Below are 72,089 nucleotides of genomic sequence, written 5' to 3'. Positions count from 1 at the left end.
TTTTCCCAAATATTAGAAAAAGTAAGTTTTGATGGGCTACACTGTCATCTCCTGCCCTTGGGTACCATTCCATAAATGACTTAAATGACTTTCACACTAGAACTTAAAAATTGTTCTGTTATCCATCTGAACTCCTCCTAGTTAGCATTCAGCAAATATGAGAAAAGCAATTACCATATGTCCCACACAGGAAAACCATAAAGGATTTATGCTTTTAACTGACTGCAGGGATGAATGCTGGATTACCTGCCTCGGGTTTAGCAGCCAGACCTGAACGCCTGGGGCTCTGGGTGCAGGAAGAATTGGGAATTATCTATGATTGAATATTATGAACACACGTGAATTAAAATGGGTGGCACCCAGCCCAGCCAAGTCACTCTGGAGCTCGTTTTCATCCTCAAGTTTCCCTGGTGGGATCAGCACCAAGGCTCATGTGAGGTGCCACAAAAGCATCTCCACTGCCCAGGGCTCCACACACTGGGCTGGGGTGGTCAATCTGCCCTCTGGGACAAGCAGGTCAGATCTGCAACACTTGGTATGATGACATGCAAAGTCCTGTGGACTCCATCTAGAGCTGTAGACTGTGAAGTTTCAGAGCCTTTGCTTTCAACTACCCAATAATTCCCGTGTGTGGATCTTGTTATCCACTTCTTCCTGCTCCTCCTCCCAGCTCTCATGCCTTATTTCCCCTTCTCTTTCTGCACAAGGAGGCATGTGTAATATCTTGGAAAACTCCAGAGCCTGGGCTCTGGCTGAGGTCCCTCAGCGAGTACTGACACCTGTCATGTGCTGTAACTCTGCCTAAACTCTGCCTTACCTGGCAGTGCCAAACCTTGTGGTCCATACCACAATCTAATCTCTTCTGCTCCTAATCTCAAGGTCAGGTTATAAAAAACGACAATAAAGCTTAGTACTTCTTGAAATGTGAAGCACAATTGTTCAGTTTAAACTCTTCAGGCAGTCTGAGACTTTTTCATTGATTAACTCTGTGTTTAACAGTAATTACTGCAAGCACTTACTTGTTTTATTTGGCTTATTCTCCAGTAGGACTTTACCACAGTGATACCTATACCAGATAAATCAAGAAGTAAAAAGCAAATATTTTGAGCAAAAGTGTTGCTTCACATCAAAACTTTTCATTTAGAAAAGTTTTCTTTGAAGCTAATGGTGACTTAATATTATTTTGTATACATGTAAGGATTCCTGCCCAAACTGTGAATATCTAGCATTTCTGAACAACAAGTTACATCTGAAAAACAGATTCAACTGTGGTTATGGTCAGAAAATAGAATATAAAAATAGCAGTTTCCATGTGTTTGGTCATGTCTGCTTACTTTTCCAACCAAAATAAAGTTTTTTGAAATTTTTCACTCATGTAGGCAGTCCAGAGCAAATACATCTTTGGTAAAGTGTGCAAGTAACTCTTTTCTTTTAAGATAACTTTTACAGAAATGTTATGTTACTTTCCTAATACAGAGCTGCACTGATTTGAAAGCCAGGTTATCAGAGCAAGTTTGCAGAGCTGCCAAAAAAATTAGAAAAAAAAATCTAACCAAAAAACCCAACAACCCAAAAATCCCCACTCTCAGATAAGCCCCAAATACAGAAATAGGGAAAGGATTTATAGGTCCAAAAACGTGCCCTCAAATGGTCATAAAACAATATTCTTGCATAAAACCTACAACTTTTGAATGTTGTATTTTAATTTTTAGTTAGTCTATGTGTAGGCTGAAACAGAACACAGAATTCTTTCTGAAAATTTATTTCATGGAAATGAAATTTTTGCAGCTTTCTTTCATATTGAAAACTCATTTCAAGATAAAATTTGATTGAATTGATAAAATAATATGCTTCCACTGCAAAACAGATGGGGCATGAAGACGCAGAAAAAGGCTCATGCTACATTTTGCAGCGTATGATGTGGCACCATAAAGAATTTTCCTTTCACAGATCCAGATGCAAATCTCAGTCTTGACTGCCTACAAAAAGAACATCTGAATACAGAATCTGTAGGATTGTCATGGTTTGTCAGACCACCACAAGGATCCTTCCTTTCCTAATGTACCTGCTGTCCCTGGCCCTCTAGTCCTTGTGTCCTGACTTCCTCTGAGGGGAGATATACAATGGCCTCTGTAAAAGGCAGAGGCATCCTCAAGCAGCTCCCCAAAACTGGACAAATGGAGAAGCAGGACTATGGAGTTACACCTGCCCAGCACAATATCTGCAGCTAAAGAAGCTCATGACCAGCACTTCAGCTTTCTTAAAGAACTGAGACACATCATTAATAATCCGCAAGGTTATGTATTAATAATAGGATTCCATATAGCAGAATATTTCCTCCATTAAGGAGCACTCCAGACCTTAAGAGACACAACAGCAATCTTCCTAAAATTTAGGAGGGATATGAATACAGGCCAAATATTCTCCTCAGAGTAGTCAGTGGTAAAACACTCTACTTGACTTTAATGGTGCATGATTCTGCCCTCTGCAAAAAATGTCACTCAACACATGCATGGGCCAAAAGTCAAATACATCTGGTTAGCAGAATGTGGCTATTTTGGGCTCAGAATGGTGATATGATTATTTTTGTTGCTTTTTGTTTATACTTATGTCTATCTTTGGCAGGGAGTAAAACAGAAAACAAAAACTGATAAATCCATGTTTTATCAGTTGCACTGGACAAGGATTCCACACAAGGTTGTTGGCCAGTGGAATATATGTTCTCTGTTTCTCAGGTAGTACATCTCCAAGAAATTCCTATAAACTAACATTTACTCTTAGGAGAAAAACGAGGACAGCAAAAAAAAATCAACTAAAACCCCTAGAAATAATGCTCATTCTGAAACAGAAAGCATTTTTTCCACACAAATGTGTTTTTCCTGTAATACCAAATGTTCAAAATATTTTCTTAACAGACTGTCTTTCAACTTGCTTTTGTCACCTTACTTTCATTTAGTAAGGCAGTAATTCCTAAATGGAAATTTTAACTTTTGCCACTGAGCAAAGGTAACTGGGTAAAAAGTCCCACTCATATATGTTGGAAATACTTGATCAAAAATTAATTGTGAATTGGGAAAAATCTATTTTTTTAATACCTGTTTCACTCTAATCATCAATATGGGCAAAGGAGTCCAGGCTGGGAAGGAGCCTGGACATTTTTCTGTCTCACATGGCACGGGGCCACATGTGGGTCTCTGATTTTTCGTGGAAAATGGAGGGAAACAGTTTCCGCTGTTGTCACACACTCCTGCCCTAGATGGTAGGTGGATGCATGGGAGAAAGGAACAGTTTAAATTACAGCAAAACTTTTCCTCAAGTGTTTATTTTTGAACACTTGCATGTCACGAAGGCCGGTCTCATGACTTTAAACAAAACCCAATGTCATTGCTTCCATGAGGTTAAAATGAAGTGCAAGAGAAAAATTACAATGACTTTGCCTGCAACAGAAGGAAGGTCAGGCATCGCTTTGGACTGAAGATCGTCTCTGTGGAGCAGCGCCAGCAGCTGATACTTGACCTTTAAATTCCCCAGAGCTGCCACAATTTTGAGGAAGTGGCATTTGTCAGATGGCCAGAGAGGGTGATGAAAGGCCAGGCTGGTGGCTGGGGGCGGCCATGCGCAGGTCAGAGGAAAGGTGTTTCCTTACAGTGAAATTGTCCGGGTGGTGGGAGAATCCCAGTGAAATGGCAATGGATGGAGGCGCTGTCTGGCGATGAGGCCAAGGGGCAGGTGCAGAAAGCGGGACGCTGTGAAGGGACAGAGAGGAGAGGTCTGTTCTGGCTGCAGGTGAGATGGCAATGGGGACGGCGAGGGAGCCCTGCCGCAGGACCACCAGCCCCGGGGCCAGAGCTGAGGGACCTGGCCCGGCCGGGCTGCTCCTCCCGAGCTTCTGAGGGATGGAGAGAGGCGGGGGAAGAGGGGGGGAAGGAGGGAGGGATGAGGCGGGGGAAGCCCTCTCCCTGGGCTGGTTGAGGGGTGGGAGGGAAGGGAGGCAGCTCCTGAGGAGGGAGGAGAAGAAGAGGCAGAGAGGGGATGTTGTTAAACAGTTTCTTACCGTAAGAGGGAGTTGGGACCCAGATCTTTCCAGTTAATCACACAACAAACTTAGATCATCGCAATAAAAAGCTCGGCTCACTCTGCCTCCTCGAGTGACCGGCGGTGCACGGGGTCCCTCCGAGGAGCCATCTCCCCTTCTCCTCCCCGCCAGCCGCCGGGGGGGCCGCCAGCACCATGCGGGCCACCCACCTCCTGCCAGCCTTGCTGCTCCACCAGCTGCTGCTGCTGCCCACCGCCATCCCCGCGGCAGGTCAGTTCTTCTATCACTTCGCTAGCGACCCCCGGCCGCCCCGCAGCCGCAGCACGGCCCCTGTCCCCCGCTCCGCCGCGGCGGGGAGGGCGCTGGGGCGGCGCGCCGGGGCGCTGCCCTCAGGTCTGAGCCCGCAGGTCTGAGCCCGCAGGTCTGAGCCCGCAGGTCTGAGCCCGCAGGTGGGGCTGGCAGAGCCTCGCCCTGCGTGTCCGGGCGGGCTGGCAGCGCCGCGGAGCCGAGCGGAGCCGGCCGGGACGAGGCGCGCAGCCCTGAGGGAGGCAGGTCCCGGCCCGGGGCTGCGGAGGGGGCCGCCGCTCCCAGCGCCTGCACCGTGCGGGAGCGGGCGCGGGGCTCGCTCAGGACTGGCAGAGCTGGAAAGCGGGAGAGAGGGGAAAGCAAATCGCATCCTTGCCCAGAGGTGCTCCCTGCCGTTATCAGGATGGGACCGTGTATCCTTAATTTCCAGTGGTAGAATAAATGTTAAATAACAGAAGTTGACAAGGAGTACCCAAAGCATGGGATAGTGCATTGCTGAACGGGAATGTCCTTGCTGAAGTTTAACAGCACGAACGTGCTATTTCCAGACTGAAATACTTGTAATTTCATTAGATGTTCCCGCTGAAATCCGGGAGATGGAGGGGGGGGCGAGGAAAGAACAATAAGTAATCAAGTGCTGGATGCTCTTTAGCTGAATTTCTTTCCTGAAGTGTCCCCCCTGGACTGATTATCTGAAGAGCCAACTCTGTGCTTTCTATTGGCCCTCTGGGAAGACGTTTAAGGAAAAAAGTTTGTAAAGGTTTCTACAAACCTTTCCTTCCTTCCTGCAACATTGTTAGGGTCAGACCTTTGCACAGACAGAAACAAAGGACAGGCACAATTCAGGGAAAGAATCTGCCAGGAGCAGGCAAAGCAAGGGCAGGGAACTGTGGCAGCGGGTTCTGGGGCAATATCTGAGGGCATCAGGCACAGTATGGCATGCTCATGCCTTCCAAGTCATAACTGCTTTCTAGTTAAAGAATAAATACTTTGAAATGGAATTTCAAAGTGGAGTATTTTGTGATCTGAGTGGGCAAGTCAAAAACAGACTGGTAGCATCACGTGCAGTAAAACCTGTTGTTTTCCCCCTGCAAGGAAGAATGTGGTTCTGTAGGATGCTGAACAATCTCATTACAGCTTCTGTGCTCAGTCTGCTCACTGAGGATATTGTTTTCACAGGCATTCTTTAGCAGGTGACACAGAGATACAGACACTATGATACTATACTTTTCTGAACTCCTTTTCCATGTACATGGGAATTTCCAGTTTTTGGACGTGCAGCTTCTCTGAAAAGTGATGACTAGAGCTGGTTAGGAATTTTCTGAGAAAATGTTTTGGGTTTCTTTGACTGGAAAATGCTGATACATCAAAACTTTTCACAAAAATAATTCCTGTTAAAGAGAAACTTTCCTGGGTTTGTTTCCTTCAAATCAAATGGCAGAGAAATAGGCAGCAGGAGACGTTGCCAATAGCTTGTAATTGCCAATAGTGGTAACCTGCTGTTGAGAAACCCTCACCTGTGACAGAAGCTCATCAACTGATGGGCTAGTTAAGAAAAAAAAAAGAGCAAAATAAACACTGCAGACACAATCACACACACACTTTATTCCTTGGGCCAAAAGTACTCAACCAGTCCACAGTCAAGCTCATAATAAGCTAGGTCATGCTTTGTTTTCCTGGTAAGTCAGGGTGCTTTTCTTGAGCGAAAGTCCTTGTTGTCTCTGACTGTAGGCTCTTAGTGCTGGTCTGTGGTTTACCAACTTCAATGAATGTTGGATCTACTTAATATTTTGTGAGGGAGACTGAGAGACACCTTCTGTACTGCCTGTATCAGTACTGAGCTGATGAATAGGGTGGTGCCTTAACCAATGGCCTCTCCAGTTTGGGGGTGAATGGTTCACCTGGATAAGAAGAAAAATCAGATTTCCAAAACTTCATAGTTTTTAGCGTAGGACTTGTTTTCTGACCTGCTCTCGTGGTGACAGTGTCTTGACAGCCCTGCCTTTCTTAATTTTCCTCTCCCATCTTCCTTAATATTAATTAATCCTGTTTGCCTTATTGACATGAAGGATGACTCTTAGCACACACTGCCATATTGCTTGCCTTGTTTTTGAAAGCACATGGTCTTCCAAAAGAATGTCTGTATATTTACATGTAGGCAAGGGAAAGTTGTGCTACTTCTTTAGGAAAATACAAATTTCTGGTCAATTTCTGTAAATGATTGCCTTGTAAACATATATATTGTCTTTGTTTGGGATGTTGGATACTTTTTACTGGGATGTATTTAGGAAAGATTAGGATTTGCCTATATATGATTATTTTTGGATATGAAAAACAAGCTAAATGATGAAAATAGAATTAAAACACAAGAAATCTTTTTTTAATGCGCATCCATACTTCTAGTGCTGTTCTGTCAAATCTGATTTCAAATGTACATAAGGGTGAATTTAGTTTCTTCTGTGAATGAATATTCTGGGTTTGTAATCTCATGCCCTAAGTTCTATGCAAAGACAATGTCCTGTGTAACAGAAGTTGCTGACTAATGCAATTGGGTTATATTAAGGGGTAAAGAAAAAGGAGGGTGAAGAAAACACAAGAAATTTAAATGTCAGCAAGCTGTCTATGCTATCACTTTCTGAGTTCCTTTTTAATAGATAAAAGATAAGACTGTGATTGATGAGAGATAAATGTGCATGGTTCCTACAGACTGCTTTCCTAGTCATTATCAATATCCTGTAAGTCTCTGTCACTTGCACAAAGAAATTAATCTGTAGCTAATAACTTCATCAAGGAGTTTTCTTTCTTGATCAAATGCTCTTATTATTCAGTATTCTTGGAAAGAATCTCTTTAATAATGTTCATTTAGTGAAACTAAAAATGACTCTTTAATCAAAGCAACAAGTAGATTGGCATGTTGCAGAAGAGTGAATGTTAAAGATTTATTTAAATTAAAGATACATTTTTCTGTGAGAAGACTGTCAGCCAAGTGTGTTTATTCAAATTTATTTAAAGCACATTCTGTAGTTTGGATGATCTGAAGAAGTTGCTAATGAAGATGTGGGAGTTGCTCTTAGTTCCTATATATATTATCACTTAAAGAAAAAAAAAATCAAATCCCATAGCCATAATCAATTTTTGAATGTTGTGTATTCCTGTGGTCTGCATAGCTAAGTATATTTTTAAAAATTAATGTGATTTATACTTTCCCATCCCAGCTGTAGATAATCATTATACTATATACTGTCAACAAAGTGAAATGATACTGTGCCAGTTGGAAGAGTGTATTCCTTCTGTTTAATGGAATCCTTTTGGTACTCAGTGCCAGGGGCTGCTTGTTTTGCTCTCACATGTAATACAGCTCTTACCCTGCTTAACAGATTTTCTGTTTCTATTAATGCCATTTTCATAACCAACATAGCAGGAGAATATAGAGTTGAAAGACATGAGATTAAAATGTTGCGTAAAACTCTGGAAAATTGACCACTGAAGTCAAGGAAAGGAAAGCCTCTTATTGGAGGAGCTCATCTGTCATTATTGTAATACTTCAACTGAGGCCAGGGTTGGAAGGGAAATGTGCAGTCTCCCTCAGAGAGCAGAATATCTCCCTTTTGCATCTTTATGCTGAACATTAGTTTGCCACTTAAGCATTTCAGACTTTTCCAAGGAGTTTTAAAACCAGGATAACTGGGCCTCTTTTTGAGTAAAAGCATGACATGGAACAAAAAAGCATTGCCCTGGATGTTTGCAATTACTTGTACTGGATGAGTACGGAATTTCACTTTCTCCCTATCAGCATTAAGAAGGGGTGGAATGGCAGGGACTGGAAGGCAGCACAGAGGTGAGAATGGATTGATCATGGAGGTGAGAAAGGATTGCTCTCCGTGCTTACTTGGGAAGCAAGGATAGTAGGACAAGTGCCATAATGCAGGCAACATTTGAACCTCGCTGTGGGGAAAGTATAGCAGCTAAAAACCCTGGGAAGAAGGGGTGAGGACATGCTCACTGTTACCCCATCTTCTCCTGTCAGCTTTTGTGGCAGTGCCCAGAGGGTTTAGAGCTGTTCCCGAATGTGGTTAGTACCTCCATGCAAAGCAGCCCTGTGGTGAAGCAGAGCTGGGAACATGCTCCAGATTAGTCAAACGTGTTGGCAAAATGTAGCTGTAGTTTTCAGTGGCTTGTGGGCCTCCACCCATGTGCTGTCTGGTGAGCCCAGCCGTGCCTGGCAGTGCTCGGTGCTGCTGGCCCAGCTGGGACTGGCTGCTCCCTCTGTCCCCCCTCAGCTCCAGCTTCTCCTATGACTCGCTGCCTTGGCCAGCAGCACTATTTTCATGTATACAACACGAAGCAAGGCTCTCATCACTCCTCACAGGGGCTGCTTTGCTGCTCTGAGCCATCTGGCATTCTTTGTTTTGCCCAGTCCCTGCCCTGCCTGCTTGTGCTTTTCTCCTTACCCCTTGCTGCATGCCCAGAATTCCGGTTGACTGGGACACCATCATAGGGTGTCCCAGTCCCACAACATGCTGGGTGCCTCAAAGGAGACACCAAGTGCTTGTAAAGATTGTGGAATGCAGTGGAAACTGGTGGGGATTTAATACATATGCACCATGTGTAAGAGAGCAAATCTTACCAGGGAAAATCCTTTCAGTCATTTAGCCAGAGGTTAGATACAGTAAGTCAGAGTACAAACTGCTGCACATTTGTTACTGCCAGTGGGTCCCAGCATCCTGCTGAGCAGATAACCTTTTCTTGGAAGGAAAAGATCTGTCCATTTTCAGCTACCATCCAATTTAAGAACACACTGTCAGTCGTTAGCATTACCCTTAGCTCCTTGAGTTTCCATGCTCACCATAGGAGTGGATTCCAAAGGCAGGACTTAGCATGAACATGAAGTTGGGTTCCCAGTTACCTGGCAGTCTTTGCAGTTGCTAATAAGAGGGTGTGGGTGTGTGGTGCGAGTTGCAATGTAAAGCCAAAAAGAAATATCTTTTTGCATTTCCTGAATCTGCTCAACAACTAGACTGAGAGCCAATGTAGAAATACGGAAACCATTATCTATTATATATAGATATTGTATGGATAGTTATATATATTTCAAACTACTTTCTAAAAATTGTGTGGTTTTTTTCCCCATAAGGCTCTTATGCCAAGAAAATAAATGTCAGAAGTTAAAATATTCACATCATCCTCCAGGTACTTCTGAAAAACATTTTAGTTTTGACAAGCTAGAGATGCCTCCTTGGACAGCTGCTTTTATTTTGGTGACTTTCCATCTATACAGCTGACTGCAGATTTTCTGGGTATGCTTGGTAAACTTCTTTTACGCCAAATTATTGTCTTACATAAATAACTGCATTAAACTTAATCTGGCATTTTAAGCCTATCCAATCTACAAAGTTGTTTTCTTGTGCACAGCTCAGATTGCTCCAGTTTCTCATTATGTTGGTCTGCCTTTCTTCCTTTTTTTTTCCTTTTCCCTCAAATGAGAAGTCATTTGGAAAAGGTGTTCACTTTTTGCATTCTAGCCAGGAATCTGGATATTTCTGATACTGAAACAGGCAGAAGAAAAAGTCAAAGTAAATGAAAGTAAGTTAAAAGTGTTGAGCACTAAATCTTTTTGTCAGAGTGATTCTGTATGACTTGATTTGAGACAAAATTGCCTTGAATGTATTTATTGAAGAAGTGCTTTTGAATGGTTTGCACAGATTGCAATCCTGTGATGACCCTATTTATGATGTTAGGATTAATATTCATCTTTAACATCCTTTCTTTTATTTCTGTGACCACACTGTTAACTTAAGCATGTTGTATCCAAAAGCATTTAGTAACATCTACTTTCACCATCTGGTGAAGATTGGGTTTGTTTGTTTTTTCTTTCTTTCTTGATGAAGCCAGTATATTTACACTATCATACTGAGGAACACACCAGAATACAGTTTACCCCAATGTTTTATATCATTTAAGAAGCATTGTCTTGGAAAAACTTTATTAAAACTATCCTTTCTATCATATTTTATAGACAAGTTAAACACCTCACTGTATTTGCATACTGGTTTCAACCCATGTATGATGAGAACTGTTGCTTTTTTTTCAAACCCCACTCACTGATTTTTTTTTTGTTACACAAGTTCTGCCAAATTCTGTTTTATGTACATAAACATACTTTGTTTTTAATTTTCTTATTAAATTGTCAATGTTTACACTGGGATAAGCATTCTGCTTTGATATATCTGACACTGTGATAATACATTGTTTAGCAGATTTTTGCTTTGCATTTTTTTTTCCCATTCAGAAACTTATGGATATAAGTTACCATGCATTTTTTGTCCATTATACTGTCCCCTGAAAAAATGTTCGATATGTTTACTGTATTGAACTGTGCTTTCCTACATTTATTTCATGTGTGTTTAAAGTTGAGGATTTTTTTTTTAATTAAAGATCTTTGATATGATGGTAGCTTTCTGATTTCCCCCCACCCTGTGCCCAAGTTTTAAATCACATGATATTCCTCTCTCATAATTTTTTTCCTAGCTCATTGGGAAAATCCAGTTTTCTTTATCTTGCAGTGATGATTATTTACAAAATTAAATTAATAACTAATCTCATTTTAGCATTCTGACCTGGTTATCAATTATAACATAAATAAGTCAATCTCTAATTAGTCCATCTGTTAACTTCTCAAGGTCAAGTGGCTTAATTTCATTACAAACATGATGCAAAATATTAAACAGAGATCTAATATTCCAGTTGATACTAAAAACAGCGCCTATGTCTGTTTTATATTTCTGATGTAATTGTGTCACTTTATATGACCATTTTTCTTCACTGGAATATATTTTGAATCATCAGCTTCTCTGTGCTTCCTGCACAGCATGTGGATAATTTCCCTATTTTAAATATTTCTCCTCATGTCATGCTTTATCTTTCATTCTCCATTTGGAAGGACTGCAGTTGATTCCTACAGTTCTCTGACAGCATCTGCTAGTCTAAGAAATTCAGGTATCTTAATTATCTTCATTTATTTTCCCATATATTTAGTTTATTTCCAACATCTGACAAACAAAGTGATGCTTTTAGGTGAGTGTTTATATTTCTTAAAAACTGGAAGTTATAAAAGGTCCCCGCACAGTTGAAAGTTTAGCTCAAAAAAGCAAATAAATATTAAAATGCTCAAGTTCTGCAAGTCTAAATAAACAGAAAAGGGAAATAAAACTCAATCACAAAGAACCAAGTTTTCATTAAGAACCTCAATTAAAACATAAACATTAATTTAAATGTATTTATCTTCCCATTTGGAAAACCTGTTGTTAAGTTTGGATGGTTTTGTTGTGTGTAACAAAGTGGGATGTAAAATTAAAAAGAAACAAGAGGAATAAGTTTTCTTACATAATCAGGAAACTTCAAGATGTGTTTCTTTAAGAAAGTACCAACTTTTGCATAGACTAGAGGGAAATTTGGAAACCCTGGAGCTGACATGCTCCAGTGCATCATAACTGATATTTAATAAAAGATTTCTAGAGCCTGCAACATGTCCATAGAAGTAGAAATTTTTCCAGGGGAAGCAGCCAGTATGCTCCAGTTGTGCTCTGTAATACCATAACTTTGCAGCCTAAAATGTACATCTTTATTAGAAAAAGATGGAGTGGTGGAGGAAGGAGAAAGGGATTACCCATGAAGCAGATAAATTCAAGTAATCTCTTTGTAAAAAAAAGTAAAACAAGTAATGTTTTGATCTCATTGTAATGAACAAAGATGATCTTTGGGCCTTATGACACCCTGTGTGCTATTTTGATTACCACAAAAGTGGTATTGTATTTGCTGTAGCAGGTTTTTTACTACTACATAGATAATGCAAAACCAAATACTTTTTGTGATCATACTAAGACCTGAGGGTGTAAAATGTGAGTTGCTTAGGTGTTTGAACTCTAAAAAACCTGGAACTACTGAATTTCTATACTCTCGTATAGCTTAGTATCAGAACAGTTTTGTTCTGCAAGGTGTAAATTGGAATTTGAGATACAGAACATAATCAGGTGGTTACAGAACTGAGTGATGTGGTGCTTTGGGAAACCAGAGCCCTTTTTTGGTGTGGGACACATGGCCAGAAGGGAAAAAGCTATACTGCTGACATTTTTCTGTCAGCCCAATGATTACAGAATACCTGGAGAGAAAGAGACATCAAAACACACAAACACCTTTGCTGATTCAAACCAGTTTCTCTTGTTAATCAAGAAACTTTCTTTCCTTGTCATTGCATACTGTGGCCTCCATTGCTCACAGTTCTCTATGTTACTGGTTCTGTTTTGTATAAATATAATTAAAATTACAGTGAAGCAGGTTCTAGAACACAGGCACTGGACCTTGCTGGTGAGTTTTCTTATAAAAGTGCTGTAGAATGCCAGTTTTCTTTATCTCTGATTATTGAGACTATTTGGCATGGACTGGAACTGCTCCAAGAAAAGGTATTGTTGGAAATCTTTCCTCCAGGTGCCCCATAGCAGTCTCAGTCAGTGATTCTTATCTGAGAAGACTGTTCAGAAACTTCATTTGAAAATCTTAGTAAGGGAACTGAAAGGTGAGTTCTTGTAGCTCCAAGGTAAATGTCTTTCCCTGTGAGGTACCTCTTAAGTAAATATTTAAAGTCTTTTATGAAAATGGGAACACCAGCAGGGAGACTGGAAATCCCATATGAGGTTATGGAGCACTTGTCCAGTGCTGCATTCTACTAGAGCAGATGTGTCATTTCCATTTTCCTTGGGCACTGACTGAGCTTATCTCTTTTCTGTTCAACTTCATGTTAAGAAACAGAAAAAGGCACCATCCTCACCATTTTAAGATTTTTTTAAGTTGACTGGAGAAATATTTTTAGTTAGTGGTTGTTTCTGTTGAAGAAAAAAATGTTGGTTCATATTTGACTGAATTCCTTTGTGTTTGAATCAGCTGTTAATATTTTCAAATTTCAGTGGAATGTCAGACTTCCCTGGTAATGTGATATGAAACTACAGAAAACATCAGAGGACATGGCCCACAAAATGAGAAGAAATCTTGATTAATCAAAGTTAAAAAAATTGAAATGAATGGCAATCACCAATTAGTTGCATTGTATGCATACTGCATACTAACCTTTAATGTGGGGCATGCCTAATACACTGTTTGAGTTAACTTTTTATTAATAAAGGCACCTAATTTGACACAAAAAGAATAATGTTTTCATATATTTTGTTAGGAGAATTGTTAAAGTAGTGCTTTGCATTATTCTGATGTTTCTAACAGTCACACCACAGATGCACTTGGCCCTTTGCCTCTTGGATTATAGGCAAGACATAGAATGTTGTTGTTTGAAAGCTAAACTAATTCAGGCTGTTATGAATTGCTAAATGCAAGATCAAACCCATAATCCTCTTTGGACAACTGCTAGGAAAAGAAGGACAAAAAGAAAAAGCAGAACTCTGCACCATATTTTTCAGGCAGAACAGAATTTCTTGATTGTTTAAATCATATTCTTGCATGCTGGCTGGTGAGTTTAAGAAGCTGTTATCTTGGGAATTAAGATAATGACACTTATCAGTAGATGGGAAATGTTAGTATCAGGAACTGAAAGAAAACACTTTTTGATATTCCTCTACAGATTCTTACCACCACTTGACATACAAGTCTTGGCTGAGACAACATAAAAACTAACAAGTATGTCTTGGAAGATAATAGATTGAGAAATGCACCACAAAAGCTTTATGGAAGATTTGTTTTTCTGTGGTTGACTTAAGGGGTAAATGCAATTCTTTTTGAAGCACTTTGTTTCTATCACAGGTATAACAAAACAAACAAACAAACAAAAAAAAAAAGCAGCTTCAATGTAGACACAACCATTTCCAGTAACAGGTTCAGGATCCTTAAGATGAGAACATTACCATAACATTTCTCTAAGCAGTGATTCATTTTGGGTGCATGTGCACTGCACATATAGAAGGCTGAAAATGCTTAAGAGAGCTGATAGGAGTCCCTGACACAACACCAAAATTATTAGCATTGGATTTTTTGATCAAAAGCATTTTCATATGATAATAATAGTTATATTTAAAGATAAATCAGTTATTTGCTTAACTTTTCTGTGATTGGGATTAAATTGTGAGTTGTTAGATGCTGCGGAGTGGCATGGTTTACTTTTATCAGTTCAAAATGAAAGGAGGATGAGGGAAAGATTATTTTATAGGAATATTATAGCGGAGTTATTCTGCTCCTTTGTTTTTCTTCTTTTTTTAAAAGCTGAAGATTGATGAGGTCTAATGTAGATGTCTTTGTGATAGTTCTAGATGTTTTAGGGATAACTCACCACTGAGAGGTGTGATTTAGCTGAATCCAGTGCAAATGTGAACTCAGTGATCAGGATGGAAGTTCTGCAAATGGAACACTCCTAAGGTCTCTTTGGGTTTCCAGTACATGGGGCTGGCAGTAACTCCTCCAGAGCCTCAGCTATTGCTATTTGCATTTATTCTGGGCTTCTGCAGAGTGCACCAAGCAAAACTTTACTGGCCTAAGTGCACTCTGCATGTGCATGAGGATCTGTTCAGAGCACTGGGCAGCACTGGGCTGAGGTTTTGTCTATTGGAAAACCTCTGGTGAAATTTAATAAATTGAACCGGAGCATTTGTGTTCTATTATTGTTGCAGAGTCTGTAGAGAAAAATGAAAGGACAGCTGTGAATACAGTTACATGGGAAGAAGTTACGGAAAATAATATTATCTACTCTGTAAACTAAGGAGGAATTTATTCACCTAACCTTACGTGGATAAGCCATCTAATCCAAAAAGATCATCTGGGATCACTGAGTGAAATAGGAGAAATAGATCCACAGGGCAATTTATTCTCTCTGTGTTACTCATCTGACAGAATAGGGACAGTTATCTCCAGATGTGCTCATCTGTCTTCAGAGACAATGGAATAGCCTTAACTGGTAGACTGGTTTTCATGGAATGTAAAGCAAAAATAGAAATAAATATTGGGAAAATTCTGGAATTTTCTTGCAGATATCAAAGGCCTTTCCACTTGCACTTTAGCCAAACATCTTTAGCCAATCTTCCTCCCTCCATTCGATACCTCTGACTCTGGGCTTTTCAATAGAGACATGGAAACGAGATCATTGTGTTCATTTTTGCAGGAATCTTTGCAACACTACAGACTATTTCCATGCTATGGCCTCTGTCTGACCTTATAATCTTTTCTGTGAGCTACAACTCTACATCAGTCACACTTATAGTGGACACAACACTCACACTGAGACTTCACTGGAGCAGTGAGATGATTATTTTGTGTTACTTCCAGAATCCATTTTTTTTCACAATTTGTGATAAGTGTATTGTTTTAAGAACTGCTTTTTGCATTCAGCAAGTGATGTTCTTTTTCACTTGAGCTTCTCATGGAAATATTTACAAGATCTCAGGTAATTATTGGGCATATTTTGCAGGTTCTGAAAAAAATTTACAAAGCATGAAAACTTTTCCTTTTACCCTTTTACAGCATTGTGCAAGTTTTATTTGAAACTGGTTTTGCTATATTTCCTACTATTTTGGTTTTTAAAATGGAAGTCATTGTCTAAAATAATCAATTCTTCTGCAGTATATACTTATACCCTATTTTTGTGAGATTCTCTATGCTTTAGGTTCTGAAGATAATTCCTAGAAAATATTATCCGTATCTAATGCCATCCTTAATCTCAGCATTCTTCTTAAGAATATTTTTGTGGTTTTTTTCTTCTTATTCTTTGTTTCTTTTTTTAGAGGGCAAAGGCAAAAAGAGAAATCCTCTTCATGACTTCAAAAAAACAGGAGAGTTGATGCTCATTAAAGTAAACAAAACACTGGAAGTAAAAACGAAGTTGTTAAATACCACAGAGCAATGTGCAAAGAGATGCAGCAGGAACAAGGGCCTTTCCTTCACTTGCAAGTAAGTTATGTATCTCTTTTGTTTGTTTTTTTTTTCCCTAAGGAAACAGGTATAACAGGCTTTGATCAAAGATCTCTCTGTGATTGTCATCAATGGTAGCTTGTACTGAGAACAACCTAAAGATTGTGATTTTTGATTTCAGTGACCTTGCTCTACCTGTCCAGAGAGTGTCAGTCTGAGGCTTTATCTGAGTTGTCTGTCTTCTTAGCTTGTCCAATCAGTAATCTTTTCCATAACATAGCTGACAAAATGTACTCATGTTAAGATGCTGATCACTTGGGCTGCAATGTAGCATTAGGTGAACATTTCTAAGATTTTCAGGTTTCTTATAAAGTGGTTATTGTCACACATCACAGCTGCAGTGTTTCAGCACCACTTCAGACCATATTCTGTCTTCATTCTTTGCACATTACTCTTGCTGAAATCAATGAGACCCTCACAGATGGAGCCCAGATACATGCCCTGCAGAAGTTCACTGGCAAGTACTGTGAATCTGATACAGTGGAATCAAACCTGGGCTGTGGATGGCTATCCTTCAGCATCTGCTGTCTCTTAGAAACATATCATGCAGCTGATCACTTGTCTGCCTTTTACACACTCTCCACTATTTTTTGGAACAAATCAGTATCATTTTTCTGACATATTAGACCTACATGATCCCCCTGGCCTCTCTTAGTCTAGACCTTTAGCAGTCAATGAAAGGCATTGCAGAAGATCTTGGAGAGAGTGGAGGACTTCTGTACTGGTGAGTACTGGGCTAAACGTGAGCCTGAACTTGAAATATAAAACAATTTTGACAATTGGCACAAATGGAAGCTAGATGAAATAAGACAACAAATATTCTTCCTTGGCAGAGAAGGTTCTCAACTGTGATTAAATCCTCCAGTAAACCTGTAATACCATTGTTGCAAGATCTCATTTGTATCACTCTGTACTCTGTTTATATGTGTAAATAATGAGCAGAGATAACTTTTTTCAGATAGAAAATATTTTCCAGGCACTAACACTTTTCACCTGGTACACCTGGAGGCCCTATTGGCAGGGCTTCCACTGATGTCATTGCCAAAAGGATCAGGTTGTATTCAATACAGCAAGACATCCTTGAGTTCTGATGAGCAGCAGCAAGAAGTATTACAAAATTAAGTATCAGAGTATAAAGCAAATTCTGAATAAATACAAGAAAACAACAATTTTATATTCTAGCATCAGTTTAGGAAAACTGTCTCAAGCCACTTGTAGTTGCTCCAGATGCTATCTTTTGTGTTCTGAAAATAAAGAGCAAGTTAATATATGTGTCTAGTCTCTTTTATAATACAATTAATTTAGAGTCTCTCAGAATTTTTAAAATGTTTTCATGTTTTGTAGCTTTTTTTTTTTTTTTTACAAAGTGTCTGATGGATATCTCAGGGGGCAATTTCTCCCTTAATGAATCAATGGAACAACATAAAGGAGACATGAGGGACTTTGAGAGTACAGCTTGGAAAAGCCCTGCTCGCAGATAACAGAATGGCAATCTGTCATGCAATTACGTTACACTGAGTCTGGAGAAGAATTGCAGATCCTGATGACTTACTCTCTGAATTCCTGCTTTCCCTGCTGGGCTTTTAGCAGGGAAGGTGCTAAAAACCTGCTTTAGCAGAAGAGATGTAGGTGATGAGGTCTTGCCTGTGCTACCATTATGCACAGAGTGCATGGGATTTTCTTTACAGGGATTTCAGAACATTCTTGTGGTTTCCCTTTTGGCCCCATATGGATCCTTTTGCAGTGTGAACTGTTCTTTGACGCTACTGTAAACACACATTTTGCATGTGTTCCCTTTTAAAGGATCCAGTGTTTACTAATGTTTCCCCTTTATTTCTAGGATCCCAGTCTTTAACTTCATACCAGTACATGGTTATTACAAGGTGAAATTTGTTGCCAACTTAAATGAAAACCAATTAGCTTCCTGCCTGCTGTGGGAGCATTCTAAAATAAGAAGTAACACAAAATGACATTTCAAATGCTTGAAATATGAGACTTGAAACTTCCTATGTTTATTGACATTTTCATGGCTTGATTCTTATACTCCACATCTACACAGCAGTTCTCCATCACTTGGGTCACAGCACTGATGTTTTATTTTCTGTGTGTAAGCTTTATGTAAGAATTAAAAATGGAATTGCTTTGTACCATAATTGGGACAGTAGTATTGGGAGCAACAACATCTGTGTCTGTGCACTGTGAGGTACACAAGCAGGAACAGTGTTAAGTTTCTTTTTTGCCAGAAAGTGGTAAAAGTAGCAGATTTCAGGCCCTACAGTCTTGTAAAGGTTCAGGTACTCCTTATTTTCTGGAGGAGGGGAGAAATTAAGACAACTTGCCATTTCTTCTTTATAAGTTTCTGTGTCACATGTAAGTAAATTTTGAGTATTTTATTGTTTAATCATTAATCCTTGATGATTTAACACTTTTTGTTGAAACTAATATATGTAACTTTTGAGAACAGATACTTACTCTATTCCCTTTGCTGTCATGCTTACACAGATATTGTTCATTTCCAGCTGAGTTACAAGATCCTTATCTAGACTTGTTTCTTTTTCATAACATTATTCCTAAAATCCTCCATCAAAGAACTCCTGAGATTCACTTATACTGTGTTTTTGACTTCATAAATCTCTGAGCCTCTTTTTCTGCCTTCCCTATCAGTTTTCTCAAGCTGCTGCTGAACTGTTCTATTCCTTTGTTTCACCACCTTAGCAGTGAAGTTCCCTCTGTTTTCCTACAGTCATCCTTCAGGTTTTTCCCAAAAACCTATGCCCTATGGATGAAACCTAAGCCCTATGGATGAAAAAAATCACTACAGTTACTCTTTTATTTACTATACAGGTGACTTTTGCAGGTGTGTCCATTCCTTAGCTGCAAAGTTGTCACTGTCTTATCCTTTGTTATCTGGTTATCTGCTTGGAGTGTCTGTATTTACCCAGGAAGGGATTTCAGTATAGGCAACAGAATTTCAGCACCTGCAAGAAAATCTACAGACTACCTCAGCACAAAGAGAAACCAAAAAAAAAAATTGTTGTGATCGGCAGTATCAGTAGAAGAAAGTCCAAGAATTCGCTCAAATATGTTGACTTTGGAGCTATAAAAACCCTCCAGATTTGGGTCCAAGAAAAGACTGTTGCAAACTTTTATGTGCAGAACTGGTTGAAGCCAAACTGGAAAGAAACCAAACGGCAACTGAAAGGCAAAAACTGGAAGAATAGTTTGTAAACAGTGCATTCTGCATTCCCTCTTTAGGAGGGAGGAGCGGAAACGAGAATGTAATTGGAAAGGCAGGAAAGGTCAAGGATATTTTTGTGAGTGATGGAGTTAGAGGCACTTGGATATGCTCGAATTTGAGAATCAGCCAGAAGAGAACAGAAGGCTGCACAAGGGCAGAGGGATGAAGGTTAGCAGGTTGGAAACATTTGGAGTCAACAGAGTAGAGAGAGCAGTTGGATGAAAAATCTGTTTGGTGATGGAAACGATAATGAAGAAGATGTTTGAAAGAGAGAAGACTGGGGAGATTGGATAGGACCTTGTAGCATTTTCAACTGAAGCCAGCAAGATCTCACACAGAAAGCTTGTATGGTGAATTAAATGAAGATCAAGGAACTTTTTGTTGAAGGATGCAGTGCTGATGAATATGGCATAGCCAAAGTATGGATGAGGTGTAAGAAATCTGTGTGACTCTTGGATACTATCAAGTAGTGTTAAAATGCCTTCTCAGATCAGAATAAAATATCTCAGAAGGTATGGGATGAGTGACAAAAATGTAGATTTTATGGTAGACTAGAGGAAATAATGTCAGTTATTTTTCATTTTGTTCAAATGAAAAATTAAGGAAAAAAGTTGCCCCCTCCAAGGCGGTTAATTGTGGTTTTAATATCCTTTGAAATATTTTACCTCTAGTTAAAGACTATCCTTTCAAAACTGTTTTAGGAGAAAACGGTCAGCATTTTTAATTTCAAGCATTGAAATAAAGTGTTTTTACTCTGTGGTTTTGTTTGTCTTTCTTGCCCTCCCCCACATCTAGTCAATTCGGCACATATTGTATTCACTCCTGGAAAGCAGTTTGATAAAGAGAAAAAAAAAAAAGAAAACAAAAGTGAGCAAGAAAAATTCTAGGTACACTATCACAGTTTATTTGTTAAATAAAAATACAAATAAAAATAATCTTGTTTTTAAACAACTCTGTTGTTCTAGGCAAGAAACAGATTCCTTGTGTTGAATTTTCCTCAATCCATCAGTGTGAGATACTTTAACTATTTCAGAGGCATATTGTAAGGACAGCAAAGATAATGTTTGAATCTTCACAGTTTTGGTTTTTTTCCCAGGGAGCAGCGTAAGTGAGGACACAAATGCTGTCTCAGTCACATTTATCTAAGTTTTAAAATAAAGATCTTTAATGACAAGGGAACTCTTAGATTAGTGTGACAACCAAACTGGTATTTAATGTAATGACCACATCAATTTAATTTCTTTGTTTCTTTGCTCTTGTCAGCACAGTTGTGGGTTTAAATAGTAATTTGGACTGTTTCTCTGACTTTCCCAGTAAAAATAAATCTGATGTCATTGCATGCTCCTTGGCAGGCCATGTGTCATTATTATAAACCACACAGAGATTTTTTTCTCATCCAGATTTTCTTTGCAGGGCCTTTGCTTATGACAGAGTTACAAAACGGTGCCATTGGTTGTCCTTCAACAGCTTGACAAATGGTGTGAGAAAGAAGCAAGACCATGCGTTTGATCTGTATGAAAAGAAGGGTAACTGATTTATTTACTGATTTTGTTTTCCCAGCTAGGGAGGGGAAAAAAAACCCCTGAGGTCAGTCAGTGATTTTTTGGCTGTAGGAACGTCCTAGGCATGGATGCTTTCATGCATTTTGAAAGCTGCATCCTACAGTCTTATTTACACATATCCTGAGTTTGCTGTCATGCAAACTTGTCTATATACTTGCTGTTGGTACCAGTTTTCAAATCTACATATTTTCCTACTGTCATACATACTAGTTTCAGTTTTCTACTTCAATTTGCTACTGAGCAGCTCAGTATGAGCTGATATGAGTTACCATTTATTAGTTAATACTGCTCTTATGTACTAATGAGTAAAATACATAAGTCCTCAGACATGGAGTTTTTTTTCCATCAGATACATTGGAAACTTTTCCAGAATTTTTTGGTGGTCAGATAGTGATCAATATTTGGGAAAAAAAAAAAAAAAGGCATCTATGTCAACAAATAAACAGTATTTTTAAGATTTAGGAAGGTAAATGGTAATAATTATATTATTTTATGTGAAAGCAGAAGATGAGCTTTAGTTTTTCATACATAAACCAAATCCCTCATTTTCTTCTCTTTTATTTCAATAGATTATGTCAGAAATTGTATCATTGGAAAAGGAGCAGACTATAAAGGAACAATATCTGTTACCAAAAGTGGTATCCAGTGTCAGGCCTGGAATTCAATGATCCCCCATGAGCACAGGTAAGAGTTCAGGAGCAGAGACAATGGGAATAGTGCCCAGACAGCTTCCATAAAGCATAAGAATTTATGGGAAAACTAGCATTAGAAAACAAAATCTCCTAGGTATATTCTTGCCTTTCTCCAAGAGATGCCATTCTCCAGATCCCAGAGAATCCCTATCTTGGACTTTCTCCAAAAAGTTCTCTCCTAATGCCAGCCTGTGTGTCTGTATCTCTTTTTTTCCTGTGTTGTTTTTTTTTTTTTTTAAGCTGTTTATATCCTTTTGATCTCTTAGCTACTGGCAGAAACAAAACATCTGCGTTATTTCAGCCCAGGGTCTGGAAGTTCATCACTGTCTACTAATCAACTCCCAAGGAATAAGCAATTTTGAAAACCACTTAATTAGGAAGCAGGGGATAGTAGATCACCTATTTGCTTAGTGTATTGTTAGTATATTTTGCATAGTTACTGTCAATTCTCTGTTATTTATGAAATATGTTAAACTCTATGAAGCACTTAGGCCAGGCAAAAATCCATGGAAAGGACTGAAGAGGCTTTTCAAATCCTTCCCTTCAGATTATACAAGCTAAACACTGAGGGAGCATGTACAGGACTTATCTTTTCAGAGTAGGATCTGGTACAGTGAGAAACTGAGGCCAAACTTACACCTTGAGAGTAAATCCAGTTGAACTCTATTGGCTAAGGAAAAAGAGAAGAAAGCCAAAACCTGAAGCCAGTAAGAGTAATGGTAAAAACAGACTCATCCCCAACAAATGTTCCCGGAAACCAGCTAAAGGACTACAAAGTACTGGTGTACTCTTGAACCAGTCCTCTTTAAACTCCTTTGTACTGGCTTTAACCATGTAGATAATAAAACTTTAGGAGACAAAACCAAAATGCCCTTTCACCCGTAAGTTTGCTATCCACATTGCTGCCTTTTGCTCCAGACTCCCAGGGTCAGCAGTTTGTTTAGGAGGAGGCAAACTGGAGATGGCTGCTGAGGAACTGGGCTGTGCACTGCTCAGTCCTGTCCTGACCAAATCAATCCAGTGTGCAAGAGGATATCTTGGAACAACATTAAAAGGCAAAGGATAGTTGAATTCTGTCCTCTTATGATGTGTTACAAAGCTGAGCCTCAGGCTTAGACTTACTGGACTTGGCTCTTACAGTATAGACAGCAGTGTCTGCTCCTCAGTTTGGGACCAGACCTGTTCTTAACTGGGAGCAAACCATAAATACCACCAGATCCCACAGCAATGACTTCTTGAGACTCAGCACCTTGAATTAGATATCTTCATATTTCAGAAGTGACAGAATTCATAATCATTATAACCTAAGCAAAAATGAGCATTTATTCTACATAATATACATGTGACTTTATATAATAAGAGAAAGTAAAGTGTCTAGATAGCACATATTATCACTAAATTGCATTTTAATACCCAGCATACACAGTTTTATCACATTCACAGTTGTGTCCATTGCATTTGGACAGCCACTCTTCTATGATGAATTTTATGAGAGTGACTGTTCTCCTGCCTTGTGCAATGGGTTTAATTTTTAAAAGGTCACCGGATAAATGAGGTGGCTGCATGCTAATTTTGTTTTTCAACATCAGAAAATATGATTTCATCATCAGAGACATGAGGGAGGTGGAAAGAAGCAGACAGTAGTGATGTGTTTGGAACTTATTAGTACAAAAGGCTTAGCCTTGTAGGTTGGTTTTTCTCAACAGTTGATTATCACAAAGTGCCATTGGAAAATAAATTCCTTTTTCATATTTAAAGGAGAAATGTATTTTAATGATTTTGAATTATATTTCTAGGAAGAATGGAAACATCTTGAAACTTTAAAATTTTGCTTCAATCTAGCAAGTCATATTTTTATTTGTATTCCATCAGAACACAGAGATTCCCAGCAAAACTCTGCTTTCTATTATTGACATCTCCATCCTAGTACAAATTTAAGACTCTAAGAGAGTTTTAAATTGAAAAGTCCAATGTATAAAGGTCTAAAAGAGAAATGGTGAGCAGACCAATGCTTTGTAAACTTTTGGCTAGTTTCCATGGCTTTTGTGTGGTTGAATCTGTTTTTACCATTACTCCTACTGGCTTCAGTTTTTGGCTTTTTTTATTTTCTTTCCTTACCTAATGGAGATTAACTAAATCATCAGTTTTAGGAGTGGCCCTTTCTTCCATTTCTGGGTAGATCTTTACTGCAACTCATCTTTTCCTCTCTCAAGATCTTTGCTTCAGTACCTGTTGAAGTCATTTATATATCTGACCCATCTTGCATCCCTAGTGCTAATAATTTAGACTTTTTCTTTTTTTTTTAATGCTCTAGCAGTATATCTGATGTAATTTGAGATGCCTTTTCCCTATATTTTCTAATGAGCAGAAAAGTTAAATAGAATAGTCTAATAGGCACTGACATACCACTTTAACCCATACGCAGGTGTGAATGTCTCATCAAAAATGTTCACCTAAGAGTCTTTAATTAAAAAAGTTTAAGATACTTTCATTATTACAATACAGAGGAGAAAAAAGAAGCACCATTTTTATAGACAGCAGGAATGACATAAAAATTAATCTATTCAAGCACCAAAAGTAAAATAGCATCTTTATATGATGTTTCCATACTGCATTGACTAGAACCTCAATGTAATTAAAAGTGGTATTTTTCACATCAGTGAGTTCAAGTATTTCATTAATGGGAATAAAACTTGAATAAAATGTCATGCCAAAATTTTCTTCTTTATTCTCTCTCCCAAAACACTCCAAATAAAATATTAGATACTTCTAGAATAAAAGGTGCATTACTATATTATATGAAGTGTGTGTGTGTCACAGTATATGGCATGGTTTCTCTAGATGTAAGCACATACCTTCACAGATACCTGAGAAGAAAACACCTTGATCCTGGACATGTTAAGTCAGCTGGAGTTTTGTTAAATGTCTGAACACACACAACGCAATTATGAGTGGGTCTGTAAGTAGCAGACCCTAAGGTGCAACAGTGTGGTAGAGCATGAAGGAACATGCTAAATGAACATGAACATTTTTTAGCTAAGAACAGCTAAAATGGCATCTGGGGAAATCTCTTGTGCTGAAATACAAAGCAGTCCCTGGTTTCAGGCAGTGAAAGCCTCTCAGTGAGGTGTAGCACAGACTTGGTCACACTTGCATGCTGCTGATCAGTTCTTGCTGCTGCCTGACCAGGGATGCAAAGAGGTTTCTCTGCTTGTGGGTTTCACATTGTAGGTGAGCTCTGAGCCCAGCTGGACCTGTTGTACATGCCAACATGCACAGGACAGACAGCCCTCGTGGTTACAGACCCAATCTGCCCCTATGCACCCAGAGCTCCTGAAGGAGAGCACAGTGCAGGCTGGCAGGGAGTGTGTGACTGCCTCTGGCTCTGCCCTAGATAGCTGTCTCTGGACAGCTGAGGGATGGGAGTAAAACTCTCTTGAGCACGCTATGGGCTAGACAAATTGTCCCAGATTTAGGCCATTTAGGTTGAGTAATCCCGACTGAAGATGTGTATTTGTGTACGGACAGATATTTGGGTGTGTGAATTTGCTTAGACAGGGTGGAGGGAGAAGGAAGCAGAGATGTGATTGTTTCTAACTGTTTGTAAAAATAGTATGATTAACCCCAACCTTTGCATGCTCTTATACTGTAATGATTGTCATTTTAAAACTAGCTTTTTGCCTTCGAGCTATCGGGGAAAAGACCTGAGGGAAAACTACTGCCGGAACCCCCGAGGGGAAGTGGGGGGCCCGTGGTGCTTCACCACCAGCCCAGAGACGCGCCACGAAGTCTGTGACATCCCCCTGTGCTCAGAAGGTAACCCAGCACAGCTCCTGCAGAAAGCTGCCTCTGCTCAGAGCTCTCAGCAGTCACTTGCTCACAGCCTTTAGAGAAAGAATGGGTGATTTCTCAGTGAGAGTAACTCACATAGCAAAAAAAGAAGTTGTTAGAGGAAGAGGAGATCTTGTGGAATTCCAGTGTGCTGGAAGGTTTCAGGCTCAGCAGCTTTTTTCAGGTTATGGAGGAGCTTGAACAATGAAGTTGTGCTGATCACACAAATGTGATCCTTTTTTTTTTTTTTATCTGGTCTAGTCTATAGTGAATCCATTACAATTTCAGTATTACTATGTGATAAAATCATCTAGTGCCATTCCATGGTAAAATCAGCTTTTCATCTTCTTTTCAATGAAAATATAGATACTGGATTACAAGATGAAAGCTTAAGATAAGCATGCATTTTGCTTTTTGAATAAATACTGTAAATAAGTATAACTCTTAGCAAATCCAACCCCATTTGACTTTCAAGTCAGAGAATTTGAAAGACACTTTATATGCACCGTTGCATTTGTTGACTTTTAAGTTCTGTTAACCTCCAAATTAAGCTCTTATATCTTGCTAATCAGCCAATTCAGTTCCAGTCAATCAACTTATTTAATTTTTCAAGATAGGATGCCTTTAATTTTCCTGCTAATGTGTTACATGCAATAGCTGTGCTGTCCTTAGGAAAGGAAGAGGAGAGGGAGGGAGAGAGGGAGAGAGGGAGACTGGATGGGAGAAAGAAAGAGAAGGAGGAATAGAATAATTTACACAGAGCTTGAGAATTTGCTAAAAATCTATCAGTTAAAGATAAACTTATGTGAACTGCAAATGGGATATTTGACCTGGAGCTCAATTTAGGATGAGGACTTTGGTAGCTGATGGTTTGTGATATCTGCAATTCCTTAAAATAGTATTTTCTAAATGATCCTCCCTTACAATTACTGTAATTAGGGAGTACGTGAGAAGTTTGTCTACAGTAAATTCTGGTGTTTTTTTTTTTTTATATTTTCAGACCTTTCATTCTAAATTTTGTTCAACAATGCTTTCAAATTCCTTTGGTAACTTTTGACCACTCTCCCTCCATGCACCCTATCCTCTTTCCCACACTGAAAATATATCTTAGTTTAAGCTGCCAAAAACCATAATCTTCAAAAAGATACAGTATCATACATAGCTGGAAGTGCTGGATATATAAAGAGACATACTTTACTGCACTGAAATTGGGATTTCACCAATATTCTGCACTTAAACTTGTACTGCAATTATACTGTGACTTAGAGTGATTTAGAAAAGAAAAATGGTGCTAATTAGGTAATATCACCTTTAAAAAATACTTCTTCCGTAACTATGTGTGTCTCTTACTAACTGTAAGTTTAGTAAAAGAATGGTAGGAGCATGAATGCCTCTAGTAGGTCCCCTCTACCTGCTTCAAAACTGGAAGTGTCCTAGAAAGTGATATAAAATTTAAGCATCTGTATTACATTAAAAGGTAAAACTATATTCCCAAGGGTAGTACACATACCAACCCAACAGAAAGATATACTTTTTTAGTACCTCTTTAGGTTGATATCATTATATAAAAGCAATGACGCATTGGGGATTTTATGTTGATTTCTTTGGTTTTGGTTGTAGTTTTTTGTGGTTTTGTTTTTTGGTTTTTTTTAGGGGGGTGGTTTGGTTTTAATTTGGTGGGGTTTTTTTTTGGGGGGGGGGGTTGGGGTTTTTTTTTTTGTTTTTTGGGGTTTTTTTTGTTTTTTTTTTTTTTTTTTTTTTTTTTTATGATGTAAGCATTAGTGTAGTAAATGACTAGTGTCCATTTTTTTTTCCTAGTTGAATGCATGACCTGCAATGGAGAGAGTTACAGGGGGCCAATGGATCACACCGAGACAGGCAAGGAGTGTCAGCGCTGGGATCTTCAGAGACCACACAAGCACAAATTTCGTCCAGAGAGGTAACCTCTCCTACCCCCAAGCAAGACCATGTGGTCATAATTTGAAAATTGCACACATTCTGGAACCAGCTGAGCAAAACTAGCATTAGCTCAACTGAAATTTATGGAGTTCACCAGTTTTAGATGCTTGGGCTCATGGCCCCTGGTGTAGGCTGGCTACTGACACAACGGAGATGCAGGATGGAGAGTAGAGGCTGTTTTGTGCAGTTCTGGTTGCATCCTGTGCCTGACTAGTGTGCTAATGCTGCTACTTCTTTAACTGATCAAAAATTCCTCCCTAGTTCATTGACAGTAAATTAATAATTTCTGAATATTTCTGTATGTATTGGTATGCAGCTGCAGTCAGCTTAAATACCTTAATCACATAATAAATAATGATTTAAAGTAATAAATTTTTGTTAGATCTCTTAACACAATTGATGAATGTAAACTTCCAATATTGTCAAATAACAATATCCTCCCTTTTGCAATATAGAACAGCTTTAAAGCTGTAGGTGACCTTCCATAATAATCACATTTAAGTATCCAATTTGCTTGACTGAACTGTTTGACCATTACATCTGTTTATTCACCCTGGGAAAGGATTTAATCATTCTGTTTAGCATTTTATGAACATGGATTTCTTTATTAGACTTGTTTTCTTTTTTTTTTTTTTTTTCCTTTTTAATTTAGGCACTGATTCACAGTGCCAAAAGCTGAGTCAGAAATAACAAGACAAATTTCATCCCTGTTAGCGTTTGTCCTACAGGGCCAAATTCATCCAACTACAAAGGGTCATCTATAATACACACTTCTGAAAGTATTGTGGGAGGGAGAGGCTGGGAAGGGGTTAGGCCACACAGGAGTGGGTCTCTGTTCATCTCAAACTGAGCTACAGTTTCATTTTAGTTTTATTCTGGATTTTGGATTAATTCAATTTATATATTGTTTTGAATAAACTTAAACTGCCAGACAAAGACTCCAAGAATCAACAACATCAGAATCATTAAGACCTTCCACTGAAAGTATCTTTTTTAATGTTAAAGTGTTTCACCAAGTAAAGCATTATTTTTGTTCTAAAAGATATGGGCACTGGTGGGTTTTAGAAAGCCTGATTATTCAACAAAACATTGAGGATCTGGAGTTTTGGAGCTTATGTGGTATAATCTCTTTTTTCCCATGGCTTGGATGATCTGTTTCATGAATAATAGCAGTCTATCCCATTGTTCTGCCACAATAAATATTTTGTATTAGCAGAGCAGGACTGAAGATAATCTGTTTCTGAGTTCTACCATGCACTTACTGTGTATTCTAGAATAAGTCACAGAAACAGTTTTGTTCCTTTGGAGTGAAACATTTATAGAACTCATGGGTACAAACAATAATAATTTTACTGTCAGGAGGAAATTTCTTTTTTTCCATTAATTTCTGATTGTTTTGCAAAATGACTTTTCAGACTAACCACAGTCTTACGAACAATCGTATTCCTCTTTGAAATAATTCCTTCTGAACACATCTTCTTGAAAGTTTTCAGACAGTAATAAAGTGCTTTTGTTTTTTTTTAATCAAAAAGCAACCCGTCCAGATTGAACTGACTTCAGTGGGCTTTCAGAAGAGTAATGTAGTCCAGCATATTTCTGATACACTGATGTTAATTAGCTCTATGAATGGTCACTAAAAGTAGCAGCAATTATACTTTAATTATACCACATTTTTAAAATGCTGAAGGTTTTGGTTTGCTGGGTTTTTGGTGGTTTTTTTTTTCATAGTTGTATAAATTGAAAATAAGAGAAAAGGTCTGGAACAAATGACCCATTAAAATATACCAGTCTCTAGAGACACTTAGAATATATCATCCAGGTGTAATGTAAATAACCTGTAAACCAGGAAGGATTATCTGGACAGATTTAAACCTATTTTCATTTATGGAGTCATCAGTTACAATGATGAAGAAAATTGGTAAAGATGGTAATGTTTCCAAATGCACAGGTCTGCATGCTGTTGGACAGTGCTTTTCCTCAGGGTAAATACAACTCTCTTTTCTGTCACCTCCATGAATTGTTACACATTTACTCCCCTCAGAGGTCAGTTACTGAAGATGTTTGCTCTCTGCTGAGATGTGATTGAAGCAAGCAGAAGGAATTCTCCCAAACAGTTCCTGTATGGCCCATTTCCAGCTTTTAGTGGATGCAAAATTATATTCTGACACTCCACTTCTCTTGTATTCTCCTCAGAATGGAAGGAAGACCACTGAGGATAATGTCTTAGGCATAGAGCATCATGAGGGGAAAACTTTTTTGTCCTTTTCTGCTCAAACCTCCTGTGAAAATATCTACTACATGGAGGAAAGTAGGGTTGAAGTGTATCATAGGAGGTGAATAACTGCAGACATCACTTTATTAGTACCCTGATGCTAATAATTTACACTAATTAATATCTCTTGTATGAAAATTTACTTTAGAAAAAATCAAGTTTCCAGTCCTACATGTCTTGAAAATAAAACAAAACAAATCCCAAAAAAAACAAACAAAAAGAAAAGCAAACAAAAAACCAACCAACCAAACAACAACAAAAGGGGACAAGAAATATTGGTGAAGAGCTTTAAATACTAAGTTTCATTTTATTTCCAGAAGAGCTGAAGATCAGCATCTGTGTCTTTAAAAAGAATAAATTTTATCTCTTTGGCTAATACTCTCCTCCCTTTTCTCAAGAAACTGAGAGAAAGTCTCGATTTTGACACCAGATATGTGTCTTGATGCTTCATTTCAGTTCTGGCAGTGAAGTACAGCTATTACTGTTTTAAGGGGAAAAAAACCCAGAAATATGTAGAGTTCTAGAAGGTCTCTCACACCTCAGGCTCTTTCTTAGGTCTAAGAAAGGGGTCTGTGCCCAAATATACTGGGGAAGGAGGAGTGTGTACAGCAGAGAGACAGCTCTGAGGGAATCCTGCATAGCCTCACTGTTGAATTGTGTGGAACACTTTGAAGCCCTGTTATTTAAGTTATTGCTAATATTAGTTTCTTAAAGGCATTAGTTGGCCTTTTTTATAGGAATTATTGCTTGCTGGGTATGAAGGAAGATAGAAGCTTCCCTTAATATTGGGGTAAGAACCATTGATTGGGAAGTCTAGTTTTGCTCTAGAAATGGACAAGTAGATCTAGTCAGTGAAAAAATTTGGCTCACAGGCACCACACCATCCCATGAAGACACTCACGGCTTGATCCTGGAAGAACATCTCTGCCTAAGTTTTAATTAGTAAATAACCTTTATTTGATATACTGTAGGAATAGGCCATATAATATTAGGAAGAATGGAGCATTCAGTGCAAAGAAAGATATTTGTATACTAGAACATGGGTTCTTTGCATCAAGAGTTGTTTGAAATGCTTTTTGTGAGCTGTGACTGCAGATAGTTTGCCATTCCTGGACTCACCTTGGTTCTTGGGTGGTAACATGCACTTTCCATATCATTTGACATGGAACGTGTTCCACCAGCATCAAAGCTCATCACTGCATCTACTGGGAGGCCAAAACCATATAATTTTCATCTGTATTATTAGCCCATTAATTATTTATTTGGGAAATCCTTGGACATAACTTGTTCTTTACAGATTTTTTTACACCTAATAGGGAATAGGGTACTGCTGTTAGATCTGAAATTACTACCATCTTCTTGACTACCATTGAATTACCAGTTTGGTGAGGTTTCTTCTTGGTGGTTTTGTTGTCATTTTTGTTTTCTTTATTTTGAATTCTACTTAAACCTTATCCTTGTCCCTTGTATAGTTGAAGGAACCTGACTTTTCCTAAGAAATGGGAGATCAAGTTGCAAATGAGTCAAAATTAGCATGATCATTTGACAGAAAAAGCATCCTAGCAAAAACATGCACTTGTAAATCATATTTTCATCTGCTTGTGTGAAGCACATCTGCTTGCAGTTGTAAATGGATTCAGGTTCCCAAGTAGTTAACTTTATTGCTCTCTTACATACTTTTCAGGCTTTCCTCAGAGGCAAATCTACTTTTTGTTTCTTTTGCAAGCACGTTTCAATAAAACTGGAAGGCCATGACAATTTGTATTCTCTAGAGAAAAAAAAAACCCAACCTGATGCATTTATCTCCTTCAAGTTTACAGATGTTAGTACCATGTATTTATACAAAAAATCCCTACATACCTTGGATATCTGTCTGGATAATCAGTAATGCTTTAGGAATGTGGAAGCATTTAAATATAGAACAATATTATCAAGTCATAATGAGATAAAGTGAGACTGAATTTATTTACTTATATTTCTCCTTCTTTCTCCCAATGCTTGAAATGAGAGCATGACCAAAAATAAGCTCTGTTACAAAAATGGAGTTATCATTAATAGCAAAGTTGCTCAAAATATCTTCCAGTTTGAACCCAGGGCTGTTGCACTGAAGAACCTGTTTTCTTAATGAGTCCAGCATGGCAGGCAGTATTTAGATAATCCACATTTAATTGGTCTGTTTTAAAAAGAAAAGAGTGGCTTAAGTGTCTGGTCATGGGTTGACAGACACAAGAGCAAGAGTTTAGCAATTAGTGGAGTTTGCCTATCCGGTACCCTGTGCATTAGCCCAGCAGGGAGCCCCCTCAGTGGAGGTCTGACTCTGCTGCAGATTTGGAAAGTGTTTATATGTTATTAACTTTTTAACAGCGTTAGAAGTGTATTTGCATCCATCCTACAGGATCAGACTCGAGGTTAATAGGAACCAGTTCTTGTTTGCCTCTGCTGAATCTGTCCTTTAAGTACCTTGCAGAAGGCAGTGCAGTGTTGCCAGGAAGACTTCCCTGACGCGTTTCTCGTTGTGGTTTGCAGATATCCTGACAAGGGCTTTGATGATAATTACTGCCGCAATCCTGATGGCAAGCTGAGACCGTGGTGCTACACTCTTGACCCTAACACCCCCTGGGAGTTCTGTGCAATTAAAACGTGTGGTGAGTTCAAGCAAAATTTATTACTTCCTTTTCCTTTCCAAAATCTGGACACTGATATTTCAAGCAGCGTAGGACCACCGCTAGTTCATTCATTGCCCTTCATTGGTTTTAAAACACAGCTTTCAAAGAGGGTCTCCTATAAACACTTTATATTCAATCTGGACAGAAGGAAAGAAGAGTTGTGTGTTACTTACCAGTGGAATAAGTATGTCTTATGTACTGTAAATTGCATTAAAATGTATGAAAATCAAGAACTAAAAAAGTGAGGCTACAAAATCATGAGGATCTCATGTACAGTATCAGTTTGGCCATGTTGGACATTTGTGTTATCATTTGAGAGTATCAAATATCATTTGGTGCACACACACAATCCCTCCTCAGTGTCCTCTGCTAACAACTTTTTACTGCTTTGCAGTTCTAGGCCTTGGGACCTGCACATTATTCACTCTTGTGCTGAAGATAAAGTTATTAATTTCCACATGTGTCTCTCTGTGATATTCAGCACTTTATATCAAAGCAGTCCACAGGCAATGAATTTCTTTTCATTTATCGGTTACAAGATGGTGGCATTTGTTAACCATACTTTAGAGACAAGGAATTGAATCAAAGTGACATTGAGGCATACAGTTGTTGGATGCTCACTGTGAGATGCTCTTGTTCAGCAATTTGGAGCTTACTACAGCATGTTATGTCTACAAAGCTCAGATCATCTTAACTTTTCTGACAGCTCTGAAAGCTCTATTTTACTGATACTTAGACGTCTTAAATGAAAAGTAAAGGGACAACAAGGGAGGCAGAACTCTTGGTCATTCCTTAAAAACCTGAGCAAAGCAATTTTTCTATACTTTCACGGTAATACTGGGGCTAAGACAGATGGCAGAATCAGTTTTACTGAGACTTGCTTTAAATATTGGGATGGGTGGCAGGGAAGAGGTAATAGCCCTGACATGAAACTATCTGTGTGCCATTGCTGCCTGAAGAGGGATTCTCCACCTTCACTTAGAATTCTTATTAAAAAAAATATAACATGTTTTCTGCCTAAATCACCAATAATTCAGAATTTTCTCTCCTTGGCTCTTCACAGCTTAGGCCAGTTCCAATATCTTGGAGATTCAGTCTGCTCTACCAAATTTGTCCATTTTTGAAATTCAAGGGTTGAGTAAAAATATTCTGTACCACCTGATGTAGAGTAATTTAACTTGCTCTATGTCATGTCATTGTAATTCCAGTATAAGGTAGTTAAATTATCAAAAATATTTCACTGTATAAAAGGCAAAGTTATTTTGATACTTTGGGCAATGTCTAATCAGGTTCTCCAGAGACAGAAGAAACTTGGTAGGATTGCTGCTTGTTTTAGGTCAGGCACCCATTAAGTCACATCCATTTGAACATCTTACCTGTGAAATTAATATCTTTGTATCTAGGCTTACTGATAATCTTTGATAAAGGGGAAAGCTCAGACTATCTCCTTTGTGAACACATTGCTTATCTGCGCAACTGAATCATCTTTCAATTTTTTAGTTGCTCCATTAAGTAAGGAGCTGCTGCTTTGGATTTTTGGCCTGTGTTGGTTTGGGTTTTGTTTTGGTTTGTGGTTTGTTTTTTTAAACTAAACTGTGCTTCCTACACTCCTCCAATTATTAGATAACATATGAATCATGTGTAGTATACTAGAACTGTTCTTTTCCCTTGTTACTATTATGAAAAAAAATATTCCTAAGTTACAGCTGACTGTTTCACAAATGCAACTTTTATAAACCTTTATCCTTTGGCATTTCCTGAGCTGATGTGTCAGTGTTCTGAGGATTCACATCTGGCTTTGTTGGTCACGTAAGCTTTCGCCTCATGAAACTTTCTGTATCTACAGTCTGGCCTCAGCCTTATAACATAGTTAGGTGGGAAATCGCCTGAAAACTACTGGATTATCACCTTTGTCTACCAAGTCATAGCAGAGCCCTGAAGAAAAGGTAAAGATCAACATGAAATTAAAAACAACTCCAAAACACAGTGTAATGATTTTCATATTGTGATGAAAGCCTTTTGTCTCATTTCTAGGCAAAAGTTCACTGAAGGAACTAGAAATTCTTTCCTTCAGTTAGAAACTCTACTAAAATCAGTGGAAATTTCACATGTAAAACTGTATTTCCCCTGCAGAATACTGTATCTCTTTTGAAATTATTAGTGCAATCTCTATGAGAAAAAAGTTTAAAAGTAAGGGTCATGAAAGCTTAATCCAGCAGATATTTTCCAAGGATTTTTTCTCACAGGCATATGACATTGCCCTCTATGTAAGATGCAATGGTGCTCAACGCTTTCCTCTATAACCCACTGAGGGAATTTATTGCTGATGCTACTGTTAAATCACCATCTTGATGGCCAGAATACTAAAAGAAATTACTTCAGTTTTCTGTCTTTCTTGAGGCTCATAAAAAAACTGTTTTCCCACCTCCTAGCAGGGAGCCCAAAACACTTGGCTATTCTGGGTTTCGGTGGCTGCTCTGTGTTTCTGATGCTGGGGCTGTTTGCAATCTCAGAACACTAAAAAGAGAACATCATGAGTTATAGGTCTTTATAGCTTTGTGGTTTGGATTCTCACACAGGTTTTTAATTCCTATGCTGAGGACTGTTTATTTAATTTACAAGAAATACTAATTAGGAAAAATGCTTTGCAAATCCAAGTCCTTGGACCATATACAAAAATGTAGGTGTCCTCTCTTTGGGGAGTGACCACAAGGCAGCATGCTGCTTGTGGCTTTTTGCTACATGCCGTGAGTGCTAGTGTGCTTTATAGCCAAAATGCTGACAACAGCTCATATACAAAATTTTCAGCAAAAAAGTTGGTGGAAGGAAGCGTTTAGAAAATAAATATGGTTTTAAGACTGAAGAGAGAGAGGGCATTGTAATTTTACTTCCAAGCACAGAATGCAGCATAAAACATTGTGGCTTACAGCCAGGGCTGTGAGAAAGAGATGACAGGAGCAATTAGGAATTAGAGATGGCTCAAGCTGCAAAAACTGGATTTGGATTAAGACTTTGGGGACCCCAGGACTGGTTTGAAGTTGCTCACATATGTGTCTGTGGTTTTGGCTTGAGACAATTTTTAGTTAGAAGAGAGGATAAAAGGACAACTAACAGCAATGAAGAAGTGTAGGACGAAATGAAGAAATGGAAGCAATGCCAGCAAACATGAAAAAGGAAAATGACTGTTATTTTGGCATAAATGAGAACATCGACTACAGGGAAGACAGGAGTAGGGAACTAATACTGATTTTTTTAAAGCCCTAACAGGTAGCAGCTCCTCTATGGACGAGCTTTAGAGAGGTGCTGAGACTCATAAAGGAAGCTACATATATCAGTCATTTGAGAACTGCAGAGCTTTTTGGAATTACTGTGTTAAGGACAGTGTTTCATTGATGCCCACCTGAATTACTGTGTTAAGGACAGTGTTTCATTGATGCCTACCTGATGTCCAGCCAGCTCAGATGCCTTTACTGTGGATTCAGCCTTTGCCGCCAGTAGTCACTGACAGTAGTCAGGGGTGACCAGAGCTTGAAAAGCTCTGAGAAAATCCAACAAAGATCTCAGCTGAATGGGAAAGAACAAGTAATGAAACACCAAAATTGAGACTCTAGATTTAAAAATGAACTGTTGCAGTGTGCCTACGGCTTTTGGGAAGGCAAAACCCCACTAATATTAAATTAGTCATTCTTTAGAAACAGAGATTTCAACTGTCCATTTGAATGCGCAGTTCTGATTAAAGAGTTATTTGCTGAATCATTGTATGTAAACAAATAAAAGTTAGACTCATTTAAATTTAATATTTGTGTAAGATAAAGAAGTTTGTAGAAAGAGGCAGGGAAAAGAGACTGATATTTAGAGGTTAGAAAGTGTTACCTTCCATCATGCTTTACAAGGAGACAAAGAATAGGTCCAGTGTTCACTGTTCATACAACAGCTTAATCCATATTGCCTCTAAAAGGATCCTTCTCAAATACTTTCCATCATTTCTGTGATAATTTGAAAGTGAAATTTAGGAACTCTAAATGTGAGGAGACTTTTTTTTAATAGATTTTAATATAAACTGTTTGAATTTAAAGCCTTGTAGACACTGGAACAGCCTGGAAAGATCTCTGTGCTCACAGACAAATGAATTGTACGTGCGAAGGTTATAGGTGACAATGAGTCCTACAGTTCTGTGATTCTTAAGCTTGGCTATAATTGTTTTCTTCACATTCTCACATGCTTTTCCAAAAAAAAAAAAAAGCAAAACACTGAAAACCAGTTGGGTTTTTCTTCCATTCTTGTACTATGCCATGGTACATTGAAGAAAACTGAGCATGTAACTGAGCATGAGAAGCTTCAAAATGCCACTCAGCTTTCTTAATAACATTTCCAGGATTGCATGGATCACGTTTAGAATCCACATTCTAAATTGTTTTGCTACAAATCAGAGCACATTTTCCTTCTGTTGACTGACGCTGTAGAAGAGACATTGCCTGAATATAAGCAAGAACAGGTATTTTCCTCATGATAAAATTTAGGACTCTGCTTCTTTTTTCTTTTCCAACTGTGTCTTTTTCCACAAATACGTAGGTTGTATTGTCATGAAAGATCATGTATTCTCTAGCAAAATCTCTACCTTCTTTTGAGTCAGTGTGATTCTCACCATTCACCTAAAATTTGTGCAGGATTTTCTTCTGGGTCAGTGGGATTAAAGTGTGAAACAGTGTCTAGCTGGTTACTTCAGCTGTGGAATGACTCAAGGCCCCTGCTGATTCCCTCATGCTGGCGTTGCTGTGAGAACCAGAACTGAGAGGACTATCTGTGGCTTTACACATAAGGGTCTGGATGATAATTCATCCTTTTAAGATTCTATGAATGCATGAGCTGGGCCATATTCATAAAGTTATGTATTTTGAAGTATCAAAAAAAGAGGGGTTTTTGTAAAAAAAAAAGGACATCTTTGCATTATTGCCCTTTGGTTGGGGACTTTGGAGTGAACATGTGAAGACAGAAATACTGCTAATGGGAAATCCCCTCATGTGGCTGTCTGAGTAACATGTTTAATCTTAGTCATCCAGAATTTAAAAAAAAAACAAACAAAAACCCACAAAGTTCAAAAGCAGCAAAATACTGCTAACTACCAAATTCTTCCATTCATAATGAACTTTCCTACAGGAGTAAGAAGTGCCACTAAATCCATAAATTATAAATAGTAGTCTTTTATAAGGTGGAATTTTGTGTGATCTTTCTTTAACAGTACTTTTAATCTCGGTTCAGAACTAAAGAAATTTGAACTAAAGCAAAAAATCATGGGAACTTCCATTGTGAAATATTAGTAAGTACTTCAAAGTAAGAATTGCTTGCTGATTTTAAATTAATCTAGCTAAATTCATATTGTCTTCCTCATTGGAACACTCCCTTGGATTTTCAGATCTTAATTTATATTTTAGAGGATTTACTGGGGTAAGGATGGGAATTCAATTTTATAGATTTTGATCTTGATCTTAATCTTGATTTTGCCTGTAAGAGAACTGGTGAGTGTGGTCTAAGGGCTCTTTCACCAATGCTCTGCACATGTGATGTTCATTCTCAGAGTTATTAAATTTAGTTAATTTGGTATGTGGGTGATGAGTAGTTAGCCTCAACAACAAGACCAGTACTGAATGGAGATGAGTATGTAAGTTGTAGGCTTGGACAGCCTGGGCAGTTCTTAGTTTGGCAAGTGCTGCATAATCTGCAGTGTCTGGTGATGCAGGCACTGCTCCTCAAGCTCTTGCCTGTTCCTGTGCACACCCAGCCCAACTTTCATTAACAGGAATAGGGAGACTGTTCCCATCATGCCTGTTTGTGGAATCGGCAGATGAATGAAGGATTTCTCAAGCCTTTGTTGGTAAGTTTTGAGCTTTCTGTGAGACTCAATAGCTAGAACGGGAATTGGTTCTGAGGGCACAAGCCCTCAGAATATCAGAATTTAATTTTGGAAATATTTTGGAGTCTCATTTTTCATGTTTAAAAATGAGACATTTGTAGTATATGCAGATGGTGCAGCAAGAAGAATTTGGGGAGGGCTCTGTGGACCTTTTGGAACAATCAAACTGGTTTATTAGTTAAAATAAGAATATTTTACTGATCTCTCTCATTACTAGAATTCTTATTGAGAGCTGCTACAAGTAATAGCAGATAATCATGTTACAGATTTTGAAACCATTTTCTCTTAGTCATTATAGTGCAAGTCTTTCCAGAAGTGGCTTGGCTGTGCAAATATGTGAAAGTTAAGTTCTTCTGATGCCTTTACATTGTATATTTTGACATGGCCAAGTTGTAAAATCTGATCTACAGGTAGAGGTCACTGTCCAGACACATAATGTAAGGTTCAACAATTAACTGTGTATGTGCAGATGTACAAGAAGGAATGCTCTACAAAATTACTATGGCCTTGATTAAATCAAATGATGCATCACTTATTTCATTTCAGGCATCTGATTAAAAAAAAAATAACAAGCCCACATAATATATAAACACCAACCTAATTACTTTTCCTTTAGCATGATACACAGTAGATGCCCTATACAGTTAATTGCAGTTGAAAAAGTAACTTTTTGTGTATAGATAAGGTCTTTGCAACAGCTTATATTTGATTGATTTTTTTGCACATTATTACTTAAGAAGACTTTTTGCTAGAGTTATGAAATTTTAATTTATTAATTTAGTTTGGAAATATTATGAAGCCAGGGTATATGCTGAAATTTGTCATCTTAGGGAATTCTTCTACCCCTGCCCCTTGAGGTCTTTCCCCAGATCTCTTTCATTTGTATAAAAAGAGTGTGTATATTTGAAAAAGACTAATATGTATTTGGATGTTGCATAGCAATGTTCACTCTAATCAGCTTAGAAGCTATTTTAGAATATAACTTCATTACCTTCATTTGTTTTCATATATTACTTATAATGGAAAACAAAAATATTACAGCTATTTATTACTATAAGTTGTATGAATTCATCTTTTTGTAGTCTTATTATTTAAAAAGTGATGTTTAAAGACTCAGTATAAAGTTCCTAGCTGCACGAGTGTTTGATGAGTTCCCCTATAAAGAGTGAATTTGTCAGCCTGCAGAAACGTCCTTGTGATACTTGCAGTGCCATATCCTTTTGACTTTGGAATGAGCTTGGAACTCAAAACCCCGTTGAAACAGGACAACATTTGCCTTGGGAAGGAGGGACAGGAAATGAATTTGACCATGAAACACTGACTTGAAAACATCAACCAGATGAAGAGCTAAAGGGATGCATGGATACATGTATAATCCAACTGCACAACTTGATGTTATCATCTGACAGGGAAATGATCTTTAACGTCAAAGATCAGTCAGCAAATCAGCCAAAACCATCTGTTATGACATTTGGTTTCCTTAAGATCCATATTTTCTCCAAGTTCATGGAACTGGCTCAAGTTACCAGGAGGGAACTACAATATGAGTAACACACAAATACTGTTCTATTCACTGGATCATTTGAAGAAAACTAAAAAAATAAGTTTATTGACATATTTTTTGCTGGCAACTAATACTTTTAAGATAATATGAATGTTTAAATCTAAATAAAATTAGTCTTGTGAACCATAGCAATTACCAACAGATATGCAGTTTCTTTTGAAATATTGTATTGGGAACTTTTGAGGATATTGAAGAAGAATTGCTCCTACTGCAGTGTATTTAGTTTTTGTACTACTTTGTATATATCTGATGCAATATCTGTGCCATTAATTTGCAATTATGAAAATTGCATAAGAAATAAAAAGAGACTTTTAAGTTATGTGAATGAGTCATTTCAAAACCACTGTTTTTCTGAATTTAGTTCAAGACAGCCCACACCAGGGTGAGTGCAGAGTATATCAACATCTGTAAGAGATCTTGAGTCTGATGAATTTGTTAGTCTTTAAAACATTTTTCTCTCTGTAGAGAATACTAATCTTTGATTTCAAAAGCTAGGGGTTTTTCTCACTCTTTTAACCATATGAGGCATAAAAACCAAACCAAACCAAAACAACCTTCTAGAAGAATTTAGCACATTATCTTATAATAGTATCTATAGTTTTTTATTACTGTTTTTTATCCGCATCTTTTTTTTTTTCCTGTGACCTGATATTCTGGGAATTCTTTTGAGAAACCCAATTGTATTTAATCCTACAAATATGTGTTACCATGTTTAACAGTGCACATGTGGGTGGCTGCTTAGTTTTTTAAAGCTGAGGGAATGATATTTGCTGAACTTGAAAAAGTAACCAGGAATATCTTCTAACCTCCAATGGTGCAGCATAGGTCAGGTGTTTCACACAAGAAAATACTGCAGACTCTTTGCATGCAAGTGGATAAAATAGCATTAAGTCTGGCACTTATTTTGATTTTGTATTTTTGGTGGATGTTGTAAGTATGAAGAGGAGAAAATTAATCACATTGGCAATTTCACCAATAAAACTGCAATTACCATGATTCGAGCATCATGCAATCCATGACTCTATCAATAATGTGGAGTTCAAACGTGACATCCTGAGCCATTCTTAAGAGAATGAAAGAGCCCTTCTTGTCTGGGTCTGCAGAGGAGAGCGTGGTGAACAGCACGGAGGCGGCAGCCGAGACCACAGCGTGCGTCCGGGGACAGGGCGAGGGCTACCGCGGCACCGTCAGCACCATATGGAGCGGGATCCCGTGCCAGAGGTGGGACTCCCAGTTTCCTCACCAGCACAACATCACTCCTGAGAACTTCAAATGCAAGTGAGTAGAGACTTGTGGTTATTATTACTGCAGTGGGAAAAGAGCTGAGGTTTAAAATGTTTAACAATTCATGCCATCAGGGCAGAGCATAGGGCTCTGTCCCTGCCCCTTGTTCTGATGTCTCCACTCTCCCTGCTGAGGCTCAAAACCATTTGGGCCTGGGAAAATCAGTCCTTGAGATCTCAAAGGAACAGTTCTAGATGAACTTGTGTGGAACCCTAGGGATTTTCATGAACCTCTCCTTCAAGCATCTATTCACCAATATGATTGTGAAGTGTCTGGATGTGTTCCAGGCTGGGACCTGAATCCCAACAGCATTGATACATTACCACTGGATTTTTTTTCATGGAACTAAAAACTCCTTCAGAGTTTGATTGCTGACTTTAATTTAATATGTCCTAAATATTACCTGAATGTAATCTTCTTTGTAATAATTAACACCCATAATATTTGAAGACCCTTCTTTAATTTTTCATATTTTAAATCCTTTTTCTATCTCATCACTAAATAGAGATAGATCAATAGGACTGCTTTTACTTGACTGACCACTGGTCATCAAACCTTTCTGTATGGTTCATAAACTCCCAAGGTGGGAATAATCTGCTAGTTTTAGGCAGTTACCTTAGTAATGCTCATTCAGTCCTTTTTTAACTAAGCCTAGAGGAAACCTTGCTGACCAGATTGGAGCCACAGCCCAGTTTGCACCAAATATCTTTATTGATGGGTAAATATCAGTTAGAATTACAGTACTAGGCCCATTCTTTCAATAGTCTGTTATCAGCAAGTTCTGCAGATGTAAAAAATGCAGTGAAATATGGAGATGCACAGAACATGGCAACAACTGTCAGGAGACGGGGAAATAAAACTTACATTTAAGAGGTTTGAATATTTCATGCAAGCTGCAAAAGACATTTAAAGGTTTTCCCTTGTGACTAACTTTTACTTTAAAGGTAACAGCTGTATGGAATTTCGAGATACACTTTTTTTTATTTTCCACAATTCAGCTTCTTAAGTGAGTTACTGATAGTCTAAAGCACTCTGTTTATCCAAACTCAGCAGAACCATTCAAAGTACTGGAAGTTTTTAGCACTTTGGTAATGTTTGTATTTAAAAGCACTTGTAATATATTGCAGGTGTATCCAATGTCAGTTGCATGCAAATTTTGATGGAGGATCCGGAATGGAAATATTGTTAATCTTCAAATGAAATCTCATATCCCATCAACACGTGTCTGCTGAAAATTAATTTCCATAAACACATTTCTATTACAATTTTTTTTCTTTTTCACACTGTGTTCTTACAGGTATCTCATCTCCTTGCACTTGACACTGATCAGTAACACAGAGACCTGAGTGAGCCTGTATTTTTGTTAATTCATGACAAAAAACAATGGACCACATTGGTGGGTTTAGGTTATCCCTGCTGCGAGCTAACATATTTATTTTTACAGGGATTTGAGGGAGAACTACTGCCGAAATCCAGATGGATCTGAATCACCCTGGTGCTTTACCACTGACCCAAACATCCGTATTGGTTATTGCTCCCAGATTCCTAAGTGTGATGTATCAAATGAACAAGGTAACAGAGGAAAGGGTGATAACAAGATTTCAAGTGAATGCCATACTGTTCCAAACATCAAGTAGACAGCCTTGAAAATTGGAGAAGCTGTGTCTGTATTACACCTATGTAACTCTGCTTTGGATTTATTGGCATTCTCGGGGTTCATTGTGGTGTAAATGAGATTCCTTTCTCACTTTGTTTGTAATTCCAGCAGGGAAAGCTGCAGCAAAGATTTTATTTGACCTGATTTTTAGACAAGGCTTATTTATATATCTGCTCTACTGTCTTTACCTTTCTTAGTTTGAAAGGCCTTTTTCCACAGCTGAGATGATTTCCTTGGTTCACAGTCTTTTTATAATTGCGTATCAGGCTACCAAAAGCAATTTTTCCCCTTTTTATTTTCTTGCAAATATCTCCTGGTCTAGAAGGGATTGATGCTCTGAGTTCTTACCTTTTCTGCCTGTGAGGTTCATTCTGAGTCTTCAGGGAAATGTTTTTCCCATGAGGTTTTGGTATTACTGTAAGGAGTGATGTTGCATTCTGAATGGATGTCAATCTCAGCATAAACTGAGGCTAAGACCTCAGACCTATAACCCTACATCAAGCTGCATTAACGTCTTCATCTTTAAATTTTAGCTAATGTTAACGTAAATTTAAAAAAGTTGCAGTTGCAAGACTTATGCCAGAGAAAGGATTAAACTTTTACATTCATTCTGTGTTTCTTGTAAAGTATCAATTATCAAAAAGTAAAAATACTGATGAATATGAAATTAAGTGCTTTATGCAAAATGTCTTTATAGTACTGATAATTTTAAACAATTCTCTTGAAAAGTCTCAAAAAGGCTTGTGATAAAAGCTTATGAATTAAACATGACTTCTGCTGGAGCGAACAAGCAAGTTTTTGAATTACATTAAAATTAAAGTCATGATGATTTTTTTGATTTTGCTGAAGTACTTAAGTCTAGAATTCTATACTGTTGCCAATATCTAAAAACTACACAAAGCTAAACCAAATGCCTACTCTTTTGTGGAAGAAGGAATAGGGGACCATTTTTTCTTGGTTTTGTATAAACTAGCTTCTGACAACTTTTAGGATATTCTATGTGGCCCTTCTAAATAAATCATAAACCAACTATTTATGAAAGAAATTTTCCAAGTCCATGTAAGTAAGGCAAAATTTAAAATACTGCTGTATTGGGAATGAAGGTATCAAACAGGATATTATCTATGTAAATTTGAAAACTAATTTCCATTTTTCTTCTGATCTGATTTATGCAATTGTCTTATTAATAGTGTCTAGGATTTGCTTAAAAGAACACTTGTCTTTGGTTATGTGGATTACTGATGGAAAGGAAGTGTTTTCTTCTTAATGTTGCACAATCACCCTCCACTTTTTTGTCTCATCCTTCTTTTCTCAGATTGTTATCGTGGCAATGGCAAGAGTTACATGGGGAATCTGTCCAAGACAAGATTTGGGCTAACTTGCTCCACATGGGACAAAAATATTGAAGACTTACGTAGGTGTGTACATATGAAACAGAAAGAGATGGTTCAGTGAGTCCTGAATAAATACTGCCTCCAGATGGCAACTCTTTTTCATCTGCATTGATTCTAAAGTAGCCCCTTATGTCCTGGAGCTTTTAATATCCTTGTTTTCCTAACCTATTTTTTTTTTTCCTTTTCTTTGTGTTTAAATATATTGCACAACATGACTTTTTTCCAGGCTAACCAGTAATTGCAGGCTTTGAGATGTTTCTTAGTGTTTAGTTTACTGGCCTATTTTACCCTATCCTTGTCCTTGAAAGTTTGCTATAATGAGCTGATATCAGAAATAAGAGGAAATTGTTGTCTCATCAGCCTCATTTCATTGCTCATGTTGCTTCAAGGAGGAGATTGGACTTGAATCCACCTAATGTCCCTTGCAGCCTGAAATTGACTCTTTAGTCTACAATCTAGTGACACTGACTTCAAATGCCAATAAAAAGCCCTGCAATGTCTGTAGTTTATCATTACTTTGGCTTCATATTCAAGTAGTAGAAATGGTAAATGAATGTATTTGTTGAAGTAAAATGAACTATCAGGACTACATATAACAATATTAGCTTTGATACTTGCTGTAGAGCCACAGTGCTGAGCATACAAGCCATTGTCCTTTGGAAGGACTGTGTAGGTCAGGAAGTCAGCCTTTGGGGAAGCTGAATTGCAAAAGGCAGACTTCAGTGGCCCTGTCTGGTATCATCAGCTGGACTACATGTGTTTCTTCCCACAGATGGGGACAGAGAGGATGCATATCCAGTGTGCTGCCCAGGGAAGGGAAGCAGAGGTTTAAGCTCATGCTGTCTGAGAAGCATAATAAGTCCTAGTTTGCTGTAACTGAGGCAGTATAAACCTACTGGCTGCTTGATGCAATGGCATTCATCTAATAGAGCACAGATCAGCCTTTTTCTTACTCCCACCCATTTTCCATCTGGGAAGTTCTTTGAGGAGTTATCTGTCTCACTCTACCAGTTTCTCAGGTTATGGTTGTTCTAGAGGCAGCATGAGTGGTTGGTTATGAACTGCAGGAGAAGTACAGCTGTAACTAAAGAAGCCTGTATCCTTGTATCTGACAAGCCAGAAATAAACTTCTTCTGCTTCAGATTTTGGCCTCAAAATTTCACCTCTACAGTGCTTCACGTAGGCTTGCAGCTTAGGTGACCTATCACTGTGGTTTGTCTGAGCCATTCATCTTTCTCATTGCCTGCTGCTCTTCCTTGCTTGCTTTCGTAGTTTGTCTTTCTTTTGCCTTTGATTCAGCTTTGTAGATTCTATGCTCCCTTGTGCTGTTAACCTGCAGGAGATAGAACCTGTGCTCCCCAAAGGAGGAAGGCATCACAGGCACTCTTCTAATCAGTATAATGATCCCTCCTGAGGGTATCTAGAGATTTTAGCTTCAGTAGGAGATCTAGAAGCCTCCCAGCTTTCCAGTGGACACAGTGCTTAAAAACCAGAGGAAAGTTGGACCCAGATCCAGAAAATATTTGGGTCTCATCTTCCCTTTGATTTCAACCAGCCCTAAACCCTGACCTGTAGGCTTCTCAATCAGCTAATAATACAATGTGGAACAAAGCAACATTTAAACCTTTGAAAATGTGGGCTATAGTATAAAGCTTTTCAACACTTTGAATTTTTTTTTTCCCTGTAGGCATATACAAATATTCAGAGAACCAGATGTTAGTAAACTGAAGAAAAACTATTGCCGCAATCCAGATGATGATTTTCACGGTCCCTGGTGTTACACAGATGATCCTCTTGTGCCCTGGGATTACTGCCCTATTTCTCGATGTGAGTACTTGGCACGCTGCTGGCACTGCCAGCTGTGCAGTCCCAGGGAAGCCACGGTGTCACAGGCCTGTGCACACCTTCCTATTGTCACTTGTGGCTGCAAAAATGTGTGATTCTATCAAGAATCAATTGTGCGTGACTGAGAAGGAGCAGACAGAAGCTGCTTGTGCAATATATGAACAAGGGGTTCTTTTCCTTGACCAGCTTGGAGATTTCAAGACTTATTTATGCAGCAGGAGCACAAAGGGGCTATTACAGATGGTCAAACATTTTCCAACAGATCTAGCTATTGAATGAGGGCAGGACAGAGACAAAGAATTGTCTAGCGGTCATAATGCTGGCTGTGGCCTCAAGAAACCCAGGCAGAGTTATCTTCTGGGCTACAGGCTTCAGACACTCTTTGTGTGATCTGTCTTTGTAATGTTAGGATACCTCACTATATATATGCTGAAGTGTGTATGTGCTATAGAGATTAGATTCTGCTTTTGGATGTTTATGGGATGATTTAACTCCTGGCAAGAATTAGGAAAACCATGCCTCCAGAGTTGAATGTTTAAATCTAAATAGCTTAAATAAACAGAATTAAGAATCCTAGGGAATTCAGCAATAAACTGATGACAAGTAGAAAAAGATAGTTTTATGCTGAAAAATGTGCAATTCACATTTATGTTCAAAATCTTTCTCTTCAACTCTTATTTCTAAGTTATTCTGCAGTATGTCCTGGGAGAGCACTTAAATGGTAAATCAGGCTTTTGAATGCATGTCTGTGATCTCCAGAGGTTAAGGATAATGTTACACTCATTCCTAGAGGCAATCTACTGCATTTCCTCACAGCCTGAACTCCAGCAGCTCTAAAAAGCGGTATTTGAAGTCTCAGGTGATATTTTGGCATCTATGTGAAGTGTAAACAAAACTGTGAAAAAGGTTATTTGTGTCAATATAAATGAAGAATAGCTGAAGAAATATACTTTTTATTCACTCATTCTGAGTTCATTATTTGGATCTATGAATTCCTAAGATGTACTCTCAGCAAACATTTTTAGGGCACCCAGAACTGGTGAGTAATACATTTCTGCAAACACCAGAGTGGGAATATGCCAGTTTAATAATTGTAACTCATATGGACAAGTATTACAGTACTGTATAAATATATATGCACATACATACAGTTATACATAGAAAATATGTATGTGTGCACACCTATGCATATATCTATACACACACATTTGTGCATATGTGTATACATGCACGTCGAAATTTCACTATGGATATAACAGCATCTGTATATATGAATATACCTCTGTTTGTGTGGTGTATCTATATATTCACACATATATTTTCTTAATGATGGAAATCTATCTGGTTGAGACTGTTTAAATTTTCCTTGGGCAAGTTTTCAGCAGCTACCCCTGTACCTGTAGTTCATAATGCTGGGTCACTCTGTACTTGTCACTGAAGGTAAATATTTAGAAACAAGTTTAAGCAAACTTGTTGTAACTATTTTTTAATTGGACTATATGGACATACTGAACCAGATTTTGGGGATCATGTTTTGATAAGAGTAAGTTTTTGCTGATGGGAACCTAAAATGTCTTTCAAAGTTTTTTAAGGAATTGAAAATTTCTTTCAGTTTTTTTTTGGATTTAATCACATGACTTCTATAGTTCCTAAAAGCTTATATAAAAGTGATAACTTCATTTTTCAGCATTTGCTTGTTTGAATGAAACATGTAAATTGAACATGATAGGCAGCCTGATGTCTCCAGGATTCAGCCAAGAAGAAAAATGCTTGACATCCCTGCTCCAAAATGTTCCTTTCTTATTTCATTCTGTCGGAATGAAATTCTGCCCCCTTGTTAAGCGTTACTGAATACTGCTTTTGCAGTGTACTGAAGAAATCATTGAAGTTTAAAACTTTGTGAACCATTAAACTTAACAATATGTCATTTGCTGTTGAAATGTAGTAAATTTTTAAATGTATTTTAATTTTGTATTATGGCTATCTTGTGTGTCTGTCTAGGTGAAGGTGATACAACTCCTACTACAACCACCGTAGATGGTAAGTTTGTGTATGAACTGTGCAGTGCATGACTATCCTCTAAATCTAGACATTTCTTTCCAATTGGGAAACCAAGTAAAGATTAGTAAAGCTATAAAAAACCCACCATACAAACTGAGCAAAATTAATTTTACAAGAGAAAAATGGGGAATAGCTTTGTTATATTTCTTTATCTGTTCTCACTGTCATGTCTTGCCAGTAGTGAGATTTGGTAATGAGCTTCAATGTTTGCTCTTTAACTATGTAAATCTCAAAAATCTATTTAAATTTATGTATTTCATATTCCCTATGGATATTTAAATAGACCTACTCAGCTTCACTGAAGTAGTTTCAATGGCCTAGAAAGATATTTCACTAGCAAAGGAAAGTTAATACATAATAAATATTGACCTTCTTGTAGTCCTTATGTGCAACTGTGCAGGTTTCCTACTGCTTTTAGTAAAATGTCATCTCTGGACCTGCTTTCAGATACTGCCATTCCTTGTGCCTCAACAAAACATTTGAGAGTTGTAAATGGAATCCCAACACAAACTAACGAAGGATGGGTGGTTAGTTTGACGTACAGGTAAATATCACTTTGATTAGAAGGGCAATGCAACTACTAGGATATTTGTTTTAGAATTGTAGAAAATGTTGACCATAATAACAATAAAAGAATATTTATACATTGCAGTTAAGTTCTGTAAAAGCAGAAAATTAGCATTCCTCTGATGTCAGGTGATGCCGCAGTATTCACTCTGCTGGTAAAATGCTTTATATGTTCATTATAGCTAACATATACACATGAACCTGCAAGGTATTCATAGTTCTTCCATTTAACTACTGCAAACCTTTTCATAACATTGGCTTCACATTCAGCATGTGAAGAATTCAGATTGATAGAACTGAATTTCAGATCAATATTTTCACTTTGATGGCAAAACATTTATTTGTGAAGCATAGGATTCAGGATTTATCCCTGTGTCAAAGAAAGCTGTCGCCTATGACATGGCATGGAATTAAAATTTATTTGGTATTAAAAAAATAAGTAAGTAGGAACTATAAGGAAATCCTTTTCATTCTGTAAAACAAGATCCTGACATGTACAACTTTTGTATAACACATGTATTATATTATGGCAGATCTTTGCTGCTGTGTAAAAGCCAGAACACAGAATGGCTGTTTCCTATGCTCTTTTCTCTGGTTCATAACTCATCAGCTGGAAGTGTGAATCATTAATTTATAACAGGATATATCTCATGCATCAGCCCTGCTTCTTCTATCATGAAAAATAAAGTTAAAAAAAACATCCTTTGTCTGCTGGCCCAGACTAAAGGGAAGCTCAATTCTATTAGCTTATGATTCATCATCTCATTTAAAACTATGTTGTAAAAGAGGTATTAAATGAAAAATATAAGTAAAGGAAAAGAAAAAATACATTCTCTAAATGTATTCTTATCCCTGTAACCTTGGCATTGTATGAGATCCATCAGATCAAAACCCTTTTGGGAGTGTATTGGATGGTTCAGAAAGACATTCCTAGAGGAAGATCACTATATTCCTTGACCAAATAACCAGATTTTTCCCTGGAAAAGTTAATCTTTGCACTGTTTTCATAGTAGCCTTGATATTTGATGAACTTTTAGGTAGGCAAGGTGAATTACATCTGGGTGTCTAAAATTGAAATAGCTATTGTTAGGGTAGTTGAACCTGAATTTTCTGCTATGCAATAAAATTCCATGAAACATGAGGGCTTAAATGATTGCAGATCCTTTTATGAATAAGGGATTCCTGGAATACTCCAGCAGCAAAATCTATCTTGAAGTATTACACGTGGGCATAAAAATGTAGTTTTATTTTGTATTGTTACCAAGGAAGCAAATAGAATATTGTCTGAAACAAAATCTTAATGACATCTGATCTTTCTGCAAGAAAGCCTAACTGTATACTCCAAAATGGAATTGCTGTGACTGAATGATGAAGGCCCAGGGAAACTTAGATGTAATTCATATTTGGTAAACAAAGCCCATCTCTAAATCTTAAATTTATCCATGAAATTTTTGTGTATATCCAATTCAGATTCTGTAATCAAATGTATTTAAGTGTATTTAAATGGATTTCATCTGCTTCATGGAACCAGCTCTAAATTTGCCCCATATTTAAGTGAAGAATTAACCTTTCTATGTGTCCCAATGAATCTTCTAACACAGATGATGAAAGTCTGTATTAAACAATAATAATGCAAACTTAACGTGGAAGAAGATATCTATACTCCTGATTGTGATATTTTTATAATAGAATAAGCTAGAACCTACATTTTAGAAGACTCCAGCCTTTTGGACCAGATATTTTGCTCCTCAACCAAAATATGATTAAAAAAAAGTCAAAGCTCTGTGTTATCCTGCTGTCTGTGAACTCCATATATAGTCTGGTATCCATCCAGTAGTTCTTTGCAAAGCTTTGAACATTTGTGTGATTTGAATTTATAAATTGTGAGATTTTAAGCTTTTCCCAAATTGCTGACAATTCTGATTCACTTTCCAAAGAGCTACAGAAAATAAATGTGATTTTGGAGGCACAGAGAAGGAAACTAATTAATCTACATTCCACAGTAATTTTTTTTTTACTGTCATGCTTAATTGCTTTAATTTTACTTGATATATTATGCTTCAGGTTTTCTATAATCACATGTAGGATGTCATACACTGCAGATTGTTTCCAACTGAAGTATGTGGGGACACAAATCTCCTAGGGCTTGTAATCAAATAGGAACTCTGCACCTTGAGGTCAATGCTTTGAATAATACTTACATGAATAATGACCAGAAGTTGTTTACATCTGGTGGCAGTTTGGGGAGACTTGCTTGAAAGTTTCAATCCAGTTTCAATCAGTTACAAAGAATTGTCCCCCCCCCTTTTTAAATTTTTTTTAATTTTAAATTAGGTGTCTTATTACAAATTCAGCTTTGAAACCACTAAATGGACTGAGCAACTGAATTTGTCTTTCTTTCTGGTTTTTTGCACATTGGAGTAAAGCTCTGCAAAGTCATGTTACTATAAGTGTTGAAACTTTGGAGCAAAGGGACAGAGACAAGTTTTTGAATGCTGTCAGTCTGTCACTTTTCACCAGCAAATGTGTGGGAACAAAACATTCTTTTAACTTTTTGATTATGTAGAAACTAATATTAGTGGGATTTATTTTTTTTTAATCTTTTTCCTTTTCTTTTTTTCCTCCAGGAATAAGCATATCTGTGGTGGTACTTTGATAAAAGAAGAGTGGGTTCTTACAGCAAGGCAGTGTTTCCCTTCTCGGTACAGTAGTCTGGAACTTTGCAATATTAAAATCCATCTATTTTCGGGAACTTATCAGCACGATGCTTCTTCAACTTGAATGCAGCAGTTTTTCCTCCTGTTTGGCTTTAACACTGCTTTTCTGATATAAAAGGCCTGTGGGACCTTGCTATTTTCTGTTATTATTGCTGTAAATCTAAATAGTCCTGGCTATTTTACATAGAAGCATAAATAGATTTTCCAAGTGTCATGGTTAGACAATTGCCTTTTTATGAGAATAATCTCTTGCTTCTGCTTAACTGGACAAAATAAAATAGAAAACTTGGGTAAAACTAAAAAAGTTCAAAGGTTCATACTGTCCAAGGATTTAAATGTTTGGATACTGTTATGAAAAAAAAAAAAAAGATTTTAGTAACAGTTAAAGATAAAGTTATGTAATGGCTTCAGGCCAAAACCTTACATCCAAGCATGTTGATTTTGGAATAGCAGTTGGCAGCATGAAGCCATTTCTGCTAAGGAGCATTAGTTAAGATCTTCCAGCATAATCATATTAAGCAGAGTTTTTCTGTTATTTTATTATACAGTCAGCAAAATCATAACCAAATTTGCCTCATTTAGGTACAAAGATCTGAAAGACTACAAAGCCTGGCTTGGAGTCCATAATATCAAAGGAAAGGGAGAGGAGAAGCGCAAACAAGTGCGGAACATCTCCCAGTTGGTATATGGCCCTGCAGGGTCAGATTTGGTTTTACTGAAACTCAGCAGGTTAGTAGCTGTTATTGTGAATTTACATCTCTTCACTTTCATCTGCTGGGTGAGATTCTTTCTAAATGAGATTTGCAAGTTCACTGCTCTACTATCTCCAGTACTACAGTTGCTGTCTCCATGGGGTGAACTTCCAACTGAAAGAAATTTTATTTGATACATGCAGAAATGCAGGTACATCAATGTTGCTCAGAAAACAGATGTCACTCCTGTGAAATCATACCTACATTATTCTTCCTGTTAACCTTGTTTAGGTTTGTTGGGAGATTTCAAGAAAACCCACTGAGTGCCCACATGGACTAGGATATGGTTTTAATTTATAGAATAAGCACCAGATTGTAGCTGAGATCTTTGTGTATATACAAGCTTTCAAAATTTTTCCTTATGAATATACCTATATATCCAAATGAAATGCCATCACTGCTTACTTTTAAGATTAAAACCCAAGTTAAATAGCATAAAAGTGGTGACAGCATTTCAAGAATTTTTTGACAGTTGGCAGCTGTAGTACAAAAAATAGGTAGAAGAATCCATCATATTCTTCAGAAACAGAAAATGAAAGGAAAAGAATTGGCACAGTTTTAAATTGCTGTAGTCTATAATAGACTTAATGTAATTTTAAAAACACAGTTCAGAAGGTTAAGTAAAATCCATTATATCTATTTACTTTTTTCTTCATTTCAGACCTGCTATATTGACAAATTTTGTAGAAATAATCCGCTTGCCCATTTCTGGATGTACCATTCCAGAGAAGACCAGCTGCAGTGTTTATGGATGGGGATACACTGGATGTAAGAAACTATTTTTAAAAACTAAATGAATACGTTGACAACTTACTTCCTCTTGTCATTATAGGTGAGGCTGCGGGTATGGCCTGATGCCACGGTTGTCCAACACTTCTTGTTAAAAAATAGAGTTGTTTTTTTTTCTAATTTTGTAAATCTTTGAGCCTTTTATCCAACTTAATTTAACATGAAATATTTTCCACTAGTCTCTCCTTATTTGTTGTTATTTCAGGAACAGGCAAAATAATTCAAACATTTCGAGGAGTGAATTAGAGAAAAATACCAATCTACATGTTAAAGAAAAAATAGTAAAATTTCTCTGCAGAAACAGTTAGTTAACAGGGTTTTTTGACAAATCTTTGTTCATCTACTTGAGTAGTCTCTTTGTGTAATCCAAAGCAGGGCCATGTGGAAAAACTAATACAGAAACATGTAATCAAAGACTTTATTAATATAACAATAACAGCGAACTAGGCATGCACAGGCAACCCTAAGTCTGGCATTTCCTAACTTTTGAGTAATTGACTTTGCAACCTTTCTAATGTTTATTAAACACAGTTTTGTGTGAAGAAAATACAAATATGTGGGAGAACAGACATTTATTTAGTCTAGTAAATGCTATATCTGGCTAATTATGTGTTGATAAAAAGTTAATAGCTGCCAGTTGACAATAATTACTCCAATATTTACTGTGCTCAAATGTTGTTTTGCCACAGACCCTGAGTAAGCAGCAGCAATACACTCACACTGTCCTGGAAGCAGAGCAGAAGCTAGGCTGGAATTCTGAGGCTGTCTTCCTTGTAGCCGCTACTCTGCCATTTCTTTGTGGGTGGCAATTAATCTGTACCAGCCCTCTCCCAAATGACTGCCTTTGATGTTCCCAACATGTCCATATTAGCCACCCTCTAGGGGCATTGGCTGTCTGGGGGACAGGGACATCAGGCTGGAGCACAGCACAGCATCACAGGAAAGCTTAGCTTAAGAGAACTGATAGGGAATTTGCAATGTTGTGGAGTTATGTAATACAGTAAATACATAACATCTGTCATCCAAGGACTTTGTACTATATTTTTTGCACTACTTTATATAATCCTCACAGAATCCCGGTCAGGAAGAAGTGTTACATCCATTTTTTTTTTTTAAGAAAACAGGATTATAAGTCAGTGGAGGGCAAGCTTGGCATTTTTTTTTTTTGATGGCTGTGCAGAGAACGGGCAGGTCCGGACCCTTTATTTATCTTTGCAGCTTGTACAGGCTTGTCTTTCGACATGTAGAACAAGAGTAAGCTCCACAGGGCTCCTGCTTCCTGACCTTCACACTGATGAATGGAGATTGCACAAGGCTGTGGCTCTGCCCTTGCAGGCACAAAGTCATTCAGGGTAGCTGAGCCAGCACAGATTGAGAAAAACTCCACTCTGCTACAGTATTTTTCAAGTCACACATCCTTCCCTAGGCCATGGCAGTCACTGTTACACATTAACTCATGTTTAAGGCAGGGAGCAGAATCCTCCCTCCACTGATGGGAGTGATAACATTTTCAGGCTCTTTTTCTGATTTCTTTGATGACTGGGCAATCTGGTGGTGAGCTGTAGAGTAAGCCCAGTTACAAAGCCCTTTATTCTAGTACTAAAAAACTTATCCAGATATTCTCAGAGAACTAAACAGACTTGAAAACCAAACAAATGTCTGGTAAATCCCATTTTCAGAAAATGAAAGAAATCCAAAATAAAAAAGCAGGATAACAGTGGGGATAGACAAAAACGTGAGTTTTGGAGAGAAAGTACAATAACTGAAATTACATGAATAAGTTTATGTGGACTGTGTCTTGAAATACTTTCTTTCCCCTAAAATACAATTAAAATTTTATTTTCTTTTTAATTGTAGTAGTTAACTATGATGGCCTTCTCCAAGCAGCAAACCTGTTTATTTTGGGAAACGAGAAATGCAACCAATATCTCAAAGGAAAGATTACTGTGAATGAGTCTGAAATCTGTGCTGTGGCTGAAACCGTAGGTGCTGGGCCTTGTGAGGTAAATATTACACTTCCTAATACATTTTTAGGACCCTGTCTATTTCTTTCCCCAAAAAATAAATTACATCCTATTTAGATGAGGCATTGCATGCAAAATACATAACAGTCAGTACTCAACAGAGGTGATAAAGTTATGAGGAAGGAGAAAGATCCAGAAATGTACTGAGGTTTTTATGAGTCAGAAGGCTGGAGCATTTTGCTTTTCTGAGCCTGAGCAACATATTGATGAGGACAGGAGAACCACTTCAGTGATCGAGTTTGGTACAGTTGGTTGGTACAGTTGTTTTGCTTAGCACTGCTTTTGATGATGGAGAAAAGACATCTGAGGAGAAAAGCTGTAAATAATTTATTACAGGAAGATAAATATTTTTTGATGGAAAATCTGACTGCAGATATCTAGAAGGAGGGAAGTCATGAACATTATAAAGTATTTATTATCTGAAATAGGATTGTTGATTTCCTAATACCAATGTTAACTGTGTAATAAAATTTTCCCCACCCAAGGGTACTACCAAACCATGGAGAAAAGAGGTCATCTTTATAAAGCTGAGTCCTCTTCCATTTGTTATTAATAATCTATGGGATCATTTTTTGTTCCAAAGTATTTCTTCAAAATAAAATGTTTAATTGTAAATGAGGTCTTAGACTTGTCAAGACTTATAAATGAAACATCTGCATGGGAGTCTGCTGGGGATCCTGCACTTTGTTTTCCCCTGCAAGAATAAATGGAATGAATTAATATTAGCAATCAGTCTTAATCACTGAGCAGTTTCCTGCTCCTTAAGTTCTCCTTTGAAGCTACTTTCCTCAGCAGAGAACAGGACGAGGAACAAAATCAGATTGGCAGGTGAAACTCCACTCCTGAAAGTGTTTTATGAGCAGCTCTGATGGCTCTGACATAGTTCATTGTTCATGTGGGAACTAGTCTGCTGTCAGTCAGAAAAAATCCCAAACCAAATAAAGGTCAAGCATTGTTGTTTCTCTGGTGATCCAGAGAGAATGCAATGCTAATTGTCAGCTTTCCTTTTTTTAAACAATAATTCACTGTCTGATATAAGAATTTGCTGTCTAGTTTTGCAGCAAGTTTCCAGGGTCCAGTCTACCTTTAGCCTTGGTAGAAGCTGCAGCATCTGTGTTCGAGTCCCAGATCTGTGTGATGGTATCTAACTCTGATCTCAGTGGGTCACACTCCAAATTTTCATGTAATTCATAAACTATTGTATAGGTGTCTCGTTCATTCAAAATAACAAAAAAAAATTTTTAACAAGTTATGTCTCAAAATAGTGCTTAAAAAAGTATTACCTTTTTATCATGGTTTTTATTCCTTCTGCCTATTAGTACATACAGATTCTCATCCTAGGGCCTTGCAAGATGATTGAAAGAGATATACTAACCTGACTTTGTCAATATGTTTGATGCAAAGCCTGTCATCATAACAAAAGTGTTTATCTGTCAACTCACATTCAGCTCATCTGGTTTATATTCACATAAAAAATATTAGGCTTGCAGGTAGCTGAATGAGGTGAATAAAATCTGGTGGTCTGAAGTCATTAGAATGACATGTAAAGATGGATCACAGAGCTTAATTTGCACAGAAGGAACAAAAGGTCAGAGGCCAACTCTGACATTGTTTGTCATAAGTTCTGGTTATGAAAAAAAAAAGATATTGTAACTTGGTTTATATCCTATGGCAAGAACACTATTGCTTAGTGCATCTTGCCATCCCCAAAAGAAACCATTCAGTAGCAGACAGGTGGGAGCTGTGTCTTGGAGCATTTTGAGAAGTGACACTCATGCTGTTTATTTTTTTCCCAGCGAGATTATGGTGGTCCTTTGGTTTGTGAACAAAACAGGCTGAAGATTGTAATTGGTGTCATTGTTCCTGGCCGTGGATGCGCCATTCGAAATCGTCCTGGGATTTTTGTTCGGGTCTCATATTATTCCCGGTGGATTCACAAGATTATGATGACCTACAGAAAACCCTGAAAAAGTCAACAACTCCCACTGAAAGATTCTGGACAGCCTGTAATTAATGTGTAATGTAAAGAACGACAATTTTTTAAGTACTTGATAGTCAAGTTTCTTGAGCTTCTTTTAATATTTATGGGTGTTTTTGGTGTTTTTGTCTATCAATGTTGTTTTATAAATGTTGGAGTGACTTACAGTATATGCAAGTATGGTGACATATCTCCTGAAGATACTTGAATGGATAAACAATTTTGCAAAGACATTACTGGATGATAAATGGTTTTGTAGAAATAGATCATATGACCTCCTTGATGCTGCTCTTCAGATTATCTTAGGAGAAACAAGTTATAGTTCTACTTAACACATCTTATTCTTTCTATGAGCCATATATTTCTCTTCATATATAACAAAAGCCCTACTGAGAAATATATGCGTCTGTCAGGACAGCATTTATGATCATATTTCTCTTTCCCCCTTATAAGAGGTCAAAGATTTCAGTACTTTATAAAAAAATTATATCTTTAGAAAGCAATCTTTTCATTTTTGATGGACTTTGACAAGCCTGCCAATAAGCAGAGTTCTCGTAGAAGTCACTACCACTTTCTTTTACACAATGCTTACAGACTCTAGTTCTGCACTTGGTTCCTTCACTGTATATATAGTCCTCTAACAGATATCTCAAACCCCATTTTGGTTAGCAAACTCTTGATCATTCCTTTACAATGTGACTGAGAAATAACTGTGGATTTGCAATGCTAAAGACAGCATCTCATACAGTTTGAAAAAGTAATCCTGAGTAGCTATTGGAAGACTTTGGGCATTGAAAGAAATTTAAATCAAATATGCCCAAATCTTTCTAAACAGACAAGTATTTAAAGTTTGGTTGGTTCTAGTTATTTTATGGAACTCTGCATTTACAGCAAGAAAAAGAACAGTTGAATCTAGTACCTGGCTGAGAGACTTAAGACTGGGAAAAGTAAGTTATACGTTAATAGTTTTTCAGAGCCATGAGAACTTTAATAAAACCTTAACTAGATTTGCAAAAAAGTCTATCTTTTGTATAATTCACTTCAATATAATAAAACAATTGCAGAGATTGATATGATCCTGTATTTAATATGGACAACATCACCAATAGTTTAGTTGCTTGTTTCCTGTCTATGTATGGGACAATCATTTTCCTTTTTGCTGATAGGGAAAGGGAACACAAAATCATCATCTATGAAAAGTGCTTGTTCTTCTGTAAGCATTTAGTTTTATGTCTGGAAATTTTGTACAAATATGTTGGTATAGGTGGCACTGATTACCCTTTAATTTCTGGAAAATTGATATGACATATATCCAATGTTAGTTTTACTACTGTACATGTAATGGCATAAATAACAGCACTGTTGCTTCACTTGTGACTGTGTAAATTGTAAATGTTTCCAGTAGTGTTTGGTCTGTGTATCATATGTAACTGCAGAGCCACGAGTCTGACCCCGTGGTGTGGATATTTCATACAAAAGGACATTTCATGCAGGAGATGCAGGGTTGAATTCTGCCCTGTCAGAAAGCAACCACTTCAGGGGAGATGTCATGGGAGACAGGCCTCGTCTTGGCTCACCAAATTTTCTTCAGCAGTGCACTTTGACTTCAGTGGGACTCAGTATGCTTACATCTGGTGAGCTGGGATGAGTTTCAGCCCGTGCTTAAGAGGCTTGGCTCGCTGAGATTTGTGCCACATTTCCAGCGGATTCTACTGGCACATAGGGCAAAGTGTTTCAGCAAGCAGAGCTTCTGAAGTTCCTCCTGATGTAAATAATCTCTTTGGACAAGATGTGACATCTCTGTGCAGCACATTCAAGGTTGTGGATGCTATGCAGACAGTCTGTCTCAATCTATTCTGGCCACCTCTAAAGGCTTCATGCTCCCTTTAGCCTCTCTTACTTACCAGGCCTAAAGAGGGCAGGATTTAGCCTATTGTATTTACACTTAATTATTGTCATGTAGGTGAAGAGTGTATTCGTACTAAGTATATACTGACCACATCTTATTGAAAGGATTACATTTTTAAGAAAGACTTTTAAAAAACTCCAAGTGAGTTTTGTTCTCAGCCACAAGTAGAATGTGGATAAAATATACAATTCCATGTTCACTCTTTGTGTTCGAAGAACTGTCATGTGCTCACTGTATTATATTTGCAGGCATTTTGTTATGTCTATCTAAAAAATTTGAATCCTAAAATATTTTACTTATAAGCTTCTGCTGTGCAGAAGACTGTGATTTTTATATATATATATATATATATCTCACACACACACACACACACACACACATATATATATGATAAAAAATACTGTTTTTTCTTAGACAACGTGTAAGGATTTTTACCTGTTTGTTCTGGGCAGTGCCTCAGTAAAATAAATTGTGCAGAGTTGATGCTCCAGAACTTAACAAGTTTGTATGCACTTGCTTACCAGGTACTTTTGCTCCCCCAATCTCAGAATGGAGGGCACCTGAGATCCTGAAGAGCAAGGGAAGAGAAGAATAATGATATGTGGTAATGAATCTGTACTTCATTTATTCCTGTGAATATTTCTTGTTGGTACCAATGGTACCGTACCAGGCAACTGTTATAACTACAGGACTCTCTTAAGAAAGGACACTCCATAGATATTTTTTCACTGTTCTAATATTTTTTTTTCTCTCTGTTATAACAAGGGAACCTGATCTAGTGCCCATCTAAATGCTGAAAAGCCCCTAATTAACTTCACTAGGATCTGAATTTTACTTCACAGATGTGATTTTAATCAGATTAGAATAAAGGGTACAGAACTTAAATTCTTCTTAAGGACATTCTTAAACTCCATTTAATTTCATTCTCATTCTCTTTGCTGTAACTAATCCTTGATCTCTGAAAGGTGTAATTTTCAGATATAAAATTATGGAATGAATACCTAAGAGGTGATTTGTGCAACTGAAGTTAGTTTAACTTAATTACTATTTTCTTTGGGCATTAGAACTGGCTAACGCGTCTTCATTTTATTAAAGAAAACATTTTTCCCTTAAAAACATTTTCCCCCTATCTCTTTTTCTCTCATAAACCTCATGACCCTCAGAAAAATGTAGCTCTCATTGGGAATGTACTGGTCTAGATTTTTGCTGCTACTGCTGAAATCTTCTTCTCTCATTTAAGACTAAAATTCTCTGAGGCATTCTGCAATCCCTTCCTGCAGGCAATGCCAATGTACTTGACAGAGCTACTCACTTGAGTTAGAGCTTTTCAGATGAGGGTCCAAATATATTTCTGGGGGTCAAAATCTACTCAGGCAAAATGTCCCTTGAATTCAGTGAATGAGATTGTCAAAAGAGCAGGGCCTAAGAGTTGTTCAGTGCTTTTCCACATGGATCCTTGTACACATTCTCAGCTCCAGGGCAACCTCAGCAGGAGTTGAGGCTTTGTCATCATCCTTCTGTAAAGCTGGTTGTAAACCAGTTGACCCCCATGGAGACTGTAGGAAGCCTATTAGGTTGGTTATTTAGCTTTGTCTCCTTACCAATTATTTTTTTCCTCCCTCATGTGCACTGGTATATTACTGTTTTTGAATGTTGGGGCTGCTGGCAGGAACTGACATGGCTTTTCACCCTAAAGTTTTCTGGTGTTCCTTTTTAAAAATACCCTTGGGCATTTATGTATGGTGTTTTCTTGCATGGGATCTAACTTCAGGGAGCTGCCTGTGGACTTCAGTGTATGATAAAAGAATTTTTTTTATTTAAGAGGGAAGAATAATGCTCCCAATTAAGTACAACTTGATGAATGCCTAATGAAAAAGGAACACTCTGGTTATAACTTGTAATACAAATCTTCTGTAATTAACATGTTCATTAGTTAATAAAGTTGGTATTTTTGTAACCTTGTTTACTCTTATTATTCTTAATAAAGTATTTTATAAAAAACAACAAAACTTAATTAGCATTACATTTCTTATTGAAAGAACAAGGCCACAACCCCACTGCAAGTTTCCCAGTTCCAATTCCAGTGAGGGATTTTAATGTGCAAAGTAAGGAGGACTGGTGCTGTAAAGATCCTCTTGTGTCCAATTGCAGAATTGAAAATAAAATGAAAGAAAGAGCCAAATACATGGTGATCTTGTTGAGAGTTCCCAAGAACCTTTCTGAATTATTTCTGCATTGAGAATGGTCTAAGCATATTACACTGAGAGTATATTTGCAGTGGAAAGGATGTTCTCAAGCTAAACATAAATATTTTCCTTGAAGTTTTAGTTCCTTAAAATTTTAGTATGAGAGGCTTGGAATTTTACTTATCTGAATAAATACACTTTACACTTCTGGAAAGGGCTCCCCTCTCAATATCACTTTGTACCGAGGTACAAAAAATGATGCAAAGGAGAGCAATAACTTGCAACAAACCTTGGTGCTGCTGCTGCTTATTACCACAACCAGCCAGCAGCTACCAGAAAAGGAAATAAGCAACACCCTTACTAACCCCACCAGATCAGTGCCAAGTATTGTCAAACTCCTGTAAAGTCAGAGCATTCTGGTGAGTTCAAATAAGGGACAGTAATCTCATTACTTCTTTGTCATTATTCAGCTAAAATTTCAAAGTTGTAAGCATTTCTGGTTGCACTGTGATTTCGATGATTTAAATATATATTTGCTCCAGCTATATCCACAGTGATTCATTTTTCAAATAGACTCATATGCAGAGTGTTTGAAGTCAGATTCTGAGTTTTCCATGGCAAACATCACTTTTTTGTGTGTGTGTTTATTCAAAGAGGGAGTTTTCTAATCAATCCATAAAATCAATGGATTTTATCAGGAACTCCTGAAAGCACTGGGAAGCTTTCAATAACTTCCACCATGCAGGAGTGCCTCCAAAGTTTTAAAAAATCTGTAAATATTCCACATGTCAAAACAATACTTTGCTACAGTTTTACATTCAGCTTTCAGCATGTTCAGGTGACCTATGTGTCTTCTGGGAACCGTGAGAATTAACTGCTTGTACAGAAATTTGCACCACAAAAATCTCTTAATAGGATATTGCCTTCATATTACATTCTGTGGTAGCTTTATCTTTTGTAGCTGCAGGAACACTGTAATCTGCAGATGATCAATGATGGAAGCCCACGTTGGTGCTCACTGCTTGTGTTCTGCTCTGTGTTATTTAACAAGCCTCATGTAAACAGGGCAGGCCATTTAGCAGGGCTCAGCTCTGTATCTACTCTGCCTTCAAAAGCACCGAGTTCTGGACAGCTACGTTCCAATAAAACCCACGTGCAATAAATAGGAAAGAAAACAGCTGGGAGGGAAAAGGCAGACCATAAAAAGGTTAATAACAAAATAAGCCCTAAAATAAAAAAGATTCTTTTTTTCATGTTGTCTCAGTTTTTATAACATAGGCTGTATGGTGTCAAAAGCTGCAGTAGAATAGCTTAATAGTTAAATCTACTTCACTTTGTTGAGAACACTTGGGAAGATGCAATGACTTCTCCATATGGTCACAGAAGATACAGGACAAGTTGTGCTTCTATGTCCAAAGTCCTGATGCTACTTGCATTGAAATCACTGTCAAAACACTATTTTAAAACATTATTTAGCCCAATCTAGAGCTAATAGATATGTCCCAAATCTTCCTTCTAAACCCCTCAGACTTTGTCTTGACATTGTTTCAGATCCTGTCTTGAAGAAGTGCTCAGGACGTGTTCCAGACTCTTAGTGAGTATCAGAGGGAGAAAATCTACATTTTATTTCAATGCTGAGCATCAAAGTTCAAATTCAGACTATCAAATTTGCTCAGAGTCTGACTGAAGATGAGAATTGGTTAATTTGCTTACTATTCAGATATTGTTCATTAAATAATAATAGCAACAATAATTTTATCATTATAAATTATTAAGAAGAAGAGGAACAACAACAACAATCTTAAAACCCATGATGAATGCACTTGCTATTAATTTAGCTTTTATACAAAAAATAATAAACTCTTTAGGGAAAAACTCCCCACCAGAGCAAATAAATGTACCACTTCAGAGTCCAAGAGATGTCATTTACTTGAGATATCTCACATTTTATCTGTTGAAGCTAGTGCTGACCTCAATTGGAGTATTTAATGCATTCTACTGGAAGAAATATTGTGTAGAAGACAGTGCAATTCATAACAATTTATCAAAAATAAGGCAAGAAAGACAACATTAGAGGTATGCACTAGATTAAATGAGGCTAGTATAAAATACAAATAAGGATATAGTCCTTCTCTTCGACAGAGAGAAGTTTTGCCTTCAGCAAAATATGACTTTATAGTATTTAATTCAGTTCATATAATACTGACTAAAAAAAATCCAGATGGTTTTCTTTTCTTGAGGATTAATGTCAGCATTATACACACAATGAGCAAATATGCATTTACATCAACATTGCTGTTTCAAAGCATGTCAACAACAGTCTCGTGTCTTGGGCGTAAATATGCCATCTGCTGTTCAGCCTTGTGTTTAACAGGGCTCTCACTTCACAGAGCACTTACAAAACTGCCATCACAGAACTCCTTCTCCAATTTTTTAAATTTAATTTTTTAATTGTTTATTTTAAATTTTTTAAAATGAAATCACTGAAAATTTTCTGTTCATAGCAGTGTAAGTTGTGGAAGATTTGCATTAAGTGTTCACTTGAAAGTCCTGCTTTCCATTTCTGTGCATCCTCACAAGACAGATGAGTCCAAATTATTGCCTTTTCCTTCAATTCTTTGTAACCTATATTTCTGTTGGTTAAGTCCACACATGGCCTCAATTTTTTTTTCTGTTACATATATTCAGAAAAAGTCCTTAAAATAGCTTTAGGAAGTGAAAACTCATTGCAGCCCAGCCTTCAGCTATGCCCTGATGTTCCCAACTTGCCATCAAGTATATTAACTCATGGAAAGGAATATTCTTGTGGGCTAGATGGCTTCTACACTTCCCACATCAGCAAAGCCTGGGGAGGTGCTCACAGCCATCCATACCAAACCATCCATACATTGCCAGAGGTCTGGTGTGGCTGAGCACCCCAAGCACACAAATTACACGTGGACGCAGAAACAAGTGCACATCACACCCACCCAAATGCACATAAATGTCTTCACAGTGGTATCTTTATTAATCTAGAATTAATAAATTCACAATCTACACACAGACTTCAGGAAAAGGATTTTAACCTGGGGTTTTCCTTGTCCCAGTGCTGTGATAACTCAAGTGCCTTGGCACAGGAATACAGCAGCGTGCAAAGAGAGGTCGTCCTACCAGAACAACTTATCTCACTTTCAAACTAACCAAGAATAACATGGAGAAGCTTTGTAGTGCCAGCCACAGATATGAATTTTTGATATCCTGATTTGGCACATTTGTGATGACAAACATTTGCAGTGTAAGCCTGAGCTGGAATAAAATCTTATATACCTCTTATCCTTTGGCCATGCTCTGGATTAGCTGGATGCAAACCAATCCATTCAGGTCTGTAGTGATTGCATGTTTGCATGTGTCTTTGTGGATGTGTGTGCGTGCCCATGTGTGCAGAGACACATGTGTATCTATTCTTCCTGGCACAATGTACAAGCTCTAGGATTGCTTTTTATTGTTCTGGAAGCAGACAAAGTAGACTTGGCTAATTTTCAGCCATCTGTGATCTAGTTTTTATACATTGGTATAACTGTAACCTGCAAGTGAAAGCTACAATATTATATATAGAAGTTAAAAAAGTTCAGCCTTGGCCCTTAAGATGCTCAAATGCTTTAGGGAATTAGTGCTAACCACCTGTATTTACACTGTTAATTGAAAGAGTGCATGGGCCTTTGGAGATCCTTCTAGATGGTTTCTTTTTCCTTTTATTCCACTTTAATTTATGGTCGATATCACCAGAAGCTGGCCTTAATTTTAAAACTGCCTTAAAAGTGAATATTCTTCCTGTAGAAACCTGCTTCCTTACCAGAGCTCTTTCTGGGCAGTTATCTTAATTAATTTAGTTAGGAGTCTTTTCTAAAGTCCTATTTTGTCAGGCTGGCTTCTCACTTTATTTTATTTTTTATTTAAGCAGGGACACCAGGCTGTATTTGCAAGCATTGTGTTTTTTAATCCCCTCTGATGTTACTTAGTGTTAACAACTTTTTGATTCATATAACTCCCTAGCACTAATCCCTGAGCATTAATTCCTCTGGCTTTCTTTGTAAGTTTTTTTTAAGTCCTACCTTCCTGCCTGGTTTATACATATGGTTGGAAAATAAAAGAAAAAAAAATAAAAGGCTTTTCAGTTTTCTTTAACTGGCCTTTGCGTGAATGCTGCTAAATTTTCTTATCGGTACTTTTTCCCATCACGACATGCAGATCTTACCAACTCAGTCTGCAGGAACATGTCAGTTTTATTGGTATGTTTGACAGAGACCAGGCTGGTTTCCAACTGAAATCCATTTGTTTTTCCTCCAGCATGCTTGCTACACCTCCCCAGGCTCACTCTCTGTGTGGCTTCCTCCAAAGAGGTATTTCCCTGCCTGTTTGGGTATGTATTGCACATTGCCTTTCAAAATTGGCAGCAGAGTTTCTTATCTTTCCTAAATTACCCCGTGGAGGGTGAACTTTTCTTCCCATTTCCCTGTCAAATTTTTTAAGAGAGTAAAATACTTCTTACCTTTAAAGCAATTTCCACTAAATGCAGGAAGGAACTGGTGAAGCTGATGCTATCTTGGACAGACAAAGCTTACAGGGAAACACCTCACTTGAGCACAAAGCAAAACCCCTGGATGTGCTTCCCTGTTAAATATTTAAATATAGTCTTGGGATGGCCATATTCCTCTGAATGGTTATTTCAGACACTCAAGAAGAGCTTTTGAATTCCTTTCTTGGATTGGACACGGTGAAGCAGGGGTGTTTGCACAGGCTGCTGCAAAGAGTGATCCAAGGAACTTCTCAGCACTGCTGACAGACAAGGTCACCGATTCTTTTTCTTCTCTACAGGGTTTCCTTGCTTATTTTCTTGTTTGCCTTGTTTGTTTGTCTGGTACTTTATTATTCTATTCTAACGCTGACAGGAAGAAAATAAACAGGGAAGAGTAGGGCTGGTGGAAGTGTTGTGTTTGAACTGTCTTCTGGGTGAGATTTATGGTCTGCTAAGGACAGCTTTTTGGAAAGTTCTCTTCAATCCTCTCTTGGCAGTTTTTTCGGCCTCCTTTGCTGTCTGAATACACTTCACTTTCTCTGTTTGGAAAGTCCTTTGCTCATTATCTTCTCTGTAAGGGTGGAAGTGATGAAGTCACTTTGTGTCTCTCCCCCTTTCCCTGCCCCACGCCGCTATCTGTGTCCCTAGATGCCAACTCAGCAGCAGCACATTTTCCCTCTGCACTCCCTGCAGGACATTTTCCCTCTGCAAAATCCTGACCCAGGGACACTTGAGAAAACTTGTCTTGGAGAGCAAAATACAGGAAAGGCACGGAGCAGAGTGGCATTTCTACATTTGCCTCTCCAGAGACCATGTCTGTAACAACAACTGTGGTGTGTGAGAGTAGACAAAGAAAACTCACTCTGGAAAAGAGAAGAATTGTTAGAAAAGAGTGTTGCTCGCACAGAAGGCTTTTGATTGCTCTTCAAGATGCGCGTCTGCCTGCACATGAACAGTGAATGGATGCCTGGTGTGAAACAGAGACATTCTGCAGAGACAAATGCAAAGGTTAGGGGCTACCCTCCGGGAGCTTTAGGTGAGAGAAAGCAGCACAATAATTTTAGGTCCCAGCCCATAGGAGTGGCCACTGAGGAGCTTGGGAACCACATAGCTTCTGACCACAACTCATGAGCTGTATTGTTTTCAGGTCTCTTTCTTTGAAAGATAAATCTAAGAGGAGAAATTCAACTTCGAGGGGAAAAAAAATTCAGCAAGTTCTGCTGAAAAAAAACTCAGCAGCACACCACTGACTTCCCTGAGATCAGCTCTTTGCACATGGAGCTGGTTTGGTTTGGTTTGGTTTTTCTGTTTGCTATGGGCAAACTGAATAAGTGGCCTGAACTAGTTTATGTCTGAATCTGAATTTAGCCAGTCTTTTGAATCCAGCTCAGAAGATGAAGATCAAGGGAAGAAAAGTTGGTTTTTTTAAAATGTTCTTTTTCAGGCCACATCCTTCCTATCATTTTCCCAATTTCACACAATCATTAAAAGAAGAAATGTACTCATGCAGAAAACAAACCAAGCCCTCCAAGTGAGAACATATAGCAATTTCATTCAAAAATGCTTCTTTTAAGGCACAGAGTCTATAAAAACCACACCAAGGGAATACTGTACTCTGTGGTCATTTGTTAGTAAAGCTGACAGGAAATCAAAACTGAAAGGATTCTTCTGTAACTGCCAACTTGCTGTAATGGAAGCCAGGGGAAATATATTTATCTGTTTACTTGACTAAGAAGAAAGAAACCAAAACATATTTTCCTCCAATAGTAAAAGGAGATTAGGCTGTTACTAGTCACTTGTGTGCTAGACTTCCCTCCAGGCCTTTCCTAATGTTTTGTCTCGCATTCAAAACAAATAAAATATGAGCTCTGAGGAAAAGAAAACATTTCACAGATTATAGGAACTAAAAAGATCTTTAGGTACCTAACATTTCACCTTATAGCCTAAAGGATCTTGCCCAAAACTACACATTATTCAGAACCATAATTTTGTAGAATTTTTTTGGAAAGAGATTTCATGCCTGTCATGTGGTACAAAACTGCATCTGCAAAGAAGGACAAGACATTTAGAATATGACTCACTAGGTTTGGTTTTCCCTCCAATAGTTATTTTTATTGCATTGAAATAAATAACATGAAATATAATGGATCTGGTTCTGTCACCTTGCTTAAGGCTTGATGATCTTAAAAGTTTTCTCTCAAAACAAATCTGGACTTCTTGTAATGGATGATAAATCAATTGAATCATAGGATGTAGGCTACTACCAATCTGATAATAATGTGATATCTACAGTTAAATCTTTGTAAAAAACAGTTTCATGATGATGTGAAGAATAAAAATAGTATTAAATATTCCAAGGTCAGACTCAGCAGTGGATTTTATCATTGTTACATGGCTCTTATGATGTAGAGCTGCCATAAATGTCTTCAATTAATGTATTTGCAGAACTTTTACTGCCATGTAGCAGTCAAAACCAGATGGCAAATCTTGTCACAGATATTTCATTTGATTAATTCTTCTGTCTGGGCAGATTCAGTGCAGTCTGTCAAACCATGAAGATAAATAAAAAATTAAGATGTTTTTCCTAGAGCCTGCTAGTTGGGTAAAGCTTTAATAGCTGGAAGATGGCAAGAATCAAATGGATTTTTTTTTCTAACTATGGATATTTACCCTAACAGGGTATCTTTGATGTGAATCTTAACATAACTCTTTTTAGGGTAGTTGCATGAGGGAAATCAATCAGTTTATAGCATGTAAGATAGTTCCATCAGATAAATAACACTTTAGGTTTTGCCCAAGTTTAAAAACCCACAGCAGGAACCATCATATTTGTAGCAAGAAATGAATCTCCACATGTTACCACCACATTTCACATCAACAAGTTTTGCTGTGGTTTTTTTGGGCTATTCAAATTCTGTCATAATGTTCAAAGTGCTGAGGAAGAATCTCTTGCATAGACATTATTCCTAAACACTGAATATATCTATGGAAAATCAGTAAGAGTAGGTAGACTGTAATTTGTGATTTATTTAGCACCATAATAGGAATATGAACATATTATGCTGTAACAAAGCTCTTAGGTCCTTATTTGGGACCATAATTAAACATATGCTTAACTTCAAGCAGAAACTTAAGCTCCATTGACAAATGCCTGCCTTTGAAGATGCAAATAATCCAGTGAATTTATAAAGCATTGTGACTTTGGCTGAATGTGGGCAAAGACTCCATTTAGGGATGAGACTTGTTTATACAGTGCCTAAGACAGGAACACCATAAACATAAAAAAAGACTTCCAAAACTGACATTAAAAATGTTAATGGTTCCTTTTAATTCCTCTTCTCTTTTCAAACTAAAACTTGAAATGACATTCAAAGGCTCAACGATGGCAGCTATATGGGAGAGAACACATTGAAATTTACTTCTGACTTAACCACAGCTTGTGTGTCTTCAGTGAAAATATGGTGCCATGGTTTAGTCTTCTTTTTAGATGCCTTGTTTCATGTCTTTGTGCAGTTGAAAGGTAATGCAGGGAACACTTTAATATGGTTGAATTTTAATGACATTCCATCCAATTACTTCAGAATCTGTGGGGAGCACCTATAACCGGCCTGTGCTCTGGAGCTGAATTTAGATTTTATATCTCTTCAGCATCTATATTACTTGTCTAGACACATCTCTTAGGATTCAGAATTACAAATGACAGATTGTATACCAGGCCTGACATTTATGTGATTGAATATAGAGATGTATTTATAATATGATGATAACTGTATCTGATATGTGCTTCATCTAAGATCAGAATGAAGCCCAAAACATTCACAATGGCAGGGTCAACACCCCTTTATGATTGCATCAGAGAGTACAATATATCTGTATATGTGCAAATCACATGTCTTGACTTTCCAAACTTTTTTCCATAAATTAAAGTCAGGTCTATCCTCAGAAGGCAGTAAAGATGATTAAAAAAGACTCAGAAATTATTTTTGAAATACTACAAATAGCTCAGTCACATGAATTTTTTTGATAAAGCCAACTGAATTATGTTCAAAAAGTTATTCTATGGTATTTAATAAAGATCAATTCCACATTCCTACAAGCAAGGAAACTGCTTTGAGATTAGCATAGAAGACTTGTGGATTAAAGCCAAATGCTAATGGCAAGTGAGGATTCTCATGGAAGAACTTGAGGACATGTTCCTCTCTAGAGGAAGAACAAGTTCTAAAATAGTTCTTTGCAATCAACATATGCATTGATTTTATATATTACTATTAACATTTTTATTCCTTTTAGTGATTAAACTAGAATTTATTTGAGTTGTATTTAGTTTTTGTCTTTGCCTCTGACTTTTCAAGATTTACTTTATCTTTGAGCATCTGTTGAGCCCCTGAGTGCACTCATCTTCTCCTTTTACATTTACCTTTAATCTTAATTCAGGAACAATTTTAACTAATTCCAATAAAAACACTTCCTTTGTTGGTTTTGTGACCCATAGATCAGGGTTGAGATGTTCTGTGTGAATACTCAGCAGGCTGAACAAAGACACTGGACACGTGTCAGGGAACACCTATGTTTTACTATAAAGTTGCCATAACCTCAGCAACCAGCCCACTATTTAGACTGAAAAGATGTTGGTTAACAAGCCCTTAAATCCTTACAACACGCTTCCACTAGAGTGGAGGCAAACAAGCCCTTAATTAAGTACACTTCAGTAAGTTCTCAGCTCCCACAATAAACTCCTCAAAAGCTGCTGGCTCACAAGCACACCAGTGTTCAAGGGCACTGGCTAAAACCCACAACGCCCTGACACAATGTCCCCACTCCCACGGTAAAGCCCACTAGGGAGCAGGGGGTAGAATATGGTAAATGCACTTTGCCCAAGTAGAAAACCAAGAATATGACCCCAAGAAAGGGGAAAGAAAAGGGAAGAAAACCAAGAATATGACCCCTACACTGGCCCCACCATGTGGATGGTCTGTAGCTGGGATTGCAAGAGAAAAGAAAGAGAAAGAGGAAAAAGTCAGAGAGAGAGCGAGCCAGGGAGAAGAAAAAGAAAAAGAAAGTGAAGGGGCCTGATCTGCTCCCTTCTATAGTTAACCTTATGCTTGCCTCTTATGTAAATTGGACTTCTCACACATTTTGTGCCTTCCTTGACAGCCAGTCCTCCTCCAAGGGGTGAGGTGGGGGGAAGTGGACGCAGCCCCAGTCCCTATGAGCAGGAATTTGGATCAGGACAGCACTGCCCCACCTCTGTGGGACCCTCTCCTGATCACACACTTCCTGTAGCAACACTCAGTGTTGGAGACAAAACATGCTTAGGTCTGGTCCTTTACAGTTGGACATCAGTGTTGAGTTCAAGGACACAACTTTGCTGCATCTCTGTTATGATTAATGCTTCAAAATGCTCTACAAGAGGCTGTTGCTTTCTCCTGAGTCCTTATGAGATAGAAAGGCAATTGGCAGATATTTGCTTTCATTTCACTATAGAAAACAAAGGTAGTTCCACCATTCCAAGATTCATAAGTCTTTTTGTTATTCCTAGATACTTACATCAAAAATTCTGAACAGAACATGAGAAACAAGAGAAAATTGGTTCAGTTTTCAAAGGTGTCAGATTTGAACATAAGGACCCCTAAATCCCTTACATGTGTAGAAACACAAGCTTTGCCTTTGTGTCTCTTCATGCTTCCCAAAGAAATATTTACAAAGTTGGGATTTATTGACTAGGTGTGAATTTTTTACTTTTAACTGTAATAAACTGTATATCACAGTTGCTGTTATAAACATACATATACATATGAAAAGAATAAACCTACCTTTCCTCCACACTGGAGATTATCAGACATGAAGTAAAAAAATTTAAGCACCTTTAAGAGAAAAGAAAATATACTACCACTGTTTTATTTTAATTTTATTTTATTCTTTCTTTGAAAGTGGCTATAACCCCATCTATTTGATATTAGTTTGATATTGATGTTAAAAATTATGATAGATATTTCCAAATACATTAATATTTTAATTTCACATTAGGCTATTTTTACACATTAAATTTTCATCATGTTTTCCTTATTATTGAAGTAACTAAACATGACAGTGGCTGTATCCACCCCAAGATAAAATGCACACATTTTTACAGCCATTGTGTACAAAACCTTGGTGCATGAAGTAATATACCCAAGCTGAATTGAAAGCGTAAGGGAAACTTTAAAGAGGTAGAATGCAACCAACATTGAAAGTTGGCAGGGATGTTACACAGTTTAACACAAGCTGTTCCTCTCCAATATCGTAGTGACAGTTTCATATAAATGACATTTTGTGAGTAATAAAATGACAAATACATCATTAAAATTAGAGACAGATTGCTAAATGGATTAGACTG

General features: G+C 37.6%; 1 protein-coding gene across 1 annotated transcript; it reads left to right on the top strand.

Moving 5' to 3' along the window:
* The first annotated feature begins 11,867 nt into the window (after positions 1 to 11,867).
* On the top strand, positions 11,868 to 57,052 carry HGF (hepatocyte growth factor). Its single transcript, XM_058023308.1, has 18 exons — positions 11,868 to 11,907; positions 16,114 to 16,279; positions 20,952 to 21,064; positions 21,670 to 21,784; positions 25,466 to 25,608; positions 27,442 to 27,562; positions 32,381 to 32,499; positions 41,099 to 41,273; positions 42,724 to 42,851; positions 44,252 to 44,354; positions 46,018 to 46,157; positions 48,177 to 48,215; positions 48,684 to 48,780; positions 51,431 to 51,505; positions 52,103 to 52,249; positions 52,934 to 53,040; positions 54,919 to 55,064; positions 56,882 to 57,052. The coding sequence occupies exons 1-18, from the start codon at positions 11,868 to 11,870 to the stop codon at positions 57,050 to 57,052; spliced, it is 2,145 nt and encodes a 714-aa protein (XP_057879291.1).
* Positions 57,053 to 72,089: the final 15,037 nt, after the last annotated feature.

The sequence above is a fragment of the Melospiza georgiana genome, chromosome 4 (genome assembly GCF_028018845.1).
Source record: "Melospiza georgiana isolate bMelGeo1 chromosome 4, bMelGeo1.pri, whole genome shotgun sequence".
NCBI lineage: Eukaryota > Metazoa > Chordata > Aves > Passeriformes > Passerellidae > Melospiza > Melospiza georgiana.
Note: the sequence above shows the minus strand (reverse complement) of the source record. Positions and strands in the feature narration are given on the sequence as shown.

Excerpts from the sequence above, each read along its gene's own strand:
- HGF (XM_058023308.1), top strand. The coding sequence starts at position 11,868 with ATGTCCATAGAAGTAGAAATTTTTCCAGGGGAAGCAGCCA. Across the intron at positions 21,065-21,669 it reads TGATCTGTATGAAAAGAAGG|ATTATGTCAGAAATTGTATC; the intron begins GTAACTGATTTA and ends TTATTTCAATAG. Across the intron at positions 55,065-56,881 it reads TAGGTGCTGGGCCTTGTGAG|CGAGATTATGGTGGTCCTTT; the intron begins GTAAATATTACA and ends TTTTTTTCCCAG.